The sequence below is a fragment of the Miscanthus floridulus genome, chromosome 18 (genome assembly GCF_019320115.1).
Source record: "Miscanthus floridulus cultivar M001 chromosome 18, ASM1932011v1, whole genome shotgun sequence".
NCBI lineage: Eukaryota > Viridiplantae > Streptophyta > Magnoliopsida > Poales > Poaceae > Miscanthus > Miscanthus floridulus.
The window spans coordinates 116,566,007-116,627,925 of NC_089597.1; the positions used below are offsets into that span (position 1 = coordinate 116,566,007).

The 61,919-nt window shown below is 45.3% G+C and overlaps 2 protein-coding genes across 2 annotated transcripts; both read right to left on the bottom strand.

The window, feature by feature from the left end:
• Positions 1-2,609: 2,609 nt before the first annotated feature.
• LOC136524442 (uncharacterized) lies at positions 2,610-4,680 on the bottom strand. The gene is made up of 3 exons (XM_066517818.1): positions 4,323-4,680; positions 3,920-4,207; positions 2,610-2,665 (listed from the first exon to the last, which is right to left on the bottom strand). Exons 1-3 carry the CDS (start codon positions 4,678-4,680, stop codon positions 2,610-2,612), a joined length of 702 nt encoding a protein of 233 aa, XP_066373915.1.
• A 25-nt stretch (positions 4,681-4,705) lies between these two features.
• Positions 4,706-5,128, bottom strand: LOC136524443 (uncharacterized). The gene has a single exon (XM_066517819.1). It carries the CDS (start codon positions 5,126-5,128, stop codon positions 4,706-4,708), a length of 423 nt encoding a protein of 140 aa, XP_066373916.1.
• Positions 5,129-61,919: the final 56,791 nt, after the last annotated feature.

A 61,919-nucleotide genomic window follows, 5' to 3' on the forward strand; every position in this document is an offset into this window, starting at 1 on the left:
TGCTTGTTTGAGGCCCTAAACGAATTCAAATAAAAAAGTTGTAAACTACAAAATTTCATAACTTTTCGAGATCTACACTTTTAGTTTAGGAAGTTTTTACATCCGAGGTCGTTTACAAAATTTGAATTTCAAAATTTTGAAATTCAAACACAGTTTTGCATAACAAGATGATTTCAAATCAAAAAGTTGCCAACTACAATGTTTTATAACTTTTTGAGATATACAGAGTTTATTTTTCCATCCGAGGTCGTTTGAAAAGTTCGAATTTTAAAATTTTGAAATTCAAACACAGTTTTGCATGAGAAGATGATTTCAAATAAAAAAGTTGCCAACTACAATGTTTCATAACTTTTCGAGATCTACAGAGTTTATTTTGGTTGTTTTTCCATCCGAGGTCGTTTGAAAAGTTCGAATTTTAAAATTTTGAAATTCAAACACAGTTTTGCATGACAAGATGATTTCAAATTAAAAAATTGCCAATTACAAAGTTTCATAATTTTTCGAGATATACAAAGTTTATTTTGGTTGTTTAGTCATCTGTTCATCCGACATGATCGTTCTAACATTATTCACAAATCTTATATATCTCTCTTGTAGTTTCATAAACTACAAGAGAGATATGTTAGATTTGTGAACAAATTTACTTTCACTTTGTCATATGAAGAAAAGACCAAAACAAACATTGTACATCTTAATGAGTTATACAACTTTGTAGTTGAAAACTTTTTTATTTGAATTAATTTACTGCTTCAAAATGTGCTTTGAAATTTTCTTTGCCAAGTGTAAAAAAAACACTCGGCAAAGAAGCTTCTTTGCCGAGCGTCAGAAAAAACACTCAGCAAAGAAGCTCTTTGCCGAGTGTAAAAAAACACTCGGCAAAGAGCTTCTTTGTCGAGTGTCAAAAAAAAACACTCGGCAAAGGCGTCTTTGCCGAGTGCCCGAAAAACAACACCCGACAAACCACTTGACACTTGGCAAAGAGCCGGTCTCCGATAGTGTCGGGAGGCCCTTGGTCATCACATCAGCGTATTGCTCGCCTGTAGCCACGTGGAGAACTCGGAGATCACCGACCTGCACGCGTTCATGGACGAAGTGGATGTCGAGCTCGATGTGCTTCGTCCGTTTGTGGTGCACGGGGTTCGAAGACATGTAGACCGCTGAAATGTTGTCGCAGTAGGCTACGGTAGCTTTGGAGACACCGCAGTGGAGTTCGCCAAGCAATTGGCGCAGCCATATGCACTTAGCCGCGGCGTTTGCGACAGACCGATACTCAGCTTCGGCGCTCGATCGAGACACGGTCGGCTGCCTCTTCGATGACCAGGAGACGAGGGAGTCGCCGAGGAAGACACAGAACCCAGAGGTGGACCGCCGGGTGTCCGGACATCTGGCCCAGTCGGCGTCTGAATACGCGGTGAACGCGAGCTCAGCAGACGCACGCAGATGTAGACCGAGCGACGTCGTGCCGCAAACATATCGGAGTATCCTCTTGAGTAGCGTCAGGTGCGGTGTTCGCGGGTCATGCATGTGCAGGCATGCCTGCTGAACCGCGAAGGCGAGCTCCGGGCGAGTCACCGTGAGGTACTGGAGCACGCCCGCCAAACTCCGATATGTCTTGGGGTCCTCGATTGGAGGTCCTTCGGAGGACAGCTTCCCCTTGGAGTCGATCGGTGTTGAAATCGGCTTGCAGGTTGTCATCCCAGAACGCGGTCACGAATGTCCTAGGCGTAGCGCTGCTGCGAGAGGAAGAAGCCAGCATCGGTCCGCTTGACGTCGATGCCGAGGAAGAAGCGGAGCTCTCCCATGTCCTTGACGGCGAACTCGGCGCGGAGGCGATCGACGATGTGTTGAAGAAGTGCGGAGCTGGAGCCGGTGAGGACAATATCGTCCACGTAGAGGAGGAGATACGCGATGTCGCTGCCTCGCCGTAAAACGAACAGCGAGGAGTCGGAACGCGTTGCCGTGAAACCGAGCTTGATGACGAAGTCGGCGAAGCGGTTGAACCATGCGTGTGGAGCTTGGCGCAGCCCGTACAAAGATTTGTCGAGCAGGCAGACGGCATTGGGCTGTGTGGCATCAACGAACCCTGTAGGTTGCTGACAGAGGACATGCTCTTTGAGATGGCCATGGAGGAAAGCGTTGGAAACATCCAGCTGCTTGGTGTGCCAGCGGTGAGACGCGGCGATGGTGAGCACAGTCCGGGTAGTCGCTAGTTTGACGACCGGAGTGAACGTCTCATCAAAGTCCATGCCAGCGTGCTGAGTAAACCCATGGACCACCCACCGAGCCTTGTATCGCTCTAGAGTGCCATCGGGATTGAGCTCATGCTTGAACACCCACTTGCCGGAGATGACATGGGCACCGGGCGGCCGATCGACAAGGCGCCGGGTTCGGTTCCGTTGCAAGGCCTCGAACTCGCTGGCCATGGCGGCGTGCCAGTGGGGATCCTTTAGAGCAACCCGGGCGGAGGTGGGTATGGGGGAGATGGGTTGTGGAGTCGAAGCGGAGAGAGCATATCGAGGATGATCAATGACAGGTGCTAGCACATAGACGGGGACGAGCTGCCCGATGAAGGAAGGGCAGGTGAGTTTGGGAAGGGTGGGGATGATGGATCAGACGACGGTGGAGAGGAAGAGCTGGCGGGAGATGGTGCTGGCTGCGGGGCAGACTGATGAAGAATGATCGTATTGTCTAAATTATCGGTCACCGTAGACTATCCAGTTATTGTCGATTGACTGAAATTGGGCGCGGAATGAAAAGGGAATTGTGTCTCGTCAAAGACAACGTGTCGTGTCGTGATGTGATCAGTTGGATATCCGAAGAATGAGCACGCACGGCGTCGATCGTGGGCTAAATTTGTGTTCAACAGTGGAGGCTTGATTGGGATAGCAGAAGCAACCGAAAATGCGAAGATGATCGTAGGTGGGAGGTGCGCCGAGGAGCAGCTGAAAGGGAGTCACGGTGCCGCTAGTCCGGCATGGCCGTCGATTCAGCAGGTGTGTGGCGGTGGACAAGGCCTCGACCCAGAAGGGCTCGGACATGCTTGCATGAAGGAGGGTGCGCACACAATCGTTGAGCGTCCGAATGATGCGCTCGGCCTTCCCGTTTTGGGAAGAAGTGTATGGGCAGGAAAGCCGGAACGCGACGCCATGATTTGACAGATGTTGGCAAAAGGTTTGGTTGTCGAATTCGCGGCCATTGTCGGTCTGGAAGGCAATGAGGGGGAGCTGGAATTGGGTACGAACATATGCATGAAACGTCATAAAGCATTGCAGAACTTCAGATTTTGCACGAATCGTAAAGGTCCAGATATAATGACTAAAATCATCGATTAAGACAAGATAGTACTTGAAACCGGAAAAGCTAGCGAGAGGAGACGTCCAAACATCAGCGTGTACAATTTGGAAAGGTACATAACTAACTGAACTTGAATCGGAAAAGGGCAAATGAACGTGTTTGCCCAGCTGACATGCTTCACAGGTGGAGATGGACTGCGACTTGGTAGGAGTGAACTCGAGGCTGGGGAGCGTCTTCAGGAAGGCGTTGCGGCCGGGATGACCCAGTCGTTGATGCCACAGATCGATGGTGATGGTAGACGCAACGAGGGCCTCCGGCGGTGACGCCAACAGAGGATAGAGCTCGCCGTGGCTGTTACATCGGAGGATCTCCACTCGGGTTCGTAGGTCATTGATAGAAAAACCGAGAGGATCAAACTCAACAGCAACATTATTGTCACGAGTGAGAAATCTAACAGAAATCAGGTTTTTGACTAAGGAAGGTGAAACAAGAACATTGTTTAGATGAAGAGGGGACTGAGTAGTGTGAATGGAAGTGGAAGCACGATGGGTGACTGGAAGAGTAGCTCCGTTGCCTACGACGATGGGTGCAGAATTGAAAAGGGGCTGGGAAGAAGAGAGTATACCGGCGTTGGAAGCCATGTGAGACGATGCGCCGGTGTCAAGATACCACTCAGCAGTCTGTGGCCCGGACGGCGGAACATTGGCCGTGGCGAGAGCGGTGAGGAGGGCCTGGTGGTTCCAGACATCCGGTGTTGATGGAGACGGGGTGTAGGCAGCAGGGAGCGGCGGTCCGGCGAGGTAGGCCTGGTGAGGTGAAGCGCCGGGACGTGGACCGAGGACGCCTGCGCCGGGGACCCGGAACGGCATCTGCCAGGCTTGCACCATGCCGGTCCAGGGGTTGAGGCCGACAGCTGGTGGACGGGGTGCTTGTGCCGTGTTGGAACTTGGAACCGCCAGGTTGATGGTACTGGCCGCGCCCACGACCCCGACCACGGCCGCGGCGTGAGTCGGTGCGTGAGGACGTGCCGTGGCCAACCGCCGTAGACTTGGGGACGGGCGGGTTGGCGCTGGAGCTGGATCCGGAGCCGCCATCGCCTGAGGAAGAAGCAGGTGGCCGAGCACCGCCGGTGGTGAGAAGAGCATGATGGGCCGCCGCCTTGGCATGCTCCTTATCGTATTGCTCCTCCAGCAACAGATAGGAATGCGCCGACAGGAAGGTGTGGGGCCGCTGCTTCGACGTGATCACCGGGATAGCATGCCTGTACTTGGAACTGAGACCACGTAACATGTTAAGTACCTGGCTGGTCTCGTGGACAGGCTGGTCGACGTCGCGGAGAGCGTCGGCGAGCTGTTTGAGCCGGCCGGTGTACTGGGAGATATCCATGTCGCCTTGGACGAGATTGCGAAATTCAGCCGGCACGGTGGAGCTGGTTGTCACGGAATTGATTTTGGACGGCGCCCCAGATGGCGAATGCCGTGGCCCGGGGCTTGCGCACGATGTCGCGGACGTCCTTGGCGATGGAATTGTACAGCCAGCTAATTATGCTCTGGTCTTTGACGCGCCACTCCGGATCACGACGCTGTGCGTGGGTCGGCGGAGAAGAAAGATGGGAGCCGAGGCTGAATTTGTCGATGAAGGCATCGAAGAAGCAGCGCCATTCGTCGTAGTTGGGCTCGGCGAGTTCGAGGACGACGGGCACATGCGATTTGATGTTGACGGTTTGAAGCACAGCAGCCGGGGGAGGAGTGATGACAGGTGCGTCACCGTCGGCGGAGGAAGAATCAGAGTTGGAGTCGACACCGAAAAGAGGGTTGTCGTCCATGTGTTCCATGGCAGCGGAGAGGTGGGATGGGCAGCAGAAGATGCGGTGGTGAGCAGCCGAGGCGAGAGACGGTGATCGTCGGTCGCCGGAGGGAGGATCAGCCCGCGCTCGTTGATACCATGTAGAAGAATAGGAGCCAACAACACTTCTGTATTGCCTGAATGAATGTATGTGTATTACAACAGGGAAGGGTTGCAGTGTGCTGCAACCGCTGCTATCCTAGGCGCCGCAGCGCGCGACGTGGGCGCGTGGGCGACAGCAGAGCGCGCGCACGGTCTTCGGTAGTTGTCGTAGCCGTTCCAGAGCTAGCTTCCTCAACATAGACGACGAGCACCTAGTGGCTCATGCCCTGTTCCAGCGACACCTTGGTGAGCACGTTCATCCCGGTGTACCCGCGAGATCATGGCGATGTATGGCTTCGCCTTCTCAACGAACCCGCCGCACCGAGCCATGCCGATCCTAAAAGTCTTCTCGCTTCTCAACAGAGTCCGGGCTCCCTCGCAGGAGGATGGCAATGGCAATGGCAATGGCAATGGCAGGCGGTATTCGTATAAACTATGAGTTCTGCTCCGGTGGACCTCCAAAAAGTTTACACAAATCTTAAAGGTTTTTAAGAGTATATTATATAATACTTTTTAAGTCTTTTTCTCATGGGTTCATATGGGCCCAGCCCCGTTCGAGCCCAGACTGAACCCAGCCCCGTTCGAGCGGAGAGAAGCGCGGTGGCATCAACCAAGCGAATGACGGTCGCCAGCTCCACGGCGATGGCTACCAGACACAGATTGAGGTGTGCTGCTCAAGATGCAATGGCGGCTTGCCGAAAGAGGCCCACGGGCTGTCCAAGAGATGCATGTATGCCTCTATGAGGGAGAAAAATACTCAGCTTGTTAATCCATCTCCATGATTTTAAGAAGTAGAGGCCATAGCATAAAACCATGTAATCAAGATGAGTGCGGAAATCATATAGGCTACAGCTGCAACCTGTTCAGCCAGCAGGGCAACACACCAGCCCTCAGTAACGCTCGTGGTACTGCCGTGCGCCGTCATGATCCCCGCTAGCCACCACTCGATCTCACAACGAATGGCGCGGTGAAATCGGATCAGAAAACAGAGTCTGGATGGGCACCGGTCTGGCTTAGGATGGGCTTGGACTGGCCCAGGCCCAAATAGAACCCGCAGGAAATTAATTAATTAAAAAAACTAATTACTTCTTAAGCTGCTCCGAGATCCGTGCAAACATTTTTAGGAGGTGTATAGGAGCAAAACTCATAAACTATAGAGCTCAGAGATCAGGTGGCTTCGAGCTGGGACGGAGCAGAGGTGATGGCTGGATTGTGCTGGATCGATCGGACGGTGCTTTCGGGTGAACGGTGACATGGTGTCGTCTCTGAGTGACATGTGAGTAAGGTGGGCCCCGCTCGGGCAGTGCTTTGCTGGATTCTTGTAGCCGTATATTCCGAAAACGTAGGCGTGTCCGGGTAGTGGCTCGTGAGTAGAATTCTGGCAGGGCCGGGTTTTTAGCCGAAGGCACGGGCCAGTTATAAAAGGGGAGAAGCGGGAGATGCCATTCCACTCAACAGCAACGCAGCACCAGCCAGCAGCACACACACCCCACCCCGCCACCCCCAGTGCCGAACTGCCGACAGCCGCCTCGTCCGTCCGTCGTCCCCCGGAGCCGAGTGCCCAGCTCGCCGCACCGCCAAAAACAGCTCAATCCCGTTTCCACTTGCAACCTTCGTTCGAGAAGTCGACGGCCGTACGTGCCAATGGCGAACCGAGGTCCAGCCCAGCACGTCGTCGGGGATGCCGCTGTCCCTGGCCGCCGTGGCCCTGTCCTTGTCCTCAACGTTGCGCGGGTGTTCATGCTCCGCGGCGCGCTCACTGTCGTAGCAACCATGGGAAGCCCGCCCGTCGTCGACGCCGGACAGGCCATTCTCGGCCTTGGCCTCTGGCTGCTCGGCGCGTGTCTCCTGGCGTTCGTTCCAATTCTGATAGCAGGCCGCCGCTTCCCACGGCTTGCATTGATCGTTGCTGCCGCGCGGCCGACGCCGTCCTCAGGTATTGCTTCACCCCGTACGTGGAACTAGCCAGCTTCATCTTGCAGTCCAAAACTACCGCTGGAATATATATATACACGGTAGTGTGACTGGTGCTACGGGACAACTAATTTTTTTTTACTAAAAACATACGAATCGCACGATAAGATAACAATATTGTGAAATTAAATTCGACGTTAAAGTGACATTTAATTCAAAAAGCAAAATTAGTGAAATTTTCATGATCACGGAGAGCGCGGTGTCATATGCTCACCAACTCTACTGTATAGATCTTTTCGCGCGTTGCAACGGGAACAAATAATACCCTGAATAATTTGAGCATGAACGTGTTGTATTGTTACAAAAAAACGTTCGGAATGTTAATATTACAATTGAATTTTATGCATGGCTAAAATTCTCATTGATGTTTGCAATCATCAAGATATGCATTTATAGTATTATACATTTGTCGTATGGGTATATATAGAATTCTATGATACTATGTCACACGAGTAAAAGATATAAAAATCTTATGACGTACAATCTCTGGACTCATGTAAAATCTCTGGACTCATGACATACAATCTCTGGACTCATGACAACTAAATGTACTCCCTCCGTCCCAAAAAGACCGTTCTTTTAGAAATGAATCTAGAGAAGTAGATTGAAAAACTGATGTAACCGAGATCTAGCAATTTATTTCATCTTTATGAAATAGTAATGTGGTTTAAATTACCAGCACAAAAACTCAGGGAAGTCCACCCAACTTCTTATACCGAGTAAAAAGTTCACTTCATATGTTAGAAATTGATCTGGCTATCTAATTCACTTTCAAAAAATATCAATACAGAACGCAGGCACCATGGAGTTGATATCAGAATAATGTCAGCAAATTAGAGCAATAATGATAACAGTGTTGACATGTTTATATCTTCATCAGCACCATGCTTAATTAGTGCTTGGTGTCTGATTGTGGTCTTCTTACATACGCGGCGCTGGTGGCAGCCTACGCGACCACGCCGAGGCTGGGCCCGGGTTGCCGTTCTCGCGCCAGGGCAGAGTCAAGGGCCAGGGTTGTTTGGTGCCCGTGCCCACGCCGCCACCTAACCATTGCCATGCGCCCGCGTCGTGGTCTCCCGCCACACGATGGCTTCGACAACTAACTGGGGTGGAGGAAAGATTTGGATTAGATTGATAACCGAATTAAACCTTAGAATAAGGAAACCATTCTTCTCCTATTTTGATGCTGCTGGTGGCCGCTGCCACACGATAAGGTAACTTCAATTTCATCATCAGCATGCCCCTAATGCATAGTTCTGAAATCAGCACGTAAGCAAATTTTCTGAGTGGGAAACTTTCAGTGCACAGAACATTCAGTGCAACGCACACAGAACTGCAAGCACAGATACGGTAAAGGACATGGGTGTGCACATGTACGCATGATAATCTTTGAAAGGGAACGAAGTTAGCAGGCATAAATACATGTCCGACCACCTTCGTGTGGGCCAACATCATGTTGCAAGGTTGATACATCTATGTGATGTTATTAAAGAATCATCTTAACCATTCTCTACATTTATGTGCGTTACCCGTGGGAAGAAGGGGATCATCATCGCCACCACCAGCTATGACCGGCACTGCTGAGTGTTGCCATGATGCACTCTGTTCCCATCATTACTGCATCAAAGAAAGACACTTTGATCAGCAAACCAAGAGGTACGGTGGAACTAAGATGGTTAGAAACAAAAGAGATAAGCATATACAAATGCTTACTGTTAAGCTACCAAAGCAGCCAGGAAACATCAATATAGTTAGCGTCTTTTTTTCTGATGCAACGATTTGCATGGCATATTAGTTGGAGACAGGGTACAACATTAACTCATTATTGTATTCATATTGTTCCAAACCAAATCATTGAAATGATGCAACGGTTTGCATGTTGTGTTAACTCACTAGTAGATAAACGACTTTTGATCCACTTTGAAATTTGGCTTTAGTCTCGGTATTTTTCGCGCCCGGGACTAGAGAAACCTTTAGTCCCGGTTGGTAGCTCTAACCGGGACTAAAGGTCCCTGCCCAACGGTTACCGAGGTGTGTCAGAGGCATGTCAGTGCGAGAATCTTTAGTCCCGGTTTGAGACATGAACTCGGACTAAAAGTGTGACTTTTAGTCCCGGTTTGAGATACGAACCCGGACTAAAGGTACCTTTAGTCCCGGTTTATGTCTCAAACCCGGACTAAAGGTGTCTTCAAATTGAATTTAAAAGGAAAGCGTATCTTATCTAAGTTAGATGTGTGGTGGTAGGTGAGATGGTAACGCGTGCAAGAGCTGAAGTCGGAGGTTGTAGGTTCGAATCTCCATAGCTGTAACTTTTTTTTTACCCAATAAACACTTCTAGTCCCAGTTGGAGGAACCGGGACTAAAAATAAAGACCTTTAGTCCCGATTGCGTAGTCCCGGTTCCAAAACCGGGACTAAAGGGGGTTGGGAACCGGGACTAAAGCTGCTTTCTCTACTAGTGACTGCGGACAGGGTACTGCTCACCTGCATTTGCCACACCATTGTACCTACACTGAATCACCCATCTTCAACACGTCAGCCACTACAGTAGAAGAAGGCTGCAATCGTGATGTTTGAAACATCAATATTACATAAGTCTATAATAAAGATTCAAATGCAGATCTGAACTTTTTTCTTCAGATTCAAGCCAACTAAATCACATCCAGCCGAACTATTGTATTCTAATATCTTACAGGGATAAACTATGACTCAGAAGTTCATAAAGGTGAATTCATAATCACTAGAATGGTATAACTGAGACAGTGCACAGCTGCCCACTTTGCGTGCTCATTCAGAAATAAATTAGAACATGTCAATTTGATATTCTCGATTATCTATTATATTCTTGTTCACATCATAAAAAAGTGGTCATTAACCTTCACAATTTGGGTGACAAGTAAGCAACTTCTAGCTTTGTGTCCTCACCGTCAGTAAAACATAAGTTCAGTGACTTACTGCCAAAAGAAAGCTGACATATCTGAAAAAACCTAAGCACCTGAACCTCATCAAACTTATCTGCTACTGCACAGTGGATTCAGAAACAGGTAAGCACAGAAAAAAGCTCTGAGTTTTCCCTACCTGACCATATCGTTTAGTAACTGATGGATGAGCTTTCTTTATTTATCTGATATGCTTTTAAGTAGCTGACGTTCTTCTGTTTATCTTGGACATATCAAGACATGTACTAATTCATCAACTGTAATGTAAATGTGCAAGCATGATCTATGACTAAAAATTTAGAACAAATGGAGTACTCTTAATTTTATCCAATATTTATGTTTTATCATTGTTTTTTTTCTAATAAAGAAGCCAATATAAAATCATGCTAAATAATTAATGTTTATACTTTGGTTCGAGAGAAAAATAATAATGTTTATACTTACACGCATCTTAGTTGAATATAACATGAATAGAACACTTGCAGAAAGCTTAAAAAAATGTTGTACAATAGGAAGATGTTACTGGAGAAGATGCAAGCTCATGGAGAACATACTGCAGATACATCAGACATGTATACATTCAGACAGTGGGCAAGCAGGAAGAAAACAATAATGGAACTCTCAACTCTGTAACATTAATCTTTATAAACATCATGTGATAATTAGTTAATCGCAGAACATTACCTCTGCACAGTCATATTCTTGCAATCTCCAGTCATCCTTCTCCACATCTCTGCAGCTTACGCAAAATTGTGTCGACTAATATTTCAAAATTGATGAAAACAAGAAACAATAATATTTCAAACTTCTTATTGTTACGATCAAAGAAGAGCCGACTACAGCTTGCATATCTATATAATATTAGAACCCAAAGAAGAAATGTCCTCACGTATCTATATGCTCAGAAGCACCATTGAAGAAGCAAAGTTTAGATTTCGACAAACTGAGCAGTCATCTCTAGATAATATAACAAATATAAGCAAAGATCTAAAAAAAGGTACCAGACTATATAATCATGTCTCCCTAAAAAAATGTCATATTCAATTCAAAGTGTTTGAGCTGGAAAATATATAATCGATCAGATTCATAACCACGCCACTTCAGGGTGGATCGGTCTCCTTATGTAATGCGCTGGCTCATAATATGTATCTGCAATGGTCACAAAGCAAGCAAGAGATATCCAATAAGCTCCAGGAACAAATCAACATGGGATGAAAAAGAGGAAGAGCCTATGCCAGTTTATAAGGCATGAAATCGGTCAATCAATATGAGCATGGATATGGTTAAATCGTCATATTAGAGAAAGAGGTTCCCATAGACTCAATGTAGTCATTTAAACTGTAAATAGAGCAAGATTATGTACATACCATAGGCATAGCAAAGATGATACAATGGATTTGTTTTTCTAATGACATCAAACTCTGAAAGGGTCTATGTAAATCAGTAGGTATCATGTATTATTTTTAGCCTCTTTCTTTCAATTTCTTTTTTTTCTTGTATGGGGGAAGTTTTTTTTATCAAGCAAATCCTGTGGGTATGGGGAAAGTTTTTTATCAAGCAAATACTGTGACTAATAGAAGCAAATTGTAACCCCATAAATCATGTGAGGTGGCCTAAAAGTGGACTTATATTTTTTGTTCTGGAACTCAGCGACAACTTACATCAAAAAGTGTAGTAGAACACCGAAGGGGTCAAATTGGATGTATGAGACGCTGGAGCTAATGAAGAGTTGTGTAATCTTTGCCTACGAATCTAGAAGACATGTTTGTAAGAGTGTAAACCAAATTTAGAATACACCTATGAACCTACAAATACTACCTAGACAAATAGAATGGGATAAAAGAAATAAGGGATATTTAGAGAGATTTTGCCAGACTCAACCCTCGCATAACAAATTTGGATTCACTTATCAGTGACTATGCAGAACATACGAAAGATTAGAATTAGTACTAATTGTTTATGTGAAGCACTTTCAAAAAATAGTGTCATGACTGTGCATTTAGTGCAGGATCAAAAAGCAGGTACAATCCTTTTTTCTAATATTTTGAATGCTATGCAAACTAATGTGGAGCGCAGCCAACATGGTTTGCAGTAAACATCCAAAAAGCGACAATGCATTAGATTGTACGTAGTAGTATACATTAGATAGCTAGAATGAATTAGGAGCTGCACTTGTAACTGGCATTGGCAGATTAGTAATGCTTACGAAAAGATTAACAACATTCAAAGTTATAATGCATGTTTCATACTAACTGCCACATGGATGATCTGAACACTGATAACAGAGAAAAAACATGTATGCATGTGTGGGCTTTTATAATCCTATATGTGTAGTTTGCATCTGTGCACATAGATATTGAATTAGAAAGATGAGTAAGCACAGATCAAAGAATACAAACACGAATTAGTTCAAAGGTGCAAAGGTAGCATAGTATAACTAATTAAAGAGTAAGAAAAGTAAATGCTCACCGAAGAGCAGACCTTTAAATTGTTCCTACTATTGTGATCATGGAAGCAATCTTTCAAACAGAATCTGCAGGTATATGAACAGACCGGTCTATGTAGTAGATCTTTCATTGCATATAAGGATACAACGAAGGATCATATGAACACATGTGACTAGGTCCTGTAAAGCTTATACGATGATTCCAGTTAGTTTCTTTAATACATAAACTACACAGGAAGCATAGCACATGGACCTAAATTTAGGTCATTAGAACTTTAAACATTTAGGGAAACTAATATGAAAACCCGATATGAAGGTAAGGAGAGGCAGCAGACTAAGGATGAAAACGGAACGGAAATATCCCGAACCGAACCACATCGTTTTCTATATTTAATCCGATCGAATCCGTATTTTCTTGTCCGACTTTACCGTTTTCGCTTTCGCATTTCAAATGTTTCGTATTTCAAATGTAAAAGTAGAAAACGGTTTAGACATTTTTCGACCGTTTTCTACTTTTCTACTTTTAATTTGAAATATTCCGAATTGAAAATTCGGTTTAAACCGAATTTGGCCCACTGCACAGGTCATACAGCCCAATTACAGGTTGTTCACCACGCAGCTGTGTTCTTTCTACTGGTGGCCACCTGCCCTCTCTTATAGACTGCGCCCAGCCTCATCTCTCTTCACCTCACGAGATGGTGCTAAATGTCAGGAAACTAGCAGCATCTACACGAAAGCCCACCTGGGCCATAGCCCATCAAGCTCATCGGTTTTACCCCCACCTACAAAGTCAATCATTTGATAGTTTTTGCATCAGGCGAATAAATCTTTGTTACTCAAGAGAAAAATCTGAATAAATCTTTAAAATAAAATACTACATCTATTCTAAAAAGATTAATAAAATTATTCTGACTCAGTTCAAGTTCATGTTTCTATAATATGCACTTGTTAATTATTATATGCACTTGAACTTGATCATGTATGCACTTAGTCATGCACTTGGTCTACGGGTCGGTATTCCGTATTGAGTTTTCGTATATCGACCGTGTTTGACATAAATCCGCTCGAATTGGTTCGTTTTCGAAATTCTCGATAATTCGTAAGTTCGTGTTCGTTTTCGTGTCCGGTTTTACCGTTTTCGCTTTCGTTTTCGTATTTCAAATGTAAAAGTAGAAAATAATTTAGAAGTTTTTCGACCGTTTCCGACCGTTTTCATCCTTACAGCAGACCATAATGGCGCAATTGTCCTCTACGGACCTTTCGAGGTAGTCCAGGTTAAAGAGGAGCATACATGCAGAGGGCCTCCATAGCCTCGACAAATATTCCGCATCACCAGCTGCAGATCCATTTTGCAGGCAACCTAGAATTAGTTGGTACAAAATAACTAAACAACCAACACATATAAATTGAATCCCAGGAAGCACAAACCTAGCATACTTGCTGTAATGCAGATAACCTTGGCGTGGTGGGCGTTTGCGGATTGAACACCATATCAACTGGCACGCACATTAATTGAGCACCACGAAGCTGCGCAACAGCCTACCTCATGGTGACCTATGAAGCAAGTCGAACAGTACCTACAACACAAACGAAGGCATTCAGAAAAATAAAAATCGAACTACCGGTGTACCAAATTGGAGCAGGAAGGCAGCCCTAGGGCACGTGATGACCCCCGTTTCTCTTATCGAGCAGCAACGACGGGCGTGGGGTCCCGAGTTCCTCCCGGGGTGCGGCGACGGTGTCCCCCTGCTGCTGTGCTCCGCCATGGAGGTCCGCTGTGAGGCCCATCGCAGCGCGCCTCCACGAGTGCTGAGCAAGATCCGAGTGTGAGAGGGAAGGAGAGAGAGAGAGAGAGAGGGAGAGGGAGAGGGAGGGGCGGCACGGGGGTGAAGCGGAGGGCGTGTGGTGGAGGTGGCGAACGGCGCGAGGGGAAGAGGCGGACGGTGCGCAATGGAGGCGGACGACGACGCGAGGGGTCAGATCGATCGCGAGAGGGAAGGAGAGAGAGGGAGAGGGAGGGGTGGCGCGGAGAGGGATCTCACGGGGGAAGTCGCGGTCGCAAGGGGTGAAGAGGCAGACCCAAAACAAATGTCGCACCAAAAAGTGTCCACGCTTTGTTCTTTTTAGTCGTAGGAGATATATATTGGTAGGGGCATTATCAATGTTTCTAACAATTCTGTTTCTGTTTTTTCAGGGTTTTAAATCTCCCGCTACAGCTGCTGCTTTCTCCGGAGGAGGCCGGTTTAGCGATTTAAAACACTTTTTTTTAAGATAAACTCATGTTCATGCTCCTGTTGCAATGTAGTACTACTGTGTCGTCCACGTCTGCTTCCTTTGTGTGTTCTTCTGTTTTTCTCGTGACGTCGCTCCAGTCTATCCATGACGAAAATCTGTTGTTCGTCATGGATTGATGGGTCACGGACCTCAGGCATGCACCTCATTATCGGCATGCGTCTAATGGCGAAAGTGAAAAAAAAAAACGTCATTGAACATAACTTTTTTAGTTACTGATCATACATATTCATACACACCGCTCAACGACCCATTTTTGATGCTTTGTTATTGAACAATGAAGAGGGATAGATTGTCATAGAACCATCCGGCTTTGATGATTAATTGCATTTCATCAAAAATAAGTTCGACTATCGGTTAATCATTAGTTGCCATTCAGTGGTGAACTCTGTTTTATCGTAAATAAGTTTGGCTAACGAGTCAATCATCAGCTGCCATTCAACGTGGCAGTGACCGTGTGCTTCGTCTCTATGGGTGCCTCCTCATCCACGTCATGTACACTGTGGGGGACTAGTTGACTTAGGATGACTCTAAAACTTATTCACTTTAAGACAGAGGTAGTATGAAACTACTCATAAGTTCTGAGTTGAGACTGGTCTAACAACTTACACTTTGATTTGGATGGCACAAGCGGCCGAATTCTCGGCCCAGAGTTGAGCCAGCTTTAGCTGTTAACTATATATAGGTGCACTTTTGTGGCTAAAAGCGAGCATTGGCTAAATCTTTCTGAAGTGCTTGTAGAGGTAGGGTGCATGCATTTATAAGGGTGAGCGTGCGTGTATATACGTGAGTATCTACGTCTATCTATAATTCGCACGATGATTATACATGCATGTATGTATGTGAGTGTTTATATCTATACCATAATTTAAAAAAAGGACAACATATCATCAAGCACTGAAAATAGTAGTATCCAATATGACATGTGGATATGCATCATCACCTATATCAATTAACAGAGATGAAACGATATAATAAGCTCAATATATTTTCCCAAAGATGCGATAGGTACATCTAGGCTAATCATATATGATCCCTATATTACAAATATGAGTTTTTTTTAAAAAACAATGGCATGTCTAGAATAAATTTGAATAAATAATTTTGTACTGTTTTTTGGTATGTTGCAAATTAAACTTTGTTTGGAATGTTGCATTTTTCACGTAGAGACTAGATTACACAGTTCTGATAGCTGATGATGTGTCTATAAAAAAAATCTTTCGAGATGAAAAAGGTTTAGTGCCCATTTGGATTTATTAGCACTAAAAATTAGCAGCTAAAATGAGTACTACTGGGTCAAAATAGACCTCCTAATAAACCTGCTAATTATTAGCTAGGGAGATGCTGACTATTAGTTCTTAGCTGTTTTGGAGTTGCTAGTGGGGGCTAATAGTTCATATACACCTTCAACTCTACAATCCAATCATCTATTAGGTGGTGGATCCTAACGGCCTCCTACTAAAAATAGTACTCCCTTCATCCCAAATTATAAGACGTTTGACTTTTTTGACCTCAAGTTTGACCACTCGTCTTATTCAAAAAATTTGTGTAAATATAGTCAAATTTAAGTCATTCTTCAAGAACTTTTATTAATGAACCAAGCCATGACAAAAGAAGTGATATTTTGCACAAAATTTTGAATAAGACGAGTGGTCAAACTTGGTGTCAAAAAAGTCAAACGTCTTATAATTTGGGATGGATTGAGTAGCTATTAGCTATAGTGTAACACCTTAAAATTTGAATTTTTGGAAATAGAGCTAAAATGATTTAATTTGGAATTTTATGCTCATGAAAATATAGGGAAATAAAATTTTTCATTAAATTAAAATTCATCATAAGGTAGCAACATGTTTGAGCATACATGCCCTTGCATTTGATTTATCTGATTGAGTTATTTTGATTGAAAATTTAAAATGGTTTAAATTGCTTTTGCGAATGAAATTAAAATTTAATTTGAAATAAAAGAAAAGAGAATTTAAAAATAAAAGGATTTAAAAAGTTGTAAAAATAATTTTTGGGAAGACTTACTAAAATTCCGCATTTTTATTTGAGTTGAAAAGTATACTTGAAACTACATCGGAATTTGATTTGGTTCATGTTTTAAATTTGGTTTGAATTAAGAAAGGAAAATAGAAAGGTATTTGGAAAAAGGAAAAAAACCTCATTCTCCCTTTTTCTTTCTTTTGGCCCAGCTACTTCTTTTCCCTCCCGCGCAGCCCAGCAATCAGCGGCCCGCTCAGCTTCGCAGGACTACAGCCCAAACTACTCTGCCTCTGCCCGGCCCAGCGCGGCCGCCGCCGCCTCCCTTCTTCCCCTTCCGCGCTCTCCCCGTTTCCCCTTGGCGCCCGGCCCAGCTCCCTCCTTCTCCGCGTGGCCCAGTAGCGTTGCCCGTAGGCCACTTCCGCGACCGGCCCAGCCCGAAGCAGCTGCGCTGCGCCGTTCCCCGCCTTGTCTCACCGACCGCCCGGCCCCGCTCGTCAGCTCTGCCTTCTACCCCTGCTCGTCGTCGAAACAGACTCGCACAGAGGCCGTGTCCGCCCCGCCCACGTCTCCATCCGTTGCCGTGCCTGTCAAGCTAGACGGTCCTTAAATAGAGAGCCTCCGCTCCCGTTTTGTTCCCCACCGAGCCCCAGCGCAGCCGCCAGGCCTTCCCGTGCTCCAGCTTCGCCGTCCGAGCTCCGCCGTGAAGAAGCCGGAGTCGTTGTGCCGTTTTTGTTGGTCCTTAGCCACGGTAAGTATCTCACAGAGCTTCGCGTGAACTTCTTGAACCCGCATAACCCCTTCACGCCCTCTCCCTCGCTCTGAGTCGCCTTGCAACGCTCCGCCGTCGCTCCGCCACCGCCATGGCACGCTGCTAGCTTGCTCTGCTCGCCCATAGCTGCTGTAGATGGCCGAATTGAGTTTAGCGCCTCCCAATCTTGCTCCCTGCGCCAAAATCCGAGCCTAATTTAGCCCGTAGGCGTTTTCCCCAATTGCGCCGGTGAGCAATCGCCAAACGCTGGCCAAATCGCCGCCATGTGCCACTGTTCCGGTGGCCATGTTTTTTTTCTCACCGCCCGATCGAATCTCGGCCGTCCAAATCTAATCCGATGGCTAATATCGAAAGATACCCCTTCGCTGCGTGTTTTGCAAAAAACCCCTTATAATTACTTAAGCTTAACCCGCGGTCCTTTGCGTGTTTCACAGTTTATGCTTTCTTCTTTTAAAAGCGTATTTTCTTCGGTTGACTTCAAAAATACGTTTTCAGTTAATTACAGATTTGCCACTGATTTTGTTTTAGCCATAACTTTTCCGTTTTAACTCCGATTTGACCCGTTCAACTTGCGTTAGGTTCGTAATTTCATAATCTACATGTTTATACTATTGCTAGATGTGTTTTCAACTTTTAAAATTCGTGGTTAGATTTAATCTATTATTTTATTAAAGAAAATCTTGTTTATTTCATATCTTTTGCATTTTAGATCCGTTTTAGTCCATTCAAGTTGCATTAGATTCATAGCAACGAGATCTACGCATTAGCAACAGTGTTTATCATATTACTATTTCTGAAATTTCATGGTTTAGATCATATCTTGATTAATGATTATGCAACTGGATTTTATAAATCAAATATGATTTGTTTTACTTTAGTATTATATTTCAAACTTAAATTTGACTTAATTTCTATTATCTATAAAATATCTTATATATGTTTTCATATAATTAAAACACATGAAGCTAGTAGTTTTATGAGTAGATCTCTCGGTAGTTTATCTTTTCAACTGTAGCTCCGATTAGCGTGCCTCTCGCATCTGTGTGTTCGTGACGATGCGTAGTATCTTGTTTCAAACTTTTTTTTTCTTATTTTTCTATGTTTGATGTACTGTTCTAATTTAGATCTATTGTTTGCTTCGTGTATGATTGTATGGATGCTTGTATGGTGCTTTATGATCCTATCCAGTCGGTGAGATATGCATGGTGATCAAGAAGAAGAAGAACGTTGAAGATTAAATCTTACCGAAGGATCGGTGTTTAAGGCAAATATAGCATGTGATCTTCCTTGTTGTCCTATTCATCTTTAATCATTTAATTCATACTGCACGTGTCTACCTTGACTGCCGCTAAGGATTTCCTAGTACTTCGTTACCCTGTACCTTGATACCTTTGGGTTGTTGCATTGGGTAGTATGATGCTAGTGCTCAACTACAACCATGATCTTGTAACTTGACTAATGGTATATGCAATAAACATTAAAAGATGTTTTTTAGCAACATGGAACAAGGGGGCTAGAGCATTGGGCTGTTTTATGGTGCTCTAGATTTCTCTCCCTAAGGACTTATCTGTAAGTGATCATCTAGGACTTACAGTACAGCTGTGAGGGCTATATGGCTTTGGCTTTAGCTCAGTATGAGGACCTTTTCTAGCTTGTTAGTGGTTACCTTCATTGACGTAATAATGACTTGACGAATCGGGTATAGTGCGGCATCTACCCCCTTATGTATAGGCTGCGCATCATTGTGCCATCGGGAAGGGGGGCTCTATATCTGTTTGCCGAGTGAATCTAATGAGCCTAACTTGTTAGACGAACCTTTGAAAGGCTTCATAGTGAACCCTGCCGACCTTCCTTGGTAGTGGGTCAAGAGGCTGATCACCTCGGACGAAAGGGTAAATCACGACTCACAGTGAAAGTGTACAACCTCTGCAGAGTGTAAAACTGATATATCAGCCGTGCTCACGGTCACGAGCGGCCTTGGAATATTTATGGAATAGATGATGAACACTAATGATATGGATGATAAAGATGCTCACTAATGGTTAATTGTTTATGCTATTCATTATTCACGTTTACCTGATCATGTGTTTATATGGGCTTGTAATAAACTTGTTGCTACTCAATTGCTAAAAGATGACTCATTAAAAGCTAATCGCAGTTAAGCCAGTGTCAGCCTTTTGAGTCTCATGAACCCAATGATATATTTGTTGAGTACGACATGTATTTACGCTTGCTTTATTTTTCACATATTTGGATAAAAATCCTGGATGGGTACCAGATTGCTAGAGTTTGGAGGAATTAGGCTTGTGATCAACCAGTCAGTTTTCCCTATAGAATTGGAGTCTTCACCTGAAGATCGGAGTTATCTTTCCGCTGTTTGCTATCTGAGGTTATATTCTTTACACTAATACGTTATGTATTTAAGCATTGTCTATTGATATTACCCTTATTTATAGCTATATGTGAAAATTGACTTCCTCGGCTCACATATGGTGTGTATCTGGTTTTGTTCTTAAAACCGGGTGCTATATATAGCTAATTTTTAGTGAATGGATTCACACAGGCGTTTAGCGTAGCAAGTTTGCCAGGATGCCAGGACAGATGGTAATTAACGTTATAGATTAATTTGTAGCTGAATAAGGAGGCAGGATGGGCCACGAGAAGAAATCTGCGCTTGGTCAGTGTCCTCTAACTGTCTTCACCGGTGCTGAGTCAGGTGCTGATGAGCTACGATTCATTTTCTCTGCATGACTTGTCTGACTAGTGGTTAGCACCAGAAGGAAGTAAAAAAAGTTCGTCATTTTAGCACAGACAGTTGCCTGGTTGCTGCTTGCTACTCGTAACAAAACGGCAACAAATAAACAATATATACTACTTTAATAGCACGCATATCCGGCTGAAATTGTTTACTAGATTTTGTTTGGTTGTTTACAGAATCACCAGTTTTCTTCAGGACCGATGGATGCTTGTACTGTCGGAGTCGGAGGAGACCAAGCTGACGCTAGAACTTTCAGAGGTGCTGCTGCGTGGAAAGATAGGGTATGAAAAGTAGCCACAAGCTCATTGAGTCAGTGATTAGTTCCTTTCTATTACGTAAGCATGATGGTCGTTGGTCTCTAATAACGTTTCGACTTTGGAGTAACTGTAGCAGGTTTCTGTTGGTTCAAGTTTAATTAGGCCTCTGAACAGTGCTGTTAAATTTCTCTCTTCATTTCTGCTTAATCCCGCAAGACTTTACTTTCAACATAATGTCTATGCCAATGCTTATTTCGCTGAAATTTGACTTATGTTGATGCTTATGCTGAAATGCTGTGAGAGGGAACACACTGTTGATTCGCTGCAACAGAACGGGGGCTAACTGATAGTGCTCTACTGTTCTTCCACTGCAAGAAGAGGCGACAATCCCTTGTACATTGACTGCTTAGACCGAAAGGGGTGAAGCAAGCAATTTATGTGGAATGGACACATTTTATGAAGACTTCCGTGTTGCACTTGCACCGGCAGCAGGGAGTATCACGGGGCCCAACTGCGCACAAAAGAATGAACTGAAATGCGAGGGGGCAGCGACAACCGACAGCTCCATGTCTGCAGCCAATATATAACGCCTTGTTTAGTTGGCAAAATTTTAGAAATTTGGTTACTATAGCACTTTCGTTTTTATTTGGTAATTAATGTTCAATCATGGACTAATTAGGCTCAAAACGTCCGTCTCGCAATTTTCAATCAAACTGTGCAATTAATTTTTTTCGTCTACATTTAATGCTCCATGCACGTATCGCAAGATTCGATGTGATGACTACTGTAGCATTTTTTGGGAAAATTTTTTGGAACTAAACAAGACCTAAGCAGGAGTATGCATGTCTGCTACAAATAAAAGAAGAGAAAATACTGTGGCTAGGCACGGTGGCGAAAAAAAGAAAGAAAGAAAAATGGCAGCATCATAGGCGATGAGGTGCACGCAGAAGAAATATTTGCTTGAGCAAGCAGAGGAAAGAAGCAGTGGAAGACCAAAAACCAAAAACCGTACCACCAATGATGGCGTCACCCAGCCGGGCAGCCCCATTTTTCGATGCTTGACAGATTAATGAGCAATAAAATTCAGCGTGCCAACTGGCAATGCAAGAAGCAGAAAATTAGCGGGGCCGGTTGCCCATTGGGGAGACACGCCGGGTTTGTTTAATCCCCTGACCTTAATTCCCTAGTGGCAGACCACGGGTGGCGTTACATACGTTGGTCTGTGCCACTGTACGTGGTCTCGTCAAGCATTGCTTGCTTCACCCGGCCTGTCGAAGTAGCTCGACCTCGTGCTCCGGGGTTGCCGACGATTGGGACGGGGTTGGGCGTCCACCAGGACCACTACCGAAGCAGTGCAGCTGGTTAGCTGTCCATGCGCGCAAAGGAAAATAGGGGCCGTCACTCGGTGGTAACTGGTAAGGCATCGTAGGAATTGGCGATTTATATATTTGAGGCCGTCACTCTATATAATTCATCGATGGCAATCCTCCTCCTTTCACCACACCTGGCGAATGGAAGCACACACCGTCCAGAGTATAGTCACCACGCTCCAGAGTCCATAACATATTCCAACCCGCACCAATGGCTAACCGGCACTGATAGAGAACAGAGCTTTACTCCCAGTGGGAAACCTCATCTAGTCCCGGTTCTCCACCCGGGAGCAAGCATCCGGGACTAAAGGGGGGTTATTTAGTCCCGGGTCAGGAACCAGGACTAAAGGGGGACCTTTACTCCCGGTGGGTAACACCAACCGGGACTAAAGGTGCCTCCTGACATGCCACGATAGCCGGCACCCTTTAGTCCCGGTTGGTAATATGAACCGGGGCTAAAGGTTTTTTTTTCTTTTTTCTTTTCTTTTCATTTTTTTGTTTTCTTTTCAAAATAGGTTTTCGAAGTCGTATTGTACGCTGCTAATTATACATTTATACGCGCGTATAGTATGTTTCGGTTCAAGCACAATGAACGTATTAAATCACACAATTCAAGCATATATATATATATATATATATATGCATGCATGCATCATATATATATATATTTACATGCATGCATGCATATGTGTATTTTACATTATATTATTTCATGTGTATATATTACAAAAGATTGCATTACAATTGTTGTGATATAACAAGTTTCCTCTCATCCTCTAGCTTGGCTTCAATGGCAGTGTTGGGTCGAAGTAGAACTCGCCCTTAGAATCGATGATCTGGTCATTAAAAAATCCGGCTATAGACTCTTGAATTGCTTTGATTTGGTCTTGCCGTATGACCTTTTCCTCCAACGATCGAGCCTACAGGTTTGAATTAAAGGAAAATAAATATATATATATATATATATAAAGACATAGTAACACAATCAATAATAATAATTAAATGAATATATAGTGTATTTTTAACGTACTTTGAGTCTCTCTGTAGGAGTTCTTTGGGAGACCACCTTGATAAACTTGCAAACATAGTAACCATAGTAGTTGTTCCCCTGTTCCTGCCTCAGACACCACTTTACGAGAAAAAGATTTGTCATCCAATCTGGTGATCCAGTGAAAGCTATATGTTTAATTAATAAAGATGATGCGATTTATGGGACTTACTTTCAAAGGGATTACATTTAGTGGCGCTTTGCATTTTCCCATGTGTTGCTTCTCAATAAAGGTTTTTCAAACACTGCCCAATAAAAAATTTGCCACGTCATCAGATATAGTTAATCATCATGTTTGTGTGTATATATAGTTGCTAGAGATACCGAAATTACCTCTGGATAATATCTATCATATCTTGGTAGTCTTGTTGTGGTTTTCTCATCGAGTCATAGATTATCAAGTGACTTTTCACCAGATCGATGTCCATCAATATCCAGTGATTGCTGCATGTGTTTATAGGATATAACGCATAACACTCATTAATTAACTAGAATCAACATATGAGCCATTAAGGATGATCGACATTATTAACACTCACTTGAAGTTATAGGGAAAGAGTATATCCTTCTTGTGGCGTTGGTTCACTAAGAAGTTCATGAGGTTACTCTCTGACTTAGACTTCCAATTAGGCTCTGGAGTAACTGGGTCTTTGAATACCATATGGGGATCAACAAAACCAATTTCATTGCAGCCTTTCTTTCTGAGCTCTGTCATTATAAATCTGCATATATATAGTACTTGTTAGGATAATTTATATGCATATACACACATATGATGAGTTTAATAATAGATCGAAAAAATTATTACTTACAGGCAATAGCAGCTAATGATAACTTTGTCTAGAGAGGTCAAGTGGCATAGTTGATGAAATTATGCAAAGTCAACATACATAACATCATCGCCACGGAACCAATGTTCATCTCTAATTCTGACACCAACGCAGAAGTCTCCACCGGTAGACGCCTGCATGTACCACTTGTTTAGCAGGTACATTTGTGTCCCCAGATCACATAAGGCTTGAGGGTTGTATAAACTCTGGCCTAGTACAAATTTTTTCTTCTAAATATCAACCTCCGCCGCACTCTCAATGTTTTCATCACCAAACATCTGGTAAAGGTCGAGACCAGTCTCTTCAATAAATTCACCAAGGTGATCCAAATCGACATCTGGAGGTATGTTTGCCTGATGCATTAATCCTAAATTCGAACCATATTCATTACCAACAACTAGCGGGGGGACTGATTGGTGCGATTGTTGTCCGAGTTGTGCAACTCCTTTCCCTACCCGCTTCTTTTTATGTGCCGCCTCAATTGACTTGGTGAGAGTGCGGTCATAGTCCGTTAACGTTGATTTGGATGGCTTACGAGATTCCCGCTGTTGTTGCTGGTAAGAAGCCACCTTTTTTCTTAGAATATCTGGAGCTACGAAAAAGTACGGTTTCTCCGGGTTTCTCCTTGCTTCTTGACCCTTTTTAAGTTTGTCATAGAATCTGGACATATCTTTTTTATATGCATCAGTTACTTCTTCCTTCTCTTTAGATACTATTTTGGGAATAGCCCTTGGTTTCACGGTGGCTTTCTTTACCGACGGGGACTGGTTCTTCGTTTGCGGGGCTGGCCTCTTGCTAGTACTTGGCTTCTTGGTAGGCGGGGGCGGGGGAGGCGTTGGAGACCTCCTTGGAGGTGGTGGCAGCGGCGTTGGAGACCTCCTTGGAGGTGGCGGCTGCGGCGTTGGAGACCTCCTTGGAGATGGTGTGGATGCAGCCTCGCCTTCCAACACATTGTCATCGTACAGAGCACTATGATGATCTGGCGATTGAACAATTGGATTTAGGTTGGGGGAGGATCTGCAACAAAAAAAGGAATGACATATTATTATGAGCATATTGTTAATTATTTAAGCCAATATAAATTAATAATGTAGTGTTTTCATCCGCACCTATGGTGAGGTAGTTCAGGAGGAGGTGGAGCTGACATCCCGGGAATGATGATGTAGCGCTTGCGCCATAGAATGAATGTCTTCTCTGCTTCTCCTAGAGTCTTCTCGCCATCACCTCCAGGAATATCAAGAGGCAAATCACTAAAATCTTTTTCAGCTTTATCTACTGAGATGGTAGCATATCCTTCTTGGATTATATTCCCATGAATCCTTGGTGTCTTGGTTCGGTCGATAGGATTAACAAGACCGATAGCCACCATGATTGTGGAATTCCCCTTCGGAATGTGTAGCTCACACGATGTACAAGGTTCAGTGACGCCATCCACAGGGAAGCGTAGTCCTGTGTCTCCTTGATTTGGTATCTCCGTGGGAGTGCAGCTGCTTTTCAACTGAACAGATTGGCTAATGTTGATTCCTGGCTCTGATGCCGGCTTGCTTGCACTCACTGCTATTTGCACTTGCCTTCTGATTTCCTCCTGCATTCTCGCTTCGAGTTTTTTTTTCTCGCTCCTATGCTTCACGCACCGCTTCCTCCAACCTCTGGAGCCGCTGTGCCTCTTCTTCCTTCTTTCTCTGGTGGCTTCTGTAGGAAGGTCTGTCCTGAGGGAATCCATGCTCCCATGAGACACTTCCTTTGCCTCTAGTTCGGCCACCGTGTTCAATAGTCCTGATGGCGTATGTCAGTTCATCCTTCTCTCTGTTGGGCCTAAATGCACCACTAGCAGTAGCTCTCTGAGCATAAAACAATCTTTCTGCTGCTTCTTGCAGTCTTGCGCCATAAACGCACTTCCCTGTCTCCTGGTCCAGTGTTCCCCCATGAGCGAAAAACCAATTCTTTGCATGCTCTCCCCACTCGAGTGATTCTGGTGTGATACCCTTGGCAAGAAGGTCTGCTTTTATTTTGTTCCACTTCTTAATGGCACTCGGGTAGCCACCTGATCCCAAGTTATGGTGGTATGTCTTCTGTTGGGCATTACGTTGGTTCCTTATCACCCGACTCACACCCTCTTCCGACGTCTTGTACTGTACAAACTCATCCCAATAGGGCCTCTGCTTTGAGATCGGGCTTGGGACAGTGAAATCTGGTGCTATGTTCTTCTTGACATACGTCGTGTATAGGTGTTTCTTCCAAGTATGAAACTGGGTGGCCATCTTCTTCATTGCCCAATCCCTAACTCGCTCCTTCAATTCATCACCATCTATTATATCATCATAACCATCTGTTTGGAGCGTGAAATGTACCAAGACATCTTTCCAAATTAACGTCTTGTCACGATCGGAGACAAAACTGATATGAGGAGCATTGATCTTCTTCTTCCATTCGCGGGTACTGATCGGGAGCCGGTCCCATACAAGGTAACCACAGTGGTGCATGAATTTCATTTTATTTGCCCCCCCCGGTTCGCCTGTATCCACATTGAACTCCGAGATGATGAAGCGGCCCTCCAATGGCATTTTGGGACCTCGAATATTTTTACTCTTCGTTGTAGTTGTTGATGTCGATCCAGAGGGCTACAAAACATAAACATTATTTTTAATGTCATGAGCACACATAAGACATATGATAATATATATAGCTAATAATAAAAAATATATACTTGGCCAATATGTTGTTGCTTATTTTATTCAAGAGCTAAGTACTGACTCCCGTCATCTGCATCCTCTTGCACATTATTTTTAGCACCATCATCGCCGGCAACTTGAGTGCCAGTGTTGATCAAATTCATCATCAACTCCTCCTCATCCATGTTTCTTGGGTCGGCCATCTAGCTTCAAAAAACAAAACCAATATATAGTACATCAAATCTTTGCTTACATGCGTAAAATCTACGAACAATATGCATTATTAAATCTTGCCCCTCGGTCACGGACGCAATTCGCCACACTAGGGCGAACTGCGTCGGTACTAGGGCGAATTAGGGCTATACATAAACGGCCGAGGGCGAATTGCGTCGGTGACTAGGGCGAACCACGTCAGTGACATCAACAACGCGGTGACTAGGCCGCGAGAGAGGGCGGTGTGATGAGAGTGGCAGTGCTCCACTCTGCCGTATATATGTTTGTACACATGGGTGAACGAGGGCGGCGGTGCTCCGCCATATACATAGAAACACATGGGCGAACGAGGGCGGCGGTGCTCCGCGACGTATATATACATGCATATGAATACAAATGACGTATATATATGTGTCAGCACGGTGGCCGGTGTGCTGACGACGACGACATGAGGCGGGCCGGGGCGGTGTCGGTGCGGTGGAGGACGTCGTCGGCGCGGAGCGGCCCGGGCCGGGGCTACGGTCGATGCGCTGGAGGGTGTGGCCCGCGCGTCGGGCCGGGGCTGTGATCAAAAGGAGTATATTATATATCATGCATGCATGTCCACATGTTTTTTTTCTTTTTTGCAAAACACAGTACAAACGTCAATATATAGCATTGCCAAGTTGAATATGTTTAGTTGCCTGGGCCCCCATAAGCCAAATCGGCCTGTTAGCCGGGCTCCAGAAGAACGTGGGAGCAAGTCGTTTTCTAGGGGCCAGGCTCGCTGCTCGATTCCCGTCACCTCCAGCGCTCGACTTTGCTCGCCTCCGCTCGTCCCCGGCGGCCCTCCCTGCAATCCCTTCTTCCGCATCCTCCGTCCACACCACCGGCCACCGGAGTAGACCAAGCCCCTCGCTCGCCTCGTGCTCCCTCTGCTCTCTCCTCCGCTCTAGGCCGCCGCGATGGAGCGTGCCGCGCCGTGGACGCGGTCGAAGCAAGAGAGTTCGCTGGCGCTCGCCCACGCCGCGCTCAGCGCCGTAGCCACCCTCCTCCACCTCCCTGCGTCAGCGGTGTCTCCGGACTTGTCGCTGCACATCCGCCTGCCGAGCAGCGCGGTGGGTTCCAAGCCACGGCACCGCGCCATCATCCTCGCCACGGCCGGCCATGTGACCCTGGCCGCCATGCCCATACTGCGACTGGCCGCTGAATGGCGAAACCCTAGGCACTAGGAGAGAGAAAGCCGAGAGCTCACCTCGGGCGGGCGCGGTGGAGGGCCGCACGGGCACGCGCACGGTGGAGGGGGCCGCACGAGGTCGTCGGCGGTGGAGGGCCGCACGGGCGTGCGCGGTGGAGGGCCACACGAGGCGCGGGCTCCGGTGACATGGCGGTGGGCTGATGCGCAGGCGAAGACGAATCGGCGGCGGCGCGAGGAAGAAGAGAAAGGGTGGCTGTTCGACGAGGAAGAAGAGGAGGGGATCGATCTGCGCCAGGCACTAGCGCTTATATACCAGGGAGATTTACTCCTGGTGCCAGTCACCAGCCGGGAGTAACCGGAAGTAAAGGGTTTTTTTTGGCGGGCCACAAAACTGTAGCCCACCTTTACTCCCGGGTGGGCTTCCCACCCGGGAGTAAAGGTGGGCTGCAGTTTCGTTTCCCACCTGTTTTGAGCAAATTTTTTAATAGAAATATGGATTTTCTTGTTAAATACATAGTAAATTAAATAAAAGGCATAAAATTATTTTGTTAAAAATATGGATTTTTTTCTTTATTGCACATAGGAAAAATCTATAACCTAACTTTTTTTAATTTTTGTTATAATTATAAAACATAATGTAACTAATATTTATTATTTCGTTAATGCAAAAATGTAGTGTTTAATTAAAATTATTAAAACTATTGGTTTTGGATAGGAAATTTGTTTTCACATCATTTTAATGTTAATATTTTATTTTTTCATCACTCAATATCCTAATTTAACTTTTCGAGAGAGAAATCCCACCAAATCAAACATTGATTTAATTTGAAACACGACATAATAAACATCTGAATTCATAATTATTACATAATATCTCAAACACACACTACATTAAATCACTATATCATCAAGTGGGCACAGCAGTGAACTTCTTCTTTACGTATGTCCCTTGGTTATGATCGTGTCGTAACCATGGAGTGTCCTCATCATTTACCAAGATGCTAGGGTCTTTGTTCACTTTGAAGGGCAGAATTCGGTCATCCTTTTCATAATCTTCTGACATGTCCGACTTGTCCTCAATTCCTACGATGACTCTTTTCCCTGAAAGAACTATGTGGCGCTTTAGGTCTTTGGTTGAGTCATTATCATTTTTCCCTCTTTTTGGTTTGGTAGACATATCATTGACATAGAACACCTGATTCACATCCTTGGCAAGGACGAATGGTTCGTCTTTGTACCCAATATTACTAAGGTCTACTGTTGTCATTCCATACTCGTTGTCTACTATTACCCCGCCTCCGGTCACCTCGACCCATTGGCACTTGAACAATGGGATCTTCAAAGTAGGTGCATATTCTAGTTCCCATATTTCATCTATGCGTCCATAATATGTCTGTTTATTCCCATTCGGGTCTGTGGCATCTATGCGGACACCACTGTTTTGGTTGGTACTCCTTTTATCTTGGGCTACTATGTAGAATATGTTCCCATTTATCTCGTACCCTTTGTATGTGATGATATGCCATGATGGTTGCATAGCCAATAAATACAGTTGCTCATGGATGCTCTCATCACCTTGACATTTTTTTCGCAACCAACCGTCGAAAGTTTCCATGTGCTTACGCATAATCCAAGCTTCAGTCTTCCCTAGAAACTCGGATCGTAAGAGATCCTTGTGTGTCTCAATATACGGATCTACCAAAGAGGAGTTCTATAGAACTATGTAGTGCGCTTTATTGAAATAATCATCCTCCGTACCAATATATGTTTTCCTCCCTAGTGTCCCCTTTCCGCTTAGTCTCCCCTCATGTCTCGATTTAGGAACACCAATCGAGTCAAGGTCGGGAATAAAGTCAACACAGAACTCAATGACCTCTTCTGTTCCATAGCCCTTGGCGATGCTTCCTTCTGGGTGAGCACGGTTGTGAACATATTTCTTCAGGACTCCCATGAATCTCTCTAAGGGAAACATGTTGTGTAGGAACACAGGACCGAGAATGAAAATCTCCTTGACTAAGTGAACTAGGAGGTGTGTCATGATATCAAAGAAGGAAAGAGGGAACACCAACTCAAAGCTGACGAGACATTGAACCACATCATTCTGTAGTTTAGCTAGACCAGTTGGATCAATTGCCTTTTGAGAAATTGCATTGAGGAATGCACATAGCTTCACGGTGGCTAGACGTACATTTAGAGGTAGAATTTCTCTTAATGCAACTGGAAGTAATTGCGTCATGAGAACGTGACAGTCATGGGACTTTAAGTTACAGAATTTCTTCTCTAGCACATTTATAATACCCTTTATATTCGAGGAGAATCCAGATGGTACCTTGATGTTGTTTAAGCATTCAAACATGATTTCCTTCTCCTCTTTGCTTAGAGTGTAGCTGGCAGGACGTAGGTAATGGCGTCCATCATCTGTCTTCTCTGGATGCAGGTTGTCTCTTTCTCTCAAACAACGCAGGTCTTGTTGTGCTTCAAATATGTCCTTAGGCTTTCCATACACACCCATGAAGCCTAGTAGGTTCACACAAAGATTATTCGTCAGGTGCATCATGTCGATCGAGCCGCGGACCTCTAGGACTTGCCAATAGGGTAGGTCCCAAAATATGGACTTCTTCTTCCACATGGGTGCGTGACCGTTAGCGTCGTTCGGAACAGGTTGGCTGCCATGTCCTTTTCCAAAGATGACTTTTACATCATTAACCATATCGAGTACATCCTCACCGGTTCGGTTGCGAGGCTTGGTCAGGTGGTCTGCCTTTCCTTTAAAATGCTTGCCTTTCTTTCTTACAGGGTGATTTGTAGGAAGAAATCGACGATGGCCAAGGTACACGACCTTTCGATATTTTTTCAAGAATACACCTCTAATATCACCGAAGTAGTGTGTGCATGCATTATATCCCTTGTTTGACTGTCCTGAAAGATTACTTAGAGCATGCCAATCATTGATTGTTATGAACAACAATGCTCGTAGATCAAAGTGTTCCTGTTTGTACTCATCCCACACACGTACACCTTCTTTATTCCACAAAATGAGAAGTTCGTCAATAAGTGGTCTCAGGTACACATCGATGTCATTGCCAGGTTGCTTCAGGCCTTGGATGAGCACATGCATCATAATGAACTTCCGCTTCATGCATAACCAAGGAGGAAGGTTGTAGATACTTAGAGTAATAGGCCAAGTGCTATGACTACTGTTCTGCTCTCCAAAAGGATTGATACCATCTGTACTTAAAGCAAACCTTAAGTTTCTTGCGTCATTTGCAAACTCCGGGAATTCTCTGTCGATTGCTCTCCACTGGGACCCATCAGCAGGGTGTCTCAACATATTGTCTACCTTACGGTCTTCTTTGTGCCATCGCAACAATTTTGCATGTTCTTTGTTTCTGAACAGACGTTTCAAGCATGGTATTATAGGAGCATACCACATAACCTTGGCAGGGATTTTCTTCCACGGACGTTTGCCCTCAACATCACCAGGGTCATCTCGCCTGATCTTATACCGCGATGCATAGCATACCGGGCATGCATCCAATTTCTCGTACTCTTTGCCACGGTACAAGATGCAGTCATTAGGACATGCATGTATCTTCTCAATTTCTAGCCCCATAGGACAGACAACTTGTTTTGCTTCGTAGGTAGTGGCGGGCAATTCATTGTCCTTCGGAAGCATTTTCTTTTGGATTTTTAGTAACTCTCCAAATCCCTTGTCAGATACACCATTCTTTGCCTTCCATTGCAGCAATTCTAGTGTGGTTCCCAACTTTTTCTGTCCTGCATCATAAGTTGGGTACAACAATTTCTTGTGATCTTCTAGCATCCGCTCGAACTTGATTTTCTCCTTTTCACTTTCACATTCTCTTTGTGCGTCACGAATGACCTGACAAAGATCATCAGCAGGCTCATCTTCTGCGGCTACCTCTTCTTCAGCTTCTCCCATTGCAGTATCATTGAAGCACGCACCATCGGGAATAATATCATTGTCGTCCCATTGTTCTTCTTCACCTTCTTCCATTACAACACCGGTTTCTCCGTGCTTTGTCCAACAAATATAGTTTGGCATGAAACCCGACTTGAACAAGTGTGAATGAAGAGTCCTTGAACAAGGATATTCCACCGTATTCTTACATATGGCACATGGGCAGCACATGAAACCATCGCGTTTGTTTGCCTCGGCCGCACGTAACAAAGAATGCACGCCGTCAATGAACTCTTGGGAGCGGCGATCAGCATTGTACATCCAATGCCGGCTCATCTGCATTAGATGACATAAATACCATATTAAAACCTAGATCATAATTAATTATTTATACAACATGCGTGCCACCACAAAAGGTACAAATTTATGAAAGCATCGCTACAATGTAGACAATCCCAACTGCCACTAAAAGAACTAAAGCTAAAATACATTTCAGGAGCACAAGGATTTCGCGACCAATCTCAACTAAAACAGACAGATCCCCCGATTGTGCAACATCTTTGGGTTTCTTCGGCTGGATCACTGCCTCATTAGCCGCCGTATCTGCCTGTTGTGCAAGATATTTTTGCACGAGTTCAACATACTCTTCCTCCCAGTAGAAGCCTGAACATCGTCCACTGTCATCCCACTGAAATTAAAACAAAAAATTAGAACTTTAATCACAACCATCATGAAAATAGGTATAAACTAACTATAATCATTAAATACGATAAAATAACTCACATTGCGATCCGGACACTTGTAGAAGATACGATCCTTGTTGGGACCCTCCTTCTTCACTCGGTACTCCATCACAATCTTCGTCTCATCACGACACTTGCCGTATGGAATGAGAGGGAGGCCCGACCTAAGTCGCTTTGGAAACCCATGAGAGGCCGACGACCCGGAAGCAGTTGCCATCTACTCTCTATACTTATTTTTTAATATACTATAAATTTCTCATTTTATAAACAAATAAAATTAAGAAACTATAAAATTATCTATATCTCTAAACAATGATATTTTTAATGGTCATTGTGTTCTCGTCTTTTATTGCGGCAGGTAAGTAATTCACATGATATTTCCGCAAATTAACAGAAGAATGGGAGTGTACACACATAACAATCGATTATCGTTTATATTTATATATATACTACGTTTGGGTACAGTGATTGACAGACTACTGCGACGATATCGGGACGTGTGAATAAATAACCATCCGTACTAGTTGACCTTGCTTACGTGATCATCTCGGCGAGCATTTCTCCACCGGACGGCACCGTACTTGGCCACGGAAGAGCTCTGATTCAACAAGGAAGGGAACACGGTCTTCCACGATCGTTGCCGCTCTCTCTCGTAGAATCAAAGCTCCTCCTTGACGTCCGTTACCGCTCGGCAGAGAACATGCTCGCCGAAATGAACACGGTCCGCTAGTTCAACTAGCTACTTTAACCTTCCTTCATGTAAATATGCAAGCTTGAAGTGATTTTGAGCTCAAATTGCTTACAAATGAAAAAAACCACAATAAAGAACCATATATATATATATATATATAGTGAACAAAATAAGATAAGACAATGATGAAACATGAGAGTATGAAGTTGGTAACCTTTAGAACCGAAGAATCGAAGAAATCGATGGAGGAATCGAAGAATGGATGGAGAAAGAGCAAGAACACTGCTTAAATTTGAACTTAAGCTCTCGGGCGGGCTCGGGGAGGAAGAAGACGGCCAGCAGGATTTATAGCTCAAAAACATGTTTTAATAAATAACCATCCGTACTAGTTGACCTTGCTTACGTGATCATCTCGGCGAGCATTTCTCCACCGGACGGCACCGTACTTGAACAAGGAAGAGCTTCAATTCTACGAGGAAGGAAACACGGTCTTCCACGACCGTTGCCGCTCTCCCTCGTAGAATCAAAGCTCCTCCTTGATGTCCGTTACCGCTCGGCAGAGAACATGCTCGCCGAGCTGAACACGGTCCGCAAGTTCAACTAGTACGGATTTTCTATAATTTTCTAACTATTTTCTAAGTTTTTCATTTCATAAAAAGTTAAAATAAAATGTTTAGTCGCGGAGTCCATAGAAATGACCATATTTTGACCTAGCAACGCATTGTCAATTGTCATTGCGTTGCATTGCACCCCGGACCGGACTCCGGACAATAAAATACTATGGTCGATCGATGCCGTTCTTTGTCGTACAGTCGCACGGCGACGGCCGACGGACCCGTTCAACCACCAAATCTGTCAGGCCCGGCTATTCGGGCGTATCGTCAAAAGAGAACGGATTTGCTTCCTATTGCACGGCCTTGCATTGCATCTGTCATACCAGTCGGAGGCACTAGTCCCTATACTCATTTTTAATACACTATAAATTTCTCATTTTATAAACAAATAAAATTAAAAAACTCTAAAATTCTCTATATCTCTAAACAATGAAGTGTGGTATGCATGCTACAAATGAACGGTGAATACTAGTTTTTAATAGCTACTTTAACCTTCCTTCATATAAGTATGCAAGCTTGAAGTGATTTTAAGCTCAAATTGCTTACAAATGAAAAAAGCCACAATAAAGAACCATATATATATAGTGAACAAAATGAGATAAGACAATGGTGAAAAATGAGAGTATGAGATTGGTAACCTTTACAACTGAAGAATCGACGAAGAAATCAAAGAAATCGACGGAGGAATTGAAGAATGGATGGAGGAACAATGGAGGGAGGAAGCAAGAACACTAGTGCAGTGAGCTTCAAAATGTGCTGAGCTCGGGCTCGGGGAGGAAGAAGGAGACGGCCGGGATATAAAGGGGGACCTTTAGTCCCGATTGGTGGCTCCAACCGGGACTAAAGGTAACTTTCCAACCCCGAGCATAGCCACGGCCTGGGAGTAGAGCTTTACTCCCGGTTGGAGCCACCAACCGAGAGTAAAAGTATACCTTTAGTCCCGGTTGGTGGTTCCAACCGGGACTAAAGGTCCCTGCCACCTCTGTCTGGCGCAGTAGCCGTTGGGCAGGGACCTTTAGTCCCGGTTGGAGTCACCAACCGGGACTAAAGGTATCTCTAGTCCTGGACGCAAAAAATTTCGGAACTAGAGTCCATTTTGACCGAGGATCAAAGGTCTGTTCTCTACTAGTGCGGGGAGAGGTGCCTAATCACCCGGTGCAGCACGTTATGGCCTGGAACGCCGACGTGCCAGGTCACGGCGACCGGCGGCACCACCAGTACCAGTACCATCTCCATCTCCTCGACGCCGCGCGCGCGCTCATGCTGCTCGGAGCAGTCGCCGCCGTCTCGGCCGTGGGCAACCCCGACGCTGACGGTGACGCCGCGCAGGTCTTGCTCGGCTTCGTCACCTGGTTGCTCGGCGTCTGCCTCCTTTCGTTCGTGCCACTGCTAGGCCGGTTCCCGCAAGCTGATGCGTTGGCCGGCGCTGCCATGGCCAACGCCAGCGCCGTCCTTGGCTACCTGTTCACCCCATGGAACTAGCTCCATCCCGCGTGCATCATCAGTGCATGGGTAGTGAGCAAACGGTCTTTGATGTGCTTCTATCCGTTGGCCATGGAAGGATGATCTCCATGCTGCTCTTTCTATTTCTATGGTCCGTCTGCGTGCGGCACGTACGCACAATCGTCTGCTAGCAACAGTAAGCCCTATCGCTGTGCGTGTTAAACCCGAGCACGGAGCAAAGGCGCTTCTCAGCTGTACCGCTGTAAAATATGCTGGGTCGGCGGTGCGTCCAGATTCCGCCAGGCCCCCATTTTATACACACGCACACGCCTCAGTTTGGCCGGCCCAACTAGTCCAGATTTCCTTTGGTGATGCCCGGTCCGGCATTAGCAGTAGATAGGCCTGTGTAAACAAAAGCCCAGCCAAGTTTACCGACCTGCCAGGACAATCTTATGCTACCTCCGTTAATCCGTTATTCACTGGACCAGCAATCTTATGCTACCAAGTCCGGTGTTATGCCGGTATTCGTTGACTTGTGCCTACGCGTAAACCCGGCCTTCACTCGCTGAAAAATGACAGGAATCAAAAAGCAAATAAAAGGGACTTTGGCGTTGGGGGAGTGCGGTTGCTGATGTGTACCACCTCCCGTCGGTTCGGCAGTTCCCGGCACCTCTCTATATATAATAATATAAATTGATGGAAGTCTTGGCTCCGATCGGTGCAGCTTAGATCCTGTTTTGCCAGAGCTCTTATAGTTAATTCTCTTCTGAATCCAGTAAAAGCTCTGACAAACATTTTTTTCGGAGACAAGTAATTCTCTGCTGAATCTATGAAATTATTCTCTAAAATGAATTAGTCGCACAGACAAGAAACTATATTTGCAGTGAGAAAAAAAAATTAAATGGAGATGTACAACTTTCTGAAGTACAGGCTACAAAGAGATTGGAGGGCTACGAAATGGGGAAGAACTTGCTCGGTCATCAATGGAGAGAGATTAGGGTCTACAAAACGGGGAAGAGCTCAGCCTGTTGTGATTAGAGATGGCAACCGAGACCCGATCATGATTCCCTGCAAGGAATTCCCTCTTAGGGGATGGGGATGGGGCAATTTAATCCCCGTGGGGATTGAAACATGAAAAATTTAGTTCTTGTCCGGTTCGCGGGGACGGAGATGCCATCCCCCATCCCCGTTCCCCGTGAACCCACCCCACGAACTTTCTCTTACTCTAAATTAGCTCCTTGGCATGTTAAATTTGTACCAAAAACTCAACACATGGCCTAGTATAAATAGCAAAATAAAACTAAAGTAGATGTCTCTTGTAATATGAAATTTTGCATGTTCAATTTATATTGATTTGACACCGTGAATTTACATTTGCTCTCCAAATATTGCATTTAGTAGGGGATGGTTTCCCACGGGGATAAATTCCAAGAAACAACTCGCAGAGTAGTCCAAGTAACCCAGGGATGTCACATCTATACTACCTGCTACCTTTATTCCGGCCTATGATGTGGAAAAAAAAGGCATGTTGCTCTCTCGAGGACGTGGAGGCTGCGGATTGCGGTTTGCTTTCTGCCTTTCTCATCGTGGGACTCGGACGACATCTTTTCCCAAGACATCCGCTGGTTTCTGCTCAGTTACACGCACCTATTGGCGGCTTGGCGCCTCAAAACCACACCCCGCCCCTTCCCGTTATTATAAAGAGACGTATCATCCAGCAGCACACATCCGCCCACCACACCTGACACCCCTCATCTGTCCCAGGCTCCAAGCCGCACCGTCCGCAAGCTAGCACAAATGGCGAACCAGGGAGAGATGCTGCCTAATCACCCAGTACACGTTGACGTCCAAGCACAAGCAGGCCGCCGCGACCACCGGCACTACAACCTCCTCGACGCCGCACGCGCGCTGATGATGCTAGGAGCAGCCGCCGCCGTCTCAACCGTGTGCAACCCCGATGCTGACGCCGCGCAGGTTTTTCTCGCTTTCACCACCTGTTGGTTGCTGGGCGTGTGCCTCCTTTCTTTGGTGCCAGTGGCAGGTCGGTTCCCACAAGCTGATCGTTTGGTCGGCGCTGCCATCGCCAACGCCGGCGCCGTCCTCAGGCGCTTCTTCATCCCATGGAACTAGCTCCGCCATCCTGCGCGCATGGGCAGCGAGCAGCTGATGGTGTCCTGGTGGTACGTTTTAGTACGTGTGCTTCATTATGTTGGTCAATAAGACAATAAGGATCTACGTGTGTTGGGTGTACGTTGTTTTGTGTAATTGTAAAAAAAAAAGCTACGTATATACGCCGAAGCTACGTATTTATCTTTCTTTGTTTCCCATAGTACCCTGTCTCTCCCACATCGCTCTCTTCCTAAGCATGTACTATTATATGCCCGCTGTGTTATGTAATAATACTCTATATAAGTGTTATTAGTATTTGGTTATGTTGCAGCGTCCTTGTATTGTCCTGTGCCACTATAGTGTGTGTGTATATATATATATGCTGAGCAAAATGATTTAGACATAAGCCTCAGTTTCGCCGGCCCAATCAATCCAGTCTAGGTGAGGCCCGGTCAGACGTTAGCAGGAGAGCAGGCCTGTGTAAATTAAAGCACATCTTAGGACCTCTTTGGCACGGCTTATGTCGGCTTCAACTTCATCTATTTTGCGTAAATCGAGGCACTGTAGCGTGAAGCTGTTTTGTAAGCCAAGATTAAAATGAACTAGAAGCTAGAAAAAGCCAGATTTTCTGGCTTCACCGGCTTTGGCTTTACCGGTGAAGCCGTTTTGGATGAGCCGTGCCAAAGGGGCTCTAATTTGCCAACCAGACCGACGTGCCAGCCTGCCAGGCCACCGCTCACCGGTAAAATCTCCATCTCCTGGACGCCATGCGCGCGCTCAACGCTCATGGTGCTAGTGCTAGGACCTAGGAGCAGTCGCTGCGGTCTCGGCCGTGGGCAACCCCAACGCTGACGGCGACGCTGCGCAGGTCCTGCTCGGCTTGGTCACCAGGATGCTCGGCGTCTGCCTCCTGTTCTTGCCAGTGGCAGGCCGGTTCCCGCAAGCTGATGCGTTGGCCGGCGCTGCCATCGCCAAGGCCAGCGACGTCCTCGTCTACCCTGCTCACCCCACGGAACTAGCTAGATGCATCATCTCGCGTGCATGCGTACTGAGCACATGACAATGCAAAGGAGAGTACGTATGGTCGTCGTTGGTGTGCTTCTATCTGCTGGCCATAGAAGGATGGTCTCCGTACTCTTCCTATCTCTTTGTTTCAAGTACCCCCCATCCATCTCGCTCTGTACTGCCGAAGCATATGTATTGCAGCGTGCACGTGTTCGCCATGGAAGAAGAGTTGTTCAGTTATTTATCATGTAGCCTACCTCCACTGCTTGCCTTGCCTCCATCTATCTCTCCAGCGAGCTGCTGGCCTCCATCTCCCATGTCATCGCAGGTGCTCTCGTCTTCCGGAAGATGTTTGTTAGTGAGAATGAATAAGGCTTTCAGTTTTATAACAAATATGCTCTTGAGAAAGGGTTTAGCATGTCGAAAACTATGTTGAGTAGGACAATGCCAACAAAGAGATTAGTTTGAGAAAAAATGTTCACGATCGGGGAGATTTCTGCAAAGCGAAGCACATGAATAAAGAGAATAAGAAGACGAAGCCATGGAATATATGCCGTGTTGGGTGTAAGACAAAATGATCGGTTGTATGTGCTCCTATGACCACAAGAGAACTTGCTTATCTACTGCATTCACACAAAAGAATTAGCCGATGAGTAACTAGAAAGTGAACACATAGAGAGGGAATTTTCTGGGATCTAGAAAGCACCAAATTATGGAAATTTCTTGGATCAGGACGCACCAAATCATGGATAAAAGCCATGTCAAAATGACCAATACTTTAAGTTTGCAACAAGCGAACATAGTATAATTCAGAGTTCATTCGCTTAGTAACGAGATTAGAAAGCAAAGATAAGAAAACATGAAAAACAATCTAATTCCCTTATTATCTAATCAAATTTGCTATAGTAGTCAAGGAACCTATAAAGGACACTTAGAAAGGTAGATAGCCATCTCACCTGTGGAAAATTATTTATCTTGAAAAACTTTGGTAAGGTCACAAAAAAACTTATAACTACAATAGAAAAATGTATACCAAAAGTTAAAGCAATTGACGATTCAAAGACTTTGTGGAGTATATGAAAATGTATAGCCCTAATATATCCAAGTCATATATAGAAAATAAACCATGGTGAGGACCAAGAATATGACTTCATAACAACACCAATCATTGGTCAGCGTTATGCTTCTTTTGAAGAGTTTTTTCCCCCAATTCTTTGATCAATACAAATGAAGTAAGCTGATGACTCGATGTTATGCTTCATTTGTATTGATAAAAGAACTAGAAAAAAAACACCTCTTCAAAAGAAGCATAAGGCTAGTCAAAGACCATTGTTATTATGAAAGCTGCATTCTCCATGGTTTAATTTCTACCTATGCCTTGGAGATATTAGTGTTTTACATTTTTCATACCTTCAACAAGTCTTTGAATAATGGTCCATTAGCTGTACATTTTGGCATAAATTTTGTTGTTGCAGTTATATTTTTTTTTCCAACTTATCAATGTTTTTCAAGATGATTTCCTAGGGGTGAGATGACTATGTGCCCTTTTGCACAATAGATACTACGATTTACGTAGAAAACCTCCTCAAGGTGAGGAGTAAAAACCACAGGACCAACCGGATACAAAGAGTCTTCTCTAGAGCATCTAGAGGATTACACCAGCAACAACACATTCATCAAGTTACAAACTTGGCATCAACTACAACCGCAACCTTCTAACAAGAGGAATAATAGCAGACAAATAGAGAAGTCACAGATTATGTCCCCCTCAGTAATCAGTTCATATCTCACAAACTACAACTTCATTGTGCATGATTTTTGGTAGTCTAGTATATGCACGAGTCCCCTAATCACTGGCCAAATTTCAGCTCAATCGGAAACCGTTTGACCACCCAAACAAATCATCTACCAAAACTGCTCTGTCCTGAAACTGCAGCGAACCGAACTGACAAAACACCGCTCACATCTAGTGCTCTACTCAACCTATCCTCAAACCATCTCGATAGATCAAATTACTCTAAGTGAGTAATGAGCTCACCAAGTTTGGTGCCAATCCAACCACGTTTAAGCCTCCAATCACCGGCTTGAAGATGATCGGTTCAGGACCACCAAATCTGGACAAATTTGGTTCTCCTTCTTCTTCCTCTCTTCTATCACATTGTGGTGTGTGTTCTGCTCTCCCTCCTCTCTCACAGCAGCAGCAGCAGCCTTTGCAAAGAATGGAGGCTAAGGTTTTCCTTTTTATCCACCCCAAGAAGCAATCTCAACATTTTGATTTAGGGACTAGATCAACGGTGCACGGGCACTGGGCTTGTGGGCTGTTTTTGCTGGGCTTGATTGCATCCTCTCCATGTGGAGAGACAGCTCAACAGAAACTAGGAAGTGAACAACTAAAAGCCTTAGTTTGGTTTTGGTGAATTGATGAAACCCTAAGTGCTAACCTTTGGCTCTAAGTAAATATGAGATAGGTTAAGCACATTCCAAGTGGTGAGCAAGTGAATGGTGATCATGATGATGGTGGAGGCCATGGTGATGATCAAGTGGTTGGACTTGAAAAAGAAGAAAGAGAAAAACAAAAAGCTCAAGGCAAAGGTATATTTGATAGGAGCTCTTTTGTTTTGGTGATCAAGACATTTAGCGAGTGTGATCACATTTAGGATCGATAGCCGTACTATTAAGAGGGGTGAAACTCGACGTGAAATGCGGTTATCAAAGTGCCACTAGATGTTCTAACTCATTGCATATGCATTTAGATTCTAGTGAGTGCTAACACCCTTTAAAATGCTTGTGAAAATATGCTAACACATATGCACAAGGTGATACACTTGGTGGTTAGCACATTTGAGCAAGGGTGGTGAAAAAGGAGTTGAGAAGGCGCTGTTTCCTACGATCGGACATAGGATTGGACGCTGGTCCTGCATGTCCGGTCAGTGGTGCGGAGGCAGCGCGACTTAGGGTTTGTGACTGGACTCTGAGTGGCTGTAGGATCGGACGTGGAGGGGGTGCGTCCGGTCGCTGCTGACATAGGGTGACGTGGCGGCGCTGGTGTTGGTGCGCAGTGGCTGGCATGATCGGACGCTCGGCTGCGTTCGGTCACTCGTGACTGGACTCTATCTGAGCTAGAAAAACCTCTCGGTGTAGATTTTAACCCCGATAGAACTCTGTGTTGGCACGGCGTCTGGTGGTGCATCAGCGCGTCTAGTCATCTGCTCGGGTGTGCTGGTGGGCGCGCGAGCGGACACCGAGATGGTGCGTCCAGTCATTGACTAGGGCTGGTCTCAATTAAACGCACATGCGAGCGGCTACTAGCCGTTGGGATCGCGCGGCTAACATTTAAATGGGGGACACATGGACGGCGATCAGCGATCGGACGCTGGGTGGCGTGCGTCTGGTCACTTGGATTGGCGCATCCGGCACCCCGAGAAAAGTGGCAGTTGGGAGCCAATGGCTCTATTTTGATGGGGTCTCTATAAATACGTGTTGGCTGGCTCTAGCTCACCCTCTTGGCTAGTTTTCATTGACATAGCAACCTAGTGAACTAAGCCAAAGCCCCCCACTCTTCTCCATCATAGATTCATCATCTTTATGAGATTGGGAGTGAATCCAAGTTTATTGCTTGAGTGATTGCATCTAGAGGCACTTGGTGATTGTGTTTCGCTATGGATTTCACTTGTTACTCTTGGTGTTTGCCGACAAATAGATGGCTTGGCGCAGCGAGGATCGTTGAGCGAAGAGAGGTGATTGTCTCTGGCTCCGATCATGGTGATTGTGAGGGGTTCTTGAGCCTTCCCCGTGGAAGATCATGAAAGTCATCTTTACTAGATTGCTCGTGGCTTGTGGACAGGGATGAAAACGGATCGGATACAGACGGATATCACCGATATTACATTTGTTTTCATATTTCTGTCCGGATTCGGATTCGAATACGGGTAGTGTCAACTATGTCGGATAGGATACGATTGGATATCGACATCATAAATATGCGATTTGAGTATTTGGATACGGATACGGTATCGGATGTTGGATATTCGGACTCGGATACAGACAGATCTCAACCCCTCTAAACGGATTCGGTTTCGAATACGGTCGGAAAATATCCGTACCGTTTTCATCCCTACTTGTGGATCCCCATCTTGTGTTGGTTGTGCGGCACCCGGTTACAGGTTAGGCGTGTGAGGCCTATTAGCGCGTGAACCTCTAAGTGGGTGAATCACCACAACGGTGACTAGCTTGCCGACAAGTAAGTGAACCTCAGAAGAGAATCATTATGTCATCTTGTCTCCGAGGATTTCATTGGTATTCATTATATTGGATTGATTGATCACGTGCCACGGTGGTATAACCCTCCTATCTCTCTTGTATTTGCATTCTAGTTGACACAAGCTCTTTAGTGTAGTTAGTCTTTGAGAGATTGTTAGTTTGGTTAGTGATGCCCTTTAGCTAGTTTTGGAGAGCTCACTAACTTAGAAAGTAGTGACATAGCCTTTGTGTGATATAGCGATCATAGCAACTAGAATTATGGATAGGTGGCTTGCATTTTTAGTAGGCTAGGGCAAAACTTGCTATACGCCCTTTAGTTATCTAACCACTTGGCTTAAGTGTTGTTGTAGAAATTTTTATCAGCTATTCACACCCCCTCTAGCCATTTAGGACCTTTCAAGTGGCATTGGAGCCGTGGTCACCGTGATTTGAGGCTTAACAACCTTCGGTGTCAAAATGGCTTAAATCAACAACACCAAGAAGCCACCCCAATTTGATGGCACAAATTATCCATATTGGAAGGCAAAGATGACCACCTATATCAAGTCAATCAATAGAAAGATATGGCAAGTGGTGGAGACTAAAATTGAAGTTGCAAATTCGGCGCAACCCTCCGCGGCCGAAGAAATATTGCTCCAAAACAATGGCATTGCTCTTAGTGCTATTCATGATGCTATTGATGAGAGAGTGTTTGAGCAAATCAAGAACATTGAGATGACTCATGAGGCTTGGGTAAAATTGAAAGAATTATTTGAGGGCACGTGAAAGGGGCCAAGTCATACATCCTTAAGGAGAAGTTTGCTAGTTTTAAGATGAAGGATGATGAGAGTGTGCCGGAGATGTTCCGTAGGCTCCAAGTGCTTGTCAATGATCTCAAAGCACTTGGTGAAGAAGTGAAGGACAAGGACTTTTCTCACAAGTTCTTGAGATGTCTACCAGCAAGATTTGGCATGTTGGTCACTATTCTAGTGTGGAGTGGTTTGGACACCATGACACCAAACCAAGTGTTGGGAGATGTGATGACTGATGACACATATAGAGATGACAATGAGAAAGAAGAGAAGAATGAGAAGAAAGATGAGAAGGATGAGAAGAAGAAGAGTGTGGCATTCAAGGCCTCATCATCATCCAAGAGTAAGGGCAAGGCAAAGCAAGACGAATCAAGTGAAGATGATGAGTACATGAGCTTTGATGAGCTAGATGATGAGAAGATAGCTCTCTTTATGAAGAGATTTGGGAAATTCATGATGAAGAAGGGATATCATGCTAGAAGGAAGAAGTCATCATCCAAGAACAAGGAAGAATTAAGAAGATGCTTCAAGTGTGGTAGCAAGGACCATCTTGTTGCTCAATGTCCTTACAATGGTGAAAATAAAGATAATGACAAGAAGAGCAAGAAGAAAGACAAGAAAGAGAAGAAGGAGAGCAAGATGACCTTCAAGAAGAAGAAGAAAGGTGGTTCATATGTGGTCACTTGGGATAGTGATGCTTCCACAAGTGATGATAATGATAGTGATAATGACAAGACCACCAAGAAGAAGGCTCTTGCAAGCATTGCTATCAATGAGAAGCCTTCTCTCTTTGACACTCCATCGACTTGCTTCATGGCTAAGGCCACTAAGGTACAATCTTGTGATGATGGATGTGAAAGTGAAAATGAACATGATAATAAAAATGAAAGTGATAGTAATGATGATGATGAACCAACTAAGGAAGAACTATTTGATATGCTTGATGATGCTCATGAACATTTTGACATAAAGAGAAAGGAGTGCAAAGAATTGCGCAAGAAGCTTCAAGCTCTTGAGAAATCCTTTGATGAGCTCAATGCTACTCATGAGGGGCTAATGGAAGCCCATGAGAAGCTTGGCAAGGATCACTCCAAGCTAGAGAAAGCTCACTCTTCTCTTATTGATCAAAATAAGAAGGAGCAAACCCAAACAAATGACATAGGCATAACATGTGACATAATTGATGAATCTTTTTATAAGCCTATTGTTATTGCTCCCACTAACCCCTCTTGTATCTCATCTAGCACTACCACTACTACTTCACCTATGAGTGATGGTTTCACTTGTGATGCCTCACTTATGGTTGAGAATGAGACCTTAAAGAAGGATGTCAATGAGCTCACTCGTGCCTTAGGCAATGCCTATGGTGGAGATGCCCGCTTGCTAAAGTGCTTAGGTAGCCAAAGATTTTCTCTCAATAAAGAGAGATTAGGCTATACCCCAAGAAAGGCAAGGCGGCTTTTGTAACTCCCAAAGCTAGCTTTGTGAGAGGCAATGGTCGGTTTTGCAATAGATGCAAGCAAGTTTGGCATGTAGAGCAATATTGCAAGAACAAGAACAAGCAAACCAATGTATCCTCAATAAGATTTGATTTTTGTTATATGCTTACCATGGGTGTTAATGGGGTGCATGTTGTTGGTATTTATTAATGCAAATAGAATATGAAGCATTCCGCAAGTGCACATAATACCATTGTAGCATTTTATCGGGAGTATTTCAGGTATCGTTATTTATATTTTATCATAGGAAAACAATGGAGTAAAGATTTATTGGATAATAAAGGAATGTATACTAATCAACATACCAGCATAGCTAAAGCAAGAGGTAAAGGTAATGATAAGAATTAAGTATAATGACACTTAGGGGATAGGTCACTAAGATAATGTAAACTAGTCAACTTGGAAAAACAACGGGTGAGGTAGATTCCTACGATATTCTTATTATAGGATCAAAGTATATATATACCCAACTATAACTAAAACTAACTCTACTCTTGTACACTTTGGGATGCCGCTTAGATGGTAGAGCATCCACAATAGATAACTCTACTGACGCGACTACGGTCCTACAATTTAAGAACCTGCTCAATTCAGAGTGGACTACAAATGATAGATGGGGCTATAACCTCCTGCTACTACCACACAACCAGAGAATAGGGTGTACTCACAGGCAAAGCATCGTATAAGCACTATGCTTACACGAGGCTCGACTACTTAGCCCAATCGATAAACTATAGCAAGCTAAGCGCTCTATGAACCCACACACAAAAGCAATGATAATCTTAACTAAGCAAGATATATATTCAAAGTAAGCATAGCCACATAAATAGGAATATAATGAATTGATAATGAGCCTTACAAGATGTAGAAGTGAAGATACGAGGCTTCGCCGAGCCTCTAAGACTAGATCTAGAACTTGAGCATGAGCCCAACTCGACCCTCATTCCCGAGCTACTAATCTGTAGGAGAGATATGAATTAGGGTTTCAGGATCTACTGAGGGAGGGGGCAGGGGCTGGTATATATAGCCCTGAGGGTCCAACATGAGCCCTTGGATCAAACCGACTTAAGCAACGACTTAGATACAATCCTTAAGGCGGTGGAGAACCGACATTCAAAGAAGGCTGATAGGTTGGGTCCACAGGGGCCAGGCTGCCCCACCTACAGGCCGGCTGGCCCCACATGGTAGTGGGTCGAGCCCCGCTTCGGTGATTCACCTTCTGGACCCTTCTAGAGTCTTCCCACGTTGATACTGCGGTAGAATTCCGTGATTTCCTTTGATGATTAGGTCCTCCTTAGCGGTTTTCTGATTAAACCTTGCTAAAAACACAAATTCACCAAAACTCATGGAATTTATTAGTTTAAACCCCTATACCTATGTTTGATGATGGAATTAAGTATAAATGCAGGTTATGTTGACGGTTTATAATTGATGTTAGTGACCATCAACACATGCTAAGTTCATTGGTGCACCAATTATGGGCTCAAAAAAAATGGCCATTTGGGTGCCAAAGGGCTTGGTCACTAATCTTCAAGGGCCCAAGCAAGTTTGGGTACCTAAAAAGAATTGATCTTCCAGAGGAAGGCATTGGGTTCTTGATAGTGGGTGCACTCAACACATGACCGGTGATGCAAGAATGTTCAATTCAATCAACACTAATGATAGCAATGGGTTTGATAGTATCATATTTGGTGACAATGACAAAGACAAGGTTAAAGGGCTTGGTAAGGTTGCAATATTCAATGATATGAGCATTTCCAACGTGTTCGTAGTAGAGAGCTTAAACTTCAACTTGCTATCTATAGCTCAATTGTGTTATCTTGGATTTAAGTGCATATTTGGAGTAGATGATGTAGAGATCATAAGTGTAGATGGCTCAAACTTGATGTTCTAAGGATTTAGATATGAGAATCTATACTTGGTTGATTTCAATGCTAGTAAAGCTCAGTTGTCGACATGCTTGTGCACTAAGTCTAGCATGGGTTGGTTATGGCATACAAGGCTTGGTCATGTTGGAATGAAACAATTAAACAAGTTGGTTAAGCATGATCTAGTTAGAGGCTTGAAAGATGTGGTATTTGAGAAGGATAAACTTTGTAGCTCTTGTCAAGCCATAAAACAAGTTGGAAACATCCATCCTAAGAAAGCATAATAAGCACTAGCAAAGCATTTGAGTTGATGGACATAGACTTATTTGGACCAACACAATATACTAGCATTGGTGGAAACAAATATGGCATTGTGATAGTGGATGATTACACTAGATACACATGGATATTCTTCCTAGTACACAAGAGTGATATGCTTGCAACCTTCAAACTATTTGTTAAGAGAATACACAATGACTTTGAAACAACCATCAAGAGAGTTAGAAGTGACAATGGCAGTGCGTTCAAAAACACTAGAATTGATGAGTTATGTGTTGAATTAGGAATTAGACATCAATTCTCGGTCAAGTACACTCCACAATCAAATGACCTTGTTGAGAGGAAGAATAGGACACTCATTGATATGGCAAGGTCTATGCTTAGTGAGTACAATGTGAGTCAATCCTTTTGGGCCAAAGCAATCAACATGGCTTGCTACTATAACAACCGCCTCTATTGTCACCTAATGTTGGAAAAGACACCATATGAGATCTTGAATGATATAAAGCCCAACATTGTATATTTTTGGATTTTTGATTGCAAATGCTATATATTGAAGAAAGGCACTAGATTAGGCAAGTTTGACAAGAAATGTGATGAAGGATTCCTAGTTGGTTACTCCACTACAGGCAAAGCACATATTGATTTTGGAATTTGGCTAGTGGTACTGTTGAGGAGGTACATGATGTTGAATTTGATGAAATCAAGGGTTCTCAAGATGAACATGAGAACTTGAAAGATGTTAGAGGCATTCAACTATCAAATGCCATGAAGAACGTGAATGTTAGTGATATTTGGCCAAGACAAGTGATAGATGAAGAAGATGATCAAGTGCAAATGCTCTCTAACTCAAATGTGCAAGTTGACATAAATTATCGGTGTTTTTTACCAGCAGATATTTGGTTCTTGGGGAACCCCGCTTGGTGCGAAGAACAATCAAAGATGGAGACGAGGTTTATACTAGTTTGGGCCCTCGGGAAGCGAGTAAAAGCCGTACGTCCAGTCGCTACTCTTGTATTGCTTTTATTCGGTGAGATTGCGATTACAATGTAGCTATGCCTATGAAAGAGTCGATGATTACAATAGGGTGTATTGCTAGCTATTTATATCCAGGATCAACTTGCCCTACAAGCTAAGGAGTCATGCCCTAGTCGGAGTCTTGGCGCAATTTGGAGATATCCTTCCTTGAATAGGGTCGTCGTGTGCCATTGGGTCTTCTCTGATCCGAAGTCGGTGGTCGGCAATATGGAAGTCGGGGTACCTAGGGGTATGGCATCGACATAAGCCCCCAAGCTTGTCTGTCAAATGCAACTTATTCGCTTGCAAGTAGTTAGGATTGTCTTAGCCGGGTGGTTTTTTGGGAACCAAGAGGCGACCCAAATTGCCAATAGCGGTTTAAGACCCGATCTTGTGCAAATTGATAAAGGTGCACTATTGCAATATGAGCTTACTCAAATGCCATCCCCGGGTTGTCTTGTCAATCCTGTTTCACACGCAAGCCAGGGAACGCGTAGTCGTCTATCAGTCGAAGCACTACGTCGGCTTGGCTCCCCATAAGTGCGTGTGGTGGAGATTTAATTCCTTTATAATTGGGATGACGGTTGAGATTCCTTGGAGAGTGGCACGTTCCTATTTAATTAGGCCTACTCGTGGTGAATCTACAACCCCCACCCCCAATCTTACTACAAAAATGAGGAAGAAGACTACCGGCCACAAGCATCCCTACAAGGTGCTGCGTCTGCTGCTTGCTCGCTCGCCCGGCCACTCGGCCGCATCATCGTTGTCAAGCAGTTCACCATCGCCCCCATCGTTTGTGCCTACATATCCATCCCCGACATCCTCCGGAGCCCCAGCGCCGGTAGTGGCATTGCCATCAGCCGTGCTGCCCATGCCTCCAGCCCTAGCGGTCCTAAGAGGGGAAGCTAAGGTCGGTGAAGGCGCTCCGCCAAGGTCCCCGGCCGAGCCATTGACCCAGCTGGCGCCATTAGCACCAGAGAGGGTGATTGAACTCTCTGCCGAGGACAAGCTAGAAGACCCAACCCCACCGGCGGCGTCTTCCATAGTGACGGCGAGCACCCGGCGGGCGGCGAGCTTCTATTCTCTTCTGCTCTCGGTGGAGGCGAGGCCCCCGAAGATGGTGGCAACCACCTTGTTGTGATCTTGGAAGGCATTATTATTGCCCCTAGGTGGTCGGCGGCCTCCAACGCCGTTGTTGTTGTCGCCGTTCGGCTTTTTGGCCTAGAATTCCTTAGCCAAGCTGAGGCACTCCTTCATTTTATGCTTGGCGTTCTTGTGGAGAGGGCACAGGCCATCGAGGATCTTCTTGTACTGCTCGTCGTAGTTGCTCTTGGCTTGAGGCTCGTCAACAGCGGCGATGATATGGTCTGGTCAGCGGCGGCGATATTGACCAGACTTGGAGCCTTCTGGTCAATCATGGCCACTGTCCGAATGATGATTGCGGTCATCATAGCGGTGGTCGTTGTGGCGCCGGTCGTCGGGGCGATCGTCGCTGCGGCAAGCTGGGCGATGAGTGCCCGCATCCTCGTTGAAGCGCACCTCGGCTTTCTTGGCGTCGACGTACTGGTTGGCGGTCGTGATCATCTCGCCAATCCCTGTGGGCGGCTTGCGGTTGAACTTGGAGCGAAGCTCACGGTGATGGAGTCCTCGGATGAAGGCGGTGATGACCTTAGCTTCTATGATGTTAGGAATAGAATTCCTCATCTCAAAAAAACATCTGATGTAGCTATGGAGGAGCTCGGATGGCTTCTGGTAGATGCGGTTTAGATCATGTTTGGTGCCCGATCGAGTACACGTAGCCATATAGTTGTCGGTGATGACTTTTTTCAGCTCTTCCCAGGATCCGATGGAGTCTAGGGCAAGGCTTGTGAACCAGTTCATGGCGGTTGGCGTGAGCATGACGGGAAGATAATTCGCCATGACACTGGTATCTCCTCCGGTGGCGCGCACAATAGTGGCGTAAGCCTATAGCCACTGTGTGAGGTTCATCCTTCCCTTGTAGGGCTCGACCCTGGTGATTTTGAAACCACGGGGTCACTGGAGTGTTCGGAGTGCCCTCGTAAAAGCTGGAGGCCCTTCGGGGTTGTCGGTGCCGTGATCTGCAGCGTTGCCGGCGTTGAGCGGCTTGAGAGCTGAGTTCGGGTTACCGAACTCTTGCTCGTACTCTTGGCGGTGGTGTACTTCTTCTTCATGGCGACCGAAGCAGCGCTCGTCGATATGTCGTCGTGCGTCTCAGAGATTATTAAGGTGCACTCGGACGTCCTGGTCGACCTCCTAGTCGTGTTGGCGAAGGTGCTCGACGTGGTTGTCCCTAGCTCCCCCTTGGAGGGGTTGCCTATCGTCACGATGCTGGTCAGTGAAGCGGCTTGGACGGCGATTGGATCTTGGCGTGGCTGATCGGTGGATCGAGCTTGTGGAGTATGAAGGTCTCTGATCCTGGTGGATCTCGTTGACCTTGCAGTGCGCCGCTTTAAGCATGGCGGTGACCTTTGCTACCTCTGGTGTCTGCGGGAGCCGGGCGAGCTCGCCAATCCCTATAGACGTCGTGGCCGTCTCATCATCAAGGTTGCATTGGAGTTGGCGTGGCCTTCCCTTTGAGTCGAGCTGAGCCTCGGCCATCGCAAGGGCAACCTCGTTTGCTCGGCGCTGCGCTCGGTTGATGTTCCTGTTGACGCGAGCGGCGCGGTCCTCCTCGGTTTCCCCTTCCCGCGGGGGGCTGTCGACACTGACATTGAAGATTGCGCCCCCACGGAAAGGTGGGAGAGGAAGTAGTTCGGTGGTGGTTTCGGCGACGGTCTCCGTAGAGCCCTGGGACTCGAAGTCCGGATCCTCCTCCAGGATGGTTTGGAGGGATGCTCTGGGGCGTTGGCCGACGTGCAGCATGTTGACGGCCGCGCGGAGGCTGGTCGGCGAGAGGATGGACATCTCCAACCTGGTCGACGAATTTACCCCTTAAGGCATCTTGGTAGGTGGCGGCGACGTTGGTGAACCCAAAGGGTAGGGCCATAACACCTAGAGTTTCCCGAGCAGCCTCCGATAGATCTAGATCGGAGGGTGGTCGGCACTGAACGAGAGTGTCCAGAGCCGATTCGGCGATGGAGAGGCAATCGGCGAGCTTCTGACCGACCTAATCGATGGATGCGATCATATCGTCATTGTTGATCTGCCTCCTCTAGTAGCGAGGAAGCGGGCGGCGAGTTGTCGATGAAGGCGACCTCGGAGGCGGTTCCGAGATCGGATCTACAGTCGCAGGTGTTGGGGTGATCGGCGCAGAATCGATCTGCACCGGCTCGATGAGCTCTCCGACTCCATCAGCGTTGATGATCCACGAGATTGATCCGACCATAAAGATCTGGCCGGGCTGCGGGAGGGACGAAGAGCCTGCGGAACGTACCATCTTGTTTGATATAGAAACAACACGCACACCCCTATCTGGCGCGTCAACTGTCGACAGGATATCGTCGGCAGTCCTCCGAGAGGTATCCCACGAAGGTAGATTGATCGGCAGAGAGGCGTGTAATCAAGAACAAGAAGGCAACAAAGACACACGAGTTAGACAGGTTCAGGCCGTCAGTATGACGTAATACCCTACCCCTGTGGTCTGTTGAATTGTATTGGCTATCGTATGATATTGCGTGAGTTTGGAGGGGGTCCCTGTCCACCTTATATAGTCCGGGGCAGGATTATAAGTCGGTTAAATCTAGAAGATAACCGGGAAGTAATAACAGATTACAGGAAACATGGGATCATATGTATCCTAACAGATCTCGTAGTATCTTCAGGACATCTTTCCGGTGTCTTGCGGGAGGCGCCGAGCAGCGTCGTGCCCCGCAAGGCTTCATCTTGTGGGCTGGGCCGCCCCTGGGGGCGCAGCCCATGTGACCTGTCGTGGGTATCCGGGGTCGTACCCCCCACAATTTTATAAAATTATTCGTTGTGATATTAATGACAGCATGGTTTATTCCTCGCAACATATATAAGTGTTGCAACAAACTAAATCTATATGTTGCAACAAGCAATATAAGTCGTTCACCCATGGTTTGTACATACACATATAAGCGTTGCCATAACCCACCATTATGCGTTGCAACTTTGCAACGCTTATTAGTACATGTTACCAACACATAAATAAGTGTTGCAATAGATACTTGCAACGTCACTTTAGGCAACACATATTAGATGCGTTGGTATAGACCGTACCAACGTATATATGGACTTTTAACAACGCTTATTTGCGTTGCAAAAGGGGGTGTCTTGTTGCAGTGTCTTAGGTATCCTTTTGCCATAGCCCTAAGGTAAAAAAATCGCTACCTCCTTTGCTCGTGGCCATAAAATCAAGGCATCACAGATATCGACAGATGGGAACAACCAAACAAAATATATCAATTTCAACAAACGTGCTTCAAATCTGACGACTTCATGGTGGTGACCTAGAAGAGGAATATGTTCTAAGTTCTAACCGGCGATATATATATATATATATATATATATATACAAAAATATATTAACGTGTAATAGTTGATCCGTCGATCTTTGATCCTGTGCATGAGAAGCTCACAAGCAGTAGCAATAGACATCGTTTGACCTTTTTGTTCATGAGATGAGAAGCTACACAAGTGGAAACAAGAGCGATAGGGTGATATGAATAGCAAACCTATGATTAGGAGCTCACTAGAGTTAGTAATGGTTCCATAATTTGTTTTGAAAGTATTACAATTTAGATTGATGTTGACGCGATGATGAGGCCGACCAACAATGATGTTTTAGGATAAATAAATAGTCATCTACAGATCCACAAGACAGAATGAGAAAATGTACAAGATGACCTAAAAATCACAAGAGGCCAAGGAACTGAACAATTTGTGGAGGACTAGGACAATTTTTTTTTTTGAATAAGCAACCTCATCAAAAGGAACTAGAGCTAGGATACTTTGATCTGCCATCGACAGAAATTCATAGTTATGGAATATGAGGCTAAAAAATTTAAATAGATAATAGCTTTAAGCCAAATGGATACAATCATGGAATTCGTGCGGATGAAAACACATGAACAGATGACCAATACAGTCTAACAAAGAAGAGTTAATTCCTTGCATGCATGGCCTTGGCGGCGGCCTCCTTGTTAGCTACGTACGTGCTGCTTGTGGACGACGAGGTCGGTCATCGGTGTTTTTGCCGGTGTCCTTTTCTAGGCGGCGTCCGTGCTTGTACTGGAGAGGTGTGCGCATGCGATGCGGAACCGGGCTCGAGCAGGAGGACGTGGGCGCGCGTGATGCGGGCCAGCTCCAGCGAGAGGGCGGCGTCGGTGCGCGACGCGGTGGCCTTGACAGTGTGGCGAGTGCGCAGACGAGGAGGGCCGCGGCAGGCGGCCTTGACCGGCGGCGCGGCCATCGGTGTCGTCGGAAGCCTCGCGTGCTCACAAGTTGGGTCGGTAGAAAGTAGGCTTTGGATTGGGATGGATTTTTTTTTTGTTTTATCTTAGGCTATTTAGATGCATGCGTATCCATTTCATCTCAATTTACATGTGCTGAAGTGAATACACGTACATCCAAACAAGATCTTAGATGGAATGGGGATGAAGAACAAGAAACAGCGGGTCGTGAGTTTTGATAAGTGATGGGCATAGCAAAGGCCCCGTTCGCTTCGCAGAAAAAACAAGCCGAAACAATGTTCCAGCTGATTTGTTGTGAGAGAAAAATATTGTTCCGACTGAAAAAACGAGCTGAAAAGTACGAATTATAAGACAAGCGAACAGGGTCAAAACCGGTAATTTTTTTTTAAAAATACTGATGCCATTCTAGACTGTAATAGACTAGTTGTTGACCTCCCTAAAAAATTCACGGCAGTGGCATGTGGGGAAATAAAATTTAAAATCAGTGGCAGATAAGAAAACTTCTGGTTTTGGATGGCATATAAGGCCGGGATGAGTATGGCCTTTAATGGCATGAAACAAAACTATTTATATAAATTATTTTCAAGTCAAAGAAGAAAACTCTAAATGTTATAAGGAAGAAAGCTAGCTACCCGCGCTATTTGTGCGGGCAACCAGCTAGTTTAATAATATTCAAAATATAATCCTAAAAATTCCTAATACTCCAACCACATAATCGTATTATGGCTATAAGGTCCGTCTTGATGGCGTTATTTCCAAAACTGTCATATAACATATAATGAAATGAAACACGGATGAAACACACACTCTTAATGGAGAGTTTTATTCTATAGTTTAATAGACATTTAATTCCATGACTCATAAAAAGTTGGTATTCGTGCCCAGAGAGTTTCGTCCCTATGAAACTCACTTCTCTCTCTTCTTAAAAACCTTGCCATATCATCAAAAGCACTTATGTAGCAGCTCATTAAATGCAAATAAAACTATGATAAACTCCCACTTAGACTAGACTAATAAAATAGTTTATATTACCCCACGTGTATATATCCAATCACCATCCTACTATGAGCATAACTTTATCATGCTATGGTATCCACACGTTAGCGACATGTAGACATCACCATGTGCAATTGCGCCAGTGACTTTGCAAATGCTAATTTTATAATAGCAACTTTAAAAGACTCTCTATATCATTCCTAATTTTTAGGAACATAGATTTTATTAAAAAATAACATCCAACAGTTTCTTTATTTGGCTATCCAAATATAGACATCTTCTATTCTAAATTTCTCGTTATCCAAAAATAGAAAATAAGAATGGTTCTCTAGAGTGCAAACAAGATATAGAAAAACTCTTCGAGAGTGGAAAGATTTAGAAAGTTGTTTTTATGCGAATGGCTCTCCAAATGATGATTTAGAGAATGCGATTTAGAAAGACTCTTGAAGACGTTCTCATGGACCATTTTTTTATGGACACTTCTAACATCGTGCGTTAGGCCAGCCGCATGCATGGCTGCTCTAATTTGGCCTGCGCCCTTCTTCCTCCCATTGACAGTTTTTATTTATACCGGATTGATCAACAGACTCATATCAAGTTTTAGAGAATTGTCAACGAGGGGAAATGAGCTAGTGCGTGGATCTTCAACCGATCTAGCTTATATTTTTCGTTTGTGGCGCCGTTCGGATCACCGGCATGGTGGGCTGATGGCTGACTGCAGCCGGTGGAAACTTTATTATCCTGGTCAAACGCCTTCGCCTGCGGATCGGTATATACACGAACGCAATATATATCTGTTATATACTACTTAAAATATACGGACCGGTTTCTGAGATTAGGCTCTTCACGCCGAGTAAATAGGAATGGAGGGAGTAAGGGCCTGTTTGGCGGGGCTCCTCTCTAGCTTCGGCTCAAACTCCTCCGGAGAAGCCCTGCCAAACGTTTTCATAGAAGAGACGTTTTTCGATAAAAAGCAGAGGGGGTGGAGCCGTTTTGGAGAACAACAAATTGTGGCTCCTTAAAACAGCTCTGGCTCCTCCGAAGAAGCTTCTCAGAAGGAGCCGTGCCAAACGCCCCTTAAATAAATAAAACATAATACAAGACGTGCGCCGAGTTCAAGCCGGGACCAGGCTACGATCGTCCACGACACCTGCATAGCGGCTTTCGCTGAAAATTATAGAAGAGAGGGTTTCGTCGACCTGCGTTTTCACGTGCACGCCCACGCTCGCGACGCCAGGCTCCCTGCCTACGTGTCTCCTTGGTGCCTTCTGAGCTCTCTCCGTTTCTGTACGGGATTCAATTATGGATGGATGCCTTTCGTCCAAAGATTTTGGTGCGGGCGCCACATCAAAACTTTGAGCCGGACTCTCCTGCGCGCACGCGGGGCCGGCGCCCCATAAAAACTCGCGCGTCCGAGCCAAGGGTCGGCGTCCGCGATGGGGACGTCGACCTAGGCAAGGGTCGCGCATCTCATGAAACCGTCATCCTGGTCCCCCTCCACCTGCCGCCGCTGCCCTGCCTGGCCCGTCCGAGCCAAGGGTCGGCGTCCGCGATGGGGACGTCGACCTAGGCAAGGGTCGCGCATCTCATGAAACCGTCATCCTGGTCCCCCTCCACCTGCCGCCGCTGCCCTGCCTGGCCCGTCCGAGCCAAGGGTCGGCGTCCGCGATGGGGATGTCGACCTAGGCAAGGGACAGGACTGGCGGAAACCGCGACGCAGCGGAGATGCAGAGATCGGCAGCACGGCACTGTGCCTGGTGGCGACGCGGCTCTGCAAGCTTGGCGGCGGCGCAAATGGACCTGCAGCCCAAACGCTACAATGCATTTATGTTTTTTTATTAAATATTCAAATCCATTAGTGTTCATGTTCTCCATGCAATCTAAAATCACAGTAGTAAATATCGTTTTATGTACGTTCCAAATACTACGTCACAATTATTTTAAGGATCAAGTTTCCCTATTCAAACTAATCGTCCCAAAGAGGTTACCCCTTACGAACCGAGAAGTTAAAATTTTCGACCCATGTCCCACGTACTTGTTCCTTGTACACTGTGAACTAGGAACATTGTGAAAAATTAAATTTGTAATATTAATGTTCCAAACATCACTTGAAAATTATTTTTTTAATACACGTTTCATACTAACATTATCATGATATTATTTATTCCTGTGCAACGGGCATTTATCTAGTATGCAATAAAATAATTAGTGTGCACCATTGAGATGAGAATAGGACTGATGGTCAATTATTTTATCTGATCTGATGATGATGATGACAATTGACACCTTTGGTATCGTCCTGACCAGCGATGGCAAACTGCACCCCGGCAATCACACGTTGGTACCACCAGGGTTGCAGATCGACGCGCGCGCGTGCCGACATACATGCTCCACGGGCGGTACCGCGGTGGACCGCATATTGACCATCCCCAACTCCAAGTATAAAACAGCGTCAATGCTTTCTTCTTTTACCACAAATGCCATTTTTACCCAGGACACATCCAGCAACCACAACCCGGTCCTCGCGGGTCGACCCCCAGCCGCGCTCCCCGTTAGCCAACAGTTTCGATATCGATAACAAGTCCGAGGCTCCTCCGAGCTAGTGCGAGAGGTGTCCCCCGCAGCAATGGCCAACCAGGGAGAGCTGCCTAATCACCCGGTGCAGGTAACCGTGGCCACCACCTCCTCGACGCTGCGCGCTCGCTCATGCTGTTAGGAGCAGTCGCAGCCATCTCAACCGTGGGCAACCCGGACGCTAAAGCCGCGCAGGTCTTCCTCACTTTCTTCACCTGCTGGCTGCTCGGCGTGTGCCTCCTTTCGTTCCTACCAGTGGCAGGCCGGTGCTGCCATCGCCAGCGTCTGCGCCGTCCTCAGGCACCTGTTCAACCCATGGGACTCGTAGCTTAGCTCCATCTCGCGCGCAGATATGGTGTGCTTTATATATGTTGGCCAATAGGGATCCCCTTTCACTCTGCGTTTTCTTCGTGTACTGTAATCAGTAATCGTATCAGTTATGATCTCTCCCTGCCTTTTGCTTTCTGTGTTCCTATGCTCCTAAGAATAAGCACGTAGTAATGTTGTTTATTCTCTCCAATCTCCATCCAGGCAAGATCGAGCACGAAGCAGAGGAGCTATTTGCTTCTTCTGTACGGCTGCCTGTAGTATTACTGTATGCTGGGGCCGGTGATTCTTCATTCCAGGCCTCGATTGCATTCGCCTCAGTTTCGTTGGTCCAAGCAGTCCAGGCTTTGGTGAGGCCAAGTCCGGTATTAGCAGGAGACAGCCCTGTGTAAACGAAAGCCCAGCCATTGCCGACTAGAGCATCACTGCACGAGGCACGATTTCGTATATATATATGATGCTGAATTATTTTGTGTGTGTCCTGTTGTACAAGATAAAAAAAGTATCTAAGCCAGGTACTTGAACTGCACAAGCAAAGCACTGAATGCCAGAACCAGAACCTTGCAGCACATTAAGCTAATTTTGAAATCAATTGCTTCGTCAAAAAAATATCCTTACAGTGAAAAAAGAGATAAAAGGAAACGTACGAGATTGAAGGAAGATTTGTAATGTAGTGACGATTGCAAAGTAAGTATATGACATGCATGGCTGAAAGATGAATCACTAAAATGTAGGGTGCTCGCCTTGCCTCGCTGAGTACAGTTTATGTCATTTGGTTTCTTTACCATGCACCTACCTCTTTAGCTGTGCTTTCATCTTTCAAGGTTTCTCCATGCACCTGACTTGATAAGCATAGAAAATGTCTCATAGTTTCTTTTTTTCTATTATTTTAGATATTGGATAAAATCAGCGTTTCATCACTTGCAGCAAGAGAATCAGACCAACTATTATAAAAGTTTAACAGAAACTAAATCCAACTTAAAACTCAATCCTAACACTAAAAGGTCATCCGAAGACAGCAAAGAATTGTAAAGGTGGCGCTTCTAGCGATGAACAAACATGGATGTGATGTGCTTATTGTTTTTTTCACACCATTCTAGGTTGCTCTTATAAACGAGTCGCTCAGACAAAAAAAAACTATATTTGTAGTGGAAAAAAAGAAAATAAAATGGTGATGTACAACTTTATGAAGACAGCCTACAGAGATTAGAAGGCTACGAGATGGGGGAAGAACTCGCTTGGTCATCAATGGAGAGATTTGAGAATACGAAACGGGGAAGAGCTCGGCGTGTGTCGTCAACGGAGAGATATTTGGGAGGAAACGGGGAAGGGTTGTGTCAGTATACTAGAGAGAGATTGAAACAAGAGTCCCAATCCAAGTTAGGCCTCCTTCGGTTATGCTGGAATGAGCCTACGAATCATTCCAGCTGATCAAGATTATAAAAAATTAGTGAACCATTTCAACTGGCCGGGAACCGTTTTAGATAAACGAGCAAGGCCAAATTAAACACGGTTTGGGCCGTCACGTACTCACATCTACGTTTGGGATGTCATATCCACTACTACTTCTATTCCGGCTTGCGGCGGGCGTTGGGGAAAAAGGATAAAAAATCAGGTTGCTGGAAGATGGCGTCGCCGTCTGCTTTCTCATCGTCGGACGACGTGCATCTTTTATTTTGTCGATGAAACATGGACATCTTTTATAAACATAAACATGGACGACACCCCATGACCATGAGAGAGAAGGGGCGGAACCCGCGACATCTTTGGATGAAACTACCCCGCACGGGCGCACCCGCTGTCCGCGGACCCGTCCCATTTGCCCAATTTTTTACAGTTTGATCTTTTTTTTAAAGAAAATTTACGTTTGGCCCTCTGGGAGACGTAAACTCATCTTTGGATCCTGGGATCGGCGCCAGGACTCATGGCTCCGAGGTAACACGTCTCGGCGCCACAGATCTTGCTTCCAAGGTGCTTGGCCGTGCACAGCAGGACATCCTAGGTGGCGTTGACGTGGCCGGTACCTCGACGCAAGAATACATGGCTCCGAGCTTGGCGCCAGCGCCAAGATCTGTGGCGCCGACCTCAGAGCCACGCACTCTGGTGCCAAGCATGGATTCAAAACCCACGGCTAAGTTTCCCTTGCCGAGGCTGCTTTCATTTCTTCCTCCTACCTCTCGGGTTCTTCCTCTCCCTAACCCGCCCAATCTCTTGAATTGACGAATTTAACCTTGGATACTTGGATTTGATCCATACATCTTCACGAGCAAGATATTCTCTCTCCCCTTATCATTTTTTACGCATTGGTTTGGTATATATTACGTCTATTTTGTAACCCTAGATACGCTATTACCTAATGTTTGAAGTGATTTTTTATTTTTTGTATTATGTAACAGTAGGATGCCAAGACGTGGTAAAGCTAGTAAGCCAAGGTAATCTCTTATCATCGTGTTATATTATGTTTTCATTTATGTGCAACAAATAGAAAAATCCTAGGTTTAGGGTTTAATGTTCATTGCTTTCGGTTCTTAGAACAAATTTGGTTCAATTGTAGTTATGGCCGGATGACCAAAAATGCCTTTGACCCATTGTCTCTGCCTAGTAGTGTTCCAGTGCCCATATGCTGGTGCGGTGATCCTTGCAAGGTAGCAAGTCCGATGAAGAGGACACGTATAGCAGATGTATTGGATGTGTGCCAATTTTGCGTTTGAGCCTACACTTCGTCAGCGCCGCATTAACAAGATGGTGAAAAATTGATGTTGTGTAATAATTATTTTGTGTCAAATGAAGTCTTGCATGATTTATTTATTTTGTAACAATTACATTTGTTGCAGACCCCTCCACCGCTCTGTGATTTTGAGCAGTGGGTCGACATTGAGATCAAGTTGGAAGACAAGGAGTGGATGCAGAAACTGTTATGGTGGGAGGCAGAGGACAAGGAGATGATGGAGAAGAGACGCAGAGAGAAGGCTCTAGAAAAGGAGCACAAGGAAGAGGAGGAAAGGAGGCGTGTTGCTTCGTACAGGGAGGAGAGGGAGAGAAAGCTTGAGCGTGCGCTCCGAGCAAAGGCAACGATGGAGGAGAATCGTGAGGCCTAGAGGAAGGGAAAGTAGCCTCGTTGCACTCAGTAATCTTCATAACTTGCTAGTTCTATAGTTTATTCATGAACAATGTTGTCTAATCTTGGACTTTGCATTGTGTTGTCATGTAATGCACTTTAAGTATGGACGTACCTAGGGCATATTCTGCGTTATTTAGTTTATCGTCATGTACTTCAAATGTTGTTATGTTGATTATTGTGCTCTATTATTGGACCTTTTATAGTGGATTTTTTTTAATTTTAACCCTTTTTTAATATAATTTTAAATCTAACACTGTCGTTTTTTTAAAAACTAACACTTTTGGTTGCGCCTATTGCCCTGGCGCGGCCAAATGCCTGTGCCGCGCCATGCATGGTGGCGCGGCACAGGGCTGACGTGGCGCGGGCCGGCCGGGGGGGGGGGCGCTGACGTGGCGGGTCCTGCCGCACCACCGACCATGGCGCAGCAGTGCCGCGCCCTCGACCCTAGCGCGACAGTGTCGCGCCATGGTCGGTGGCGCGGCTGGACCGACCATACCGCGCGAGCAGCCACACCACCTGGCCGCTGCGCCTGCCGCTGGCCCGGGCTACCTGGATGGTAGAATCGAAACGCGTCGTGCTCGTATTTTGTTGAGTTTTTTCATAGCCGAATAGAGAATTTGATAAGCCAATGATTAGTTTTTCGTCTTTCATAATACGGTTATGCACCATTTTAACTAATCAATTATGAAAAATTGCCATCGGTGTCCAGATACGCCGGGACTACCGGTTCCCGAATGCAGGGTACTTAATCTCGCCGGCAGTGCTGCCACGACTCAACGAAATGAATAAGAAGCAAGTTGACAAGCTGTCACATAACATATTCATTGTTTTGATATAAGTTTGACATAACATAACCAAATAACCCTGCAAGTTTCGGATGCCAATATTCGTTTGATCTAAACAAACTAAGACCTAGGAGTGTAAGGATCCCTCGGACGCCTCTGTCTCTTTGAATTTGTTGGCAACACATTGGGAGTGTAGCCAACGTCGGTATGGTCGCGTCGACGGTGCGTACGGCTCGTACCCTGTAGGTATATGATACGCACGATTACTTATAATTCTTTATGATCGTTAGTTCATGGAGCATACGTATTGAAACAAACTATCTTTGTTAGTACCTGTGAGGCTCCTTAGGTGCCAAATGGGGCACCACCTAGCTGAGACATGTCGATCTCGTCCTGCGGCCATTCGTCCCACTGGTCGTGCTGTCCGCGGAAGCCCGGGGGTTCGTTGTCATCATCATCGTCCTCCTCCTCGTCCTCGGTTGCAGGGTCCTTCCCAGCGCTATGATGTGGTGGTG

Excerpts from the sequence above, each read along its gene's own strand:
- LOC136524442 (XM_066517818.1), bottom strand. The coding sequence starts at position 4,680 with ATGGATATCTCCCAGTACACCGGCCGGCTCAAACAGCTCGCCGACGCT. Across the intron at positions 4,208-4,322 it reads GTCTACGGCGGTTGGCCACG|CTGTCGGCCTCAACCCCTGG; the intron begins GCACGTCCTCAC and ends CCCGTCCACCAG. Across the intron at positions 2,666-3,919 it reads TCACATGGCTTCCAACGCCG|TCTGCCCCGCAGCCAGCACC; the intron begins GTATACTCTCTT and ends ATTCTTCATCAG.
- LOC136524443 (XM_066517819.1), bottom strand. The coding sequence starts at position 5,128 with ATGGAACACATGGACGACAACCCTCTTTTCGGTGTCGACTCCAACTCT.